At 36.1% G+C, this 72089-nt stretch overlaps 4 protein-coding genes and 1 long non-coding RNA gene across 9 annotated transcripts; 3 read left to right on the forward strand and 2 right to left on the reverse strand.

Annotated features, from left to right (window-relative positions):
* Nucleotides 1-17505: 17505 nt before the first annotated feature.
* LOC131156437 (B-box zinc finger protein 19-like) lies at nt 17506-23888 on the forward strand. 4 transcript variants are annotated; one of them, XM_058110132.1, is made up of 6 exons: nt 17508-17996; nt 19030-19126; nt 19211-19326; nt 19423-19665; nt 19815-19909; nt 23698-23751. In XM_058110132.1, exons 1-5 carry the CDS (start codon nt 17904-17906, stop codon nt 19902-19904), a joined length of 639 nt encoding a protein of 212 aa, XP_057966115.1. In that variant the 5' UTR covers nt 17508-17903; the 3' UTR covers nt 19905-19909; nt 23698-23751. The 4 variants fall into 4 exon arrangements, with proteins under 4 accessions (XP_057966113.1, XP_057966115.1, XP_057966114.1 ...); XM_058110131.1 differs by lacking the exon at nt 23698-23751 and adding an exon at nt 21182-23478; XM_058110133.1 differs by lacking the exon at nt 19815-19909 and having other exon boundaries at nt 23698-23888.
* A 2163-nt stretch (nt 23889-26051) lies between these two features.
* Nucleotides 26052-30915, reverse strand: LOC131156439 (fructose-bisphosphate aldolase 1, chloroplastic). The gene is made up of 6 exons (XM_058110134.1): nt 28036-30915; nt 27439-27708; nt 27185-27294; nt 26965-27055; nt 26602-26871; nt 26052-26503 (listed from the first exon to the last, which is right to left on the reverse strand). Exons 1-6 carry the CDS (start codon nt 28204-28206, stop codon nt 26225-26227), a joined length of 1191 nt encoding a protein of 396 aa, XP_057966117.1. The 5' UTR covers nt 28207-30915; the 3' UTR covers nt 26052-26224.
* A 3109-nt stretch (nt 30916-34024) lies between these two features.
* On the forward strand, nt 34025-34495 carry LOC131155824 (secreted RxLR effector protein 161-like). Its single transcript, XM_058109268.1, has one exon. The coding sequence runs from the start codon at nt 34025-34027 to the stop codon at nt 34493-34495; it is 471 nt and encodes a 156-aa protein (XP_057965251.1).
* Nucleotides 34496-35274: 779 nt separating this feature from the next.
* On the reverse strand, nt 35275-59236 carry LOC131156440 (uncharacterized). 2 transcript variants are annotated; one of them, XM_058110136.1, is made up of 2 exons: nt 59042-59236; nt 35275-36127 (listed from the first exon to the last, which is right to left on the reverse strand). In XM_058110136.1, the coding sequence occupies exons 1-2, from the start codon at nt 59229-59231 to the stop codon at nt 35397-35399; spliced, it is 921 nt and encodes a 306-aa protein (XP_057966119.1). In that variant the 5' UTR covers nt 59232-59236; the 3' UTR covers nt 35275-35396. The 2 variants fall into 2 exon arrangements, with proteins under 2 accessions (XP_057966119.1, XP_057966120.1); XM_058110137.1 differs by having other exon boundaries at nt 59038-59160.
* Nucleotides 52899-54587, forward strand: LOC131156441 (uncharacterized). The gene is made up of 3 exons (XR_009136998.1): nt 52899-53153; nt 53233-53296; nt 54364-54587. It is a non-coding gene; the product is annotated as an uncharacterized LOC131156441 (long non-coding RNA).
* Nucleotides 59237-72089: the final 12853 nt, after the last annotated feature.

The raw sequence follows: 72089 nt of genomic DNA on the forward strand, positions 1-72089 counted from the left end.
ACAACTTCCTCCTCACCCGGTTCACAACCCGAACCGTGATTACAATATAGAGTTTCAAATCTGCAAAACAACTCAAGATTTGCTTCTAACAAAGTTAGTGAGTACAATTGAAAATCCTAACACATATCCATATGATGAAACTTGAAGCTCAGTATGAATGTAACGATATAATCATTATATGAATTATATGCTTCACACAATTTCCCTTTTATCAAATCTCCCAAAATAATGATATAAGTAAAGTTATGGAGAAATTAGGATTCTAGTTCAACTTATTTGATGCACAAATATCAAATGTGATCTTATCAAAAAATTTGTCTTGAATATTATAACGATCAAAATCAATAAGTTTTCTTCCAAATATTCAACCACAATATGATCTTTGTACTATGCAAATATATATATATATATATATATATATATGAAATGATTTCCAAAGATAAAAAACCTAATATAATATATTTTTTAAAATATTCCTAAAAAATAAATATAGTTATAAGCTCTATGGATATTTAATCAAGTGGATTTGTAATATCGAAAACATCAAGTCTTTAAACGAATACTCTCTTGAATAAAAAATATTTAACCAATGGTTAAACTTTTCTCAGGTAGTGATCTTGTCAAACGATTTAATATAATCACGCTCAAGATCAACCTCTCAACAAATATTCAATAATGGATTTTGAGATGAAAAACTCTTTGAAAATAAATATTAACAAGCAAATCGATTTAGATGAAAAGCTCTATAAGAGTGAATATTAACAAGCAAATCGATTTACCAAACCTCAATACTAAAATGAAAGCACAAGGATTGCTAGATTGCCTTTTGGAGATCGAGATAGTCTTAACTCATATTTGACGTATAAACTTTGAAATCCTAAGCAAAAACTTCAGCAGTGTGTTCAAAGTTCTCCCAAGTTGTGCTAAACATACAATATCCTCAATTGTATGCCAAAGGTTCGTTCTCTTTTCACTTTTTGAGGGCACAAGGTTTTAGATGTTGATTATATAGGTAACCTTGCCCTTAGGATGATTTCTAACCGTTGGATCAACTTGATAAAGAAATAACTCACGTGTTCTCTCATTAAAAAATCAAAATTTTAATCTTCCCGTAAGTTCAGACGACTGAGGGTTAGAGTTCAGACGACTAAAGTTCTTTAGAACTTTGAAAAATAGAACTAGGACACAGGGTCAGGTGACTGAAGTTGGGGTTCAGTCTTCTGAAGTTGCGGGTTCAGGCGACTGAAGTCAAGATTCGGTCTTCTGGTGTGCTTCTGCTTGTTTCTGTGTTTCTACAATAATTTTTCAGACGACTGAACTTAATCTTCGGTCTTCTGAAGAAATTCTTCAAACGACTGAGCTTAACTTCGGTCTTCTGAAGTTGATACTTCAGACGACTAAGCATGGAGTTTGGTCTTCAGAATAGTGCATTTTCTGGATTTTCCTTTTTATTTTCAAAAATATGTTTTACTCCCTTTCTTTGCTCTTTTATAAATTTTTTTCCAGTGTTTCAAAAAATCATTAAGTCCATAAATATCCCCTAAAGATGTTCATGACATGCATGAGTCCTAAGGTTAGTCTAGGGTATAATTTGAGCCTCAAATTAAATCATATGAAATATGTAAATACATTCAATTCTAAATACCCATTCCCATGACGATCTTGAATTTGCTGCTTGCATCTTCATTCTTCAACTTTTTTAGTTCCATGGATTTTTTCAAGTTATATATACGTTAGTCTTCATGGCTTCCATGACTTTCTATCCTTTCGTGCATACTAAATATTATTCATGTTCACAATCTCAATGCACAGATCAAATACCAAGTGATTTGTCATTATCAAAACAAGATTGGACTCATAGAGTCAACAATCTCCCATTTTTTTATGATGACAAATACACGAGCAAAAATATAGAATGGGTTACGCCTAACAAGGCTCCCCCTCAAATAATGCACAAACATTCTACAAATGAAATATATTCATGCCAAATGAAATATGCTCATGTTCATACACAATTAGTTTTGCCAACCATTTTTGCCCATTTTTGTTATAGCCTGATTCTTCTCCCCCTTTTGACATCAACAAAAAGGTGTATAATAATAATACATAAGTGGACATAACCTTATGTTCTTCTCTGCTTTTAAATCTTAAAGTTTTAAACTTGTTCAACCATCAGATTTTAAAAGTTGTATTGTGAAATATGTCTCCCTGTGTTACTTCAATTTACTTCTCCCCCTTACTAATGCAGAAAGGTGTGTTGTTGAATGTAAATTGCAATGTGAACATACACAGTGTGACAAATTTCAAAGATTATGTGATGAGTAACATGTGTAAGTCAATAAACTCTTATCATGATGTGAACAAATGTGATACCGAATGAGAACAAATGAGCTGAATATGAAATTTTTAGCCAATTGTGAATATTAAGTGACGTTGCTCCCCCTGAATTATGTCATCTAATATAATTCTAGGCAAACTCTCGACTATGCATCAGACCTAATTCACGCCTAATTTGGATAAACCTATCCTCCGCAAGTGGTTTCGTGAATATGTCTGCCTATTGTTCATTTGTGCATATAAACTCAAGTGTCACATCTCCTTTTTGCACATGATCACGAAGAAAATGATGTCTTATTTCTATAGGTTTAGTTCGTGAATGTAATATGTGATTCTTTGAGATGTTTATTGCACTCGTATTGTCGCATCTTCTAGGAATTGTGTCACAGCTTAATCCAAAATTCGTTAGTTGTTGCTTCATGTATAGTGTTTGAGCACAACAACTTCCTACCGCTATGTATTCAGCCTCAGCTGTGGAAAGAGCTACTGAATTTTGCTTCTTGGAAAATCAAGAGACTAACAAATGTCCTAAGAAATGACATGTACCACTCATGCTTTTCCTATCCACTTTGCTACCAGAAAAATCAGCATCAGAATAGTTGATAATCTCAAAAGATGTATACTTAGGATACCATAACCTAAGTTCCACGGTTCATATTAGGTATCTAAGTATTCGTTTAACAGCTAACAAATGTGACTCTTTTGGTGCAGCCTGAAATTGCGCACAAATATACGCTAAACATTATGTCAGGTCTGTGGGCAGTCAGATAAAGTAAGCAACCGATCATTCCATGATAGAACTTGACATACCGATATACCTTATTCATCTTTGTCTAATTCCAAAGAAGTGCTCATAGGTGTTCCTAGTATTTTTCCATCCTTCATATTAAACTTTTTGAGTAGATCTCTAATGTACTTCAATTATTTTATAAAGATTCCATGTTTCGCTTGTTTGATCTGAAGTCTTAGGAAGTAATTTAGTTCACCCATCATGCTCATCTTAAATTCATTTTGCATAATGTTTGCAAATTCATTACACAAGTCTTTATTTGTAACTCCAAATATGATATCATCTACGTATACTTGAACTAGAGGCAGGTCATCTTTCTTAGACTTTATAAAAAGTGTTGTGTCTATCCTTCATCTAATAAATCCATTGTCCAGTAGAAAGCCACTTAATCTCTCATACCAAGCTCTAGGAGTTTGCTTTAAACCGTACAAGGCTTTTGTTAGTCTATAAACGTGATTTGGATTCTTATGATTTTCAAAGCTTGAAGGTTGTTCTACATATACCTTTTCACTTATATAGCCATTTAAAAACGCGCTTTTGACATTCATTTGATATATCTTGAAATCTTTAAAAGCAACATAGATTAAAAGCATTCGAATGACTTCCATTCTAGCTACAGGTGCAAAGGTTTCTTCAAAATCTATTCCTTCTTCCTGATTATATCCTTGAGCTACTAGTCTTGCCTTATTTCTAACAACTATCCCATGTTCATCTTTCTTGTTCTTATATATCCATTTTGTTCCAATAATTGTCTTATCCGCAGGTCTAGGAACTAATGTCCATACTTTATTTCTCTCAAACTGGTTTAACTCTTCTTGCATGGAAAACACCCACGATTCATCCTCAATTGCTTCACTCACATTCCTAGGTTCTTCTTGAGATAGAAAGGCAAAATGACTAATCATATTCCTAAGTGAGGATCGTGTGGCTACTCCACGTAATGGTTCACCTATTATTTGATCAATGGGATGATTCTTTATGTACTTCCATTCTTTAGGAGGTTCATTAACCTCATTTTCAATTTGATTAGTTCAGCAGATGGTTCCTTAATTTCATTTTTCTTTCCTGAATCATCTTTAATGGATAGTTTTTTAAATTCCTTATTTATCTCAATTTCATCTTCATCAGTCCTTTTTGAGAAGGGATTTGACTCATTGAACACTATATGAATGGATTCTATAACAGTTAATGTTCGTTTGTTGTATACTTTGTAAGGTTTACTATCTAAGGCATACCCTAGGAAGATACCTTCATCTAATTTCACATCAAATTTTCCTAAATGTTCATTGTCTCTAAGCACAAAACATTTACAGTCAAAGACATGAAAATATGATATGTTTGGTCTATGACCATTCTATAATTCGTATGGAGTCTTATTTAGAGATGATCTAATCAAAACTCTATTTAGAACATAGCAGGTGGTATTTACTGCCACAGCCCAGAAGTACTTAGGTAGTTTATGTTCGTTAAGCATAGTTTTGACAATTTCTTGTATAAACCTATTCTTCCTTTCAACTACACCATTCTGCTGTGGTGTTCTAGGAGCCGAAAAATTATGAGCTATTCCTAATGAATTGCAGTAATCTTCCATGCTTTGATTTTTAAATTCTCTACCCCTATCACTTCGGATTTTAGTGACAGTATAACTCTTTTTATTTTGAATTTTCTTACACAGATTTATGAATTGTTCACACGTTTCATCTTTGTGACCTAAAAAGAGTACCCATGTATATCTTGAATAATCATCAACTATGACGAATACGTATGATTTTCCTCCTAAACTACGAATTGGGTTTGAACCAAATAAATTTAAGTGTAGCATTTGAAGTGGCCTAGTAGTAGAGATTACTTTCTTCTTCTTAAAGCTCGTTTTTGCTTGTTTTCCTAGTTGGCATGCATAACAGATTTTATCTTTCACGAATTTAGTCTTAGGCAGTCCCTTAACTAATTCTTCCTTAAAAAGTTTAGATATTAAATCTATATTTGCATGTCCTAGTCTCCTATGCCAAATCCAACTAATCTCATTTGTAGCAGAGAAACAAGTAACATGTTGAGAAGCAAGGTTATCAAGATTAGTGATATATACATTTTCATGACGATAAGTAGTAAACAATATTTTGTTTTTAGATTTGTTCTCTACAGTGCATTTGTCATGTTCAAATGAGACTTTATACCCTCTATCACATAGTTGACTTATACTCAATAAGTTATGTTTTAATCCATCAACTAATAACACATTATTAATGACAACTGAAGGTTCCTTATCAACTTTACCAACTGCAATGATTTTACCTTTAGAGTTATCCCCAAATGTAACGAACCCTTCATCTTTGGATATGATAGATGCGAATTTAGCTTTATCTCCTGTCATGTGTCGCGAGCACCCACTGTCCATATACCACTTGTCCTTCGAGGAGGACGATCTCAAGTACATCTGTAGGACACAATCAGATTACTACTTTTGGTACCCAGATTTTCTTGGGTCCATAGGGGTTAGTACTAGATTCTCCTTTGACTTTCCAGACTTTCTTAAGTTTGACGTCTTTATTTTTGAAAGGACAATCAAATTTTATGTGACCCAACCTCTTACATTTAAAACATGTAATATTTCTATGATAGTTTTAGTTGGAACATATGATTTTGACTCTTTTACAAAATATCCCATGTAGAGATGTTTCTGTTTTAGATTTTCCTTTCCATTAAAACTAAGACCTTCCTTCTCTAGGGAATTTCTTTGAGCTCCTAAGAGTTTTTCAAAATTATTTTGTCCTTCAATAAATTTACAAATAATCTTAGTTTTATCTTTCAACTTCTTTTCTAACTCCTCAATTTTCAAATCCTTATTTTTCATGAGAGATGCATGAGATTCATTTTGATGTTCAACTAACTTTGAAATTTTTTTTTCAATTTTAATTTCAAATCAGAATTTTTCTTATTCATTTTCTCAAGCATTTTATGGGTATACAAATATTCCTGATGCAATTCATCATACGAAAACATGCTATTTTCATTTTCTAAATCATTTGAATAGTAAGATGAAGCAGAACAAAAGGATTGTACCTCGTAGTCATCGTGTGTCATCAGACATAGATTCACCATCTAGTCATCACTAGATTTCGATTCTGAACTATTGGTACTGTGCATGTCCCAGCCCACTTTTAGAGCCTTCTTCTTCTTCTTCTTAGACCCTTTCTTCAGCTGGGGACAATCCGGGTTGATGTGGCCAAATTCTCTACAGTTATAACACATAGGAGGATCATCTTTTTGCTTCCTTTTGCTAGACTCTCCCTTTTCTAGCTTTTGACCCCTTGAATTTTCTGGTGTGTTTCTTGTTCTTTCTCATGAATTCTCCAAATTTCTTAGTGATGAGTGTCATGTTGTCATCTGATTCTGAATCACTTCTCTCACTGGAGTAATGACATAATGCCTTAAGTGCTATAGTTTTCTTTGTTTTAATTTTCTCATTCTTCCTCTCATTTATTGTAAGCTCATAGGTGATGAGCGATCCAATTAGTTCGTCAACAGACATTTCCTTAAGATTTCTCCCTTCTGCTATATTAGTAGCTTTAGCTTCCCAAACTGGAGGTAGTCCCCTGAGTATTTTCCTGATCAACTCATAAGTAGGGTAAGATTTACCAAGAGCATTTAAAGAATTTGTGATGTGTGTGAATTTAGTATGCATGGATTGAATAGATTCATCAACAGTCATTTTAAATGCTTCATACTCACTGGTGAACATGTCAATCCGTGTATCTTTTACTTCCTTCGTACCTTCATATGTAATTTCTAATTTTTCCCAAATCTCTTTAGGAGAGTTACATGTCATTACCCTATTAAATTCATTTACATCTAGTGCACAAAATAACAGATTCATTGCAGTAGCATTTATTTGCACTAATTTTCAGTCCTTTTCAGTATACTCATCTTCAGTTTTGGATACATTAACCTATCAACTACTTTCATAGGGACATGGTTTCCTTTGGAAACATTTTCCACACTTTCCAATCTACATTTAACAGATATATACTCATCCTTCTTTTCTAGTAGGTGTAATTTAGACCGCAGAAAATAGGTGGTCTAGTGGACGAGTGTCCCTCACCGAATGGAGATACACCGATGTGTGCCATGTGATCTTTTTACAAATGAACAGTTAAGTCTATGTAAACCTGCTCTGATACCAAATGTTAATTTAGGTGTAATCCTAAGAGGGGGGGGGTGAATTGAGTATTTTTAAAAACCTTTAATATTATTTACCACTTAATCCCTATTTTTTATATTTAACAAATTAATTGCAGGGGTTTAATACTGATTTAAATTATTATATCAATGAATTCTTTTTACCCAATTAATTGTCAAGTGCAAGTGGGGTTATTCAACACACATCCAAGATAGATAATGAAATACGTTACAAAAAATAAAAGGAGTAAAGGAAGAGAGAAGACAAACACAATTTTTACGAGATTCAGCCAACCCGGCCTACGTCCTTGCCTTGAGCAACCCACTAAAGGATTCCACTAAATCCCTGCTCCTTTAACCAGGATGGAACTTCCCTTACATCCACTGCTTACAAGAGGCACAACTTTCTCCTCACCCGGTTCACAACCTGAACCGTGATTACAATATAGAATTTAAAATCTGCAAAACAACTTACGATTTGCTTCTAACAAAGCTAGTGAGTACAATTGATAATCCTAACACATATCCATATGATGAAACTTGAAGCTCAGTATGAATGTAACGATATAATCGTTATATGAATGATATGCTTCACACAATTTCCTTTTTATCAAATCTCCCAAAATAATGATATAAGTAAAGCTATGGAGAAATTAGGATTCTAATTCAACTTATTTGATGCACGAATATCAAATATGATCTTATCAAAAGATTTGTCTTGAATATTATAACGATCAAAATCAATAAGTTTTTTTCCAAATATTCAACCACAATATGATCTTTGTACTATGCAAATATATATATATATATATATATATATATATATATATATATATATATATGGAATGATTTCCAAAGATTAAAAATCTAATATAATATTTTTCAGAAAATATCCCTCAAAAATTAATATAGTTATAAGCTCTATGGATATTTAATCAAGTGGATTTGTAATATTGAAAATATCAAGTCTTTAAACGAATACTCACTTGAATCAAAAATATTTAACCAATGGCTAAAAGTTTTCTCAAGTAGTTAAAACTTTTCTCAGGTAGTGATCTTGTCAAAAAGATTTAATATAACCACACTCAAGATCAACCTCTCAACAAATATTCATCAACGGATTTTGAGATGAAAAGCTATTTGAAAATAAATTTTAACAAGCAAATCGATTTAGATGAAAAGCTCTATAATAGTGAATATTAACAAGCAAATAGATTTACCAAACCTCAATACCAAAATGAAAGTACAACGATTGCTAGATTGCCTTTTGGAGATCGAGATAGCCTTAGCTTAGATTTGACGTATAAACTTTGAAATCCCAAGCAAAAACTTCAGCAGTGTGTTTAAAGTTCTCCCAAGTTGTGCTAAACATACAATATCCTTAATTGTATGCCAAAGGTTCGTTCTCTTTTCACTTTTTGAGGGCACAAGGGTTTAAATGTTGATTATATATGTAACCTTGCCCTTAGGATGATGTCTAACCATTGGATAAACTTGATGAAGAAATAATTCGGGTGTTCTCTCATTAAAAAAAATCAAAATTTTAATCTTCCCGTAAGTTTAGACGACTGAGGGTTAAAGTTCAGACAATTGAAGTTCCTTAGAGTTTCGAAAAATAGAACCTGGACACAGGGTCAGGTGTAACGATCCGAAGAATAATGGTATTTAAATAATAAAGAGGGAGAGAAATGGAAACAGTAATAGAAGGAGACACGCGTTCGTCGATGACAATGCATTTTGAATATATAACCAAGGGGATTTTCTCATGACCTCGTCGACGAACACAAGGGATTTGTCGACGAGGGTACAAGAGGGTCTCATTGACGAGGGCAAGTTTCATCGACTAGAAAATGCCGAGAGAGTATTTTTGGAAGTCTGAAATTCGTTGACAAGGGGGCAGGTTTGTCGACGAACTTTCTATAGGACTCGTCGACGAGTTGAAGTGGCTCGTCGACAAATCCTGCAGTATAAATAGTCCTTAAACTCAGTTTTACGCAGAAATTTCAGTGAAGATCTTCTCTTCTCTCTCCTCTACGGCCTTTCCCCCTTCTCTCTTCGATTTCGGCCCCATCAATCGCTGGATTGATAATCTGAGGCCACCACGACACTCCTGGAAGAGTTCTCTACAAGTCTGCCGAAGCGGATCGTCGGTGGGACGAAGTTGGAATTCATCCCAAATCCAGGGTAAGGTCTTTTATTCAGAATTTGACTTTCTAGTAGATGTAGAAATAGTGACATTTTGTTATAGGATATATGGTTTTTAGGGTATTGAGTGGAGAACCCTGCGGGTGTAGGACCCATTTCAATAGGGGGATTTTAGCAGAAATCAGGTAAGGGAAATATACTATGTTAGGTAGTTCTAAAATGATTTCCAGTATGAAATGTATATTTTTACCAAGTTAATATTCACAGCAGGACTTTATACAGTTTATTAATTATGAATATAATGTATTATATTACTGTGTGGCTTGAGTATGTAAATATATTACAAAAGCATGTTTTACAGTATTTTCAGGGTATGTTTTACAGAATATACAGTCAGTGGATATGTTTTATAGTAAGTACAGAATACCATGATTATATAGTTTTCAAGTACCATAATTATATAGTTTCCAATACCATGATTATACAGTTTTCAGTACCATGACTTACAGATTACAATTCAGTTCAAAAATACAGTTGATACAGTTACAGTTTATTTCAGTGTCATGATTAATACAGTTATTTCAGAATCATGGTAAATCAAATAGTTGTATATAGAAATATATTATATAGTATCAGACCCTGTTGGACCATACAGCAGAGCACGGTACCGTAGCTACAAATATTCAGTTCAAAGTCCAACCACCTATTCAGATAATACGTTATAGTAGGTCGATCGTGCCCAGACGTGGACAGGCTCCCCATCAGATATGGGTTGAGGAGTGGCCGATATGATTGAGGGAGTATAGTGGTTTACCTTGGTCAGCCAACTAGGGTAGATCCCGCCTACAGGCCACTCAACCCTGTCATAAGGGGTTAAATCATGACACACAATTATCCATAGGGAAGTTTCAGTTATTATTATGTATATACAGATTTACAGAGATAGAGAATATACTTATGTACATTAGAAGTATTTTGAGTAGAAAACTAAAGTATAGATATGTTAAGCAACATGGAAAGGATGGTGGTTTATATTACTTGTATTGTAATTACAGATTCAGTTATACATGATTATATAGCAACAGATTTTCATAGTATTGTAATTCATTTGCCACACACTAGTAATAACATATTTCGTTTTACTGAGCGTTAGCTCATCCCGATACTTTAACATTTTTCAAGTGATCCAGGTAGACAAGCAGACTAGACTCGCAGATAGAGGGACCTCAATACTACCCTGTCAGTAGAGAGTGAGTATATTTTTGGGAGTATTTTTGTATGGCCCTAACCAGTTGAGGGTATTTGGGGAACAATCATATATGTATATTAAGGGAAACATGTTAGCACTCTGGTATTGTATATAATTATATATGGTTATGTTTATTTCGTAACAACCCCGACCCGCCACGTGGGCCTAGAGTGCTACTTTAGTGACGTCAGTGTACCTGATACCTTATTCATCAAATATAAAATACACATACGCAGCGGAAATAAAATATAAAATTCTCAAATTACATTACCAGAGTTCTAATTATCTTTATACATAAATATATCTATTTTTACATAATTACATCCCATAAAACTAAACAAAAATAAAATCTCTATCTACACACTACCTACATAAAATTCACACCACTAGCCTGGTTCCTCTAGCCTGCTAAACCCGATCTATAGGATTCCCTGAAAAAGACAGTTTGTAAAGTAGGGGTGAGACACAGTTCAGTAAGGGAAAGACTAAGTTAATGTCAGTATGTGGCCAATATGCATTTAGTGTACAGAAAATAACCAGTTTACTAAGAAGATAAACACATTGATGAAAACATTCTTATTTTACACTCACACACACAATTAGCCGAGGATAGGGAAGATTACCCGCCCATACAAGTAGCTTCCCTCTGCTCTAGTACCATTACTGCTACTAGGGTACTCACCTTCTCAGTAAGCCCTCGAAGTTATCTTATTAATTAACCATATTCACATAAATTAACAGATATGCATATAAGACACTCCCTGTGACAAACACGCCATTTACATCCCTATGGTACGGGTTGTGTGGCCCGAAGGCTGGACTAATGTCCTAGGGGATCCACCCAGACAGTAGTCATCTATACTCTCCGCTAACATACTCCGCGGGTACACGCATCTCCAATTGTTGGTCCGATTGCCCTCACCCAAGGGTGCATTCACCTCACGTAGGCAAATCGGATAAGGCCACCCTACACCTCTCAGCACAAGTGTGGGCGCACACGGCCACATAAATAATATCTAACAATGGTACCGTGCTCACAATACATTGGTCCCCAAGGTTCCTAAAGGATATCATGCAATTTAGATAATAGAAATCACCATTTAAAACGTTAATTCATATATATTTCCTGTTATTCTAGAAACCTGGCCTTCGGCCACAAAATACAATCCAGCATATAGTCATCAATTAAAACTCGGCCCTCGGCTATTAAATAATAATCGTGGCCCTTGGCCAATCAAATAATACCCGACCATTGGCCGTTAATTCAAACACCTGCATTTCATAAATAGTTCCAGTATTTTCATAAGCATTTCTAGTATTTTTCACAACAATTCCAGTATTTCAAAATCCAAAATCCAGATATACAATAATCTTACCAATTAAATCATCTACTACACGATTTTTCCACATTTTAACATATCCATATAAACAAACAAACTTTCTACCGTTCATTTTATTTAAAAATACCATATCATATATCCTAAGTTTGTAAATTCTATTTTGAACGGTTGGTTTTCAAAATAGCTTTTAAATTTCCAAATAAATAAATAAATATATTTATACAAACATAACAATTAAATTGATTCAATTTTCATAAAATTACTGTCTTAACTTAATCCTCTTACTTGATTCCTGAAAAAGCCTGCTAAAACCCCGGCCTACACCCCAAGCGTTAAAAAATCCCTGAGCCTTGAAATTCAAAATTCACTATATTATTCGTCACAATTCCTAGAACAACTTTTCCTAAAATTTCCCTAGGTTCCAAATACCCTAAATAGCCTAATAAAAGCCTAAATTATTAAACTTACCCCCGATTTAGGATTGGTACCCCGGAACTCCAATTCGAAAACCCGCTCTGCCTAGATTGTAGAGAATCTCCTCACGAATTTCCTTACAATTTCCGTTCGTTAATGGGGCTTATAGTTTAAGAGAAATTGAGGTAAGTTTGAGATTTGACCTTACCCCAGGAGATATGCCTACGCCGCTCCCACGATAGATCCGCTCCAGTAGAAATGTTGGTGGCGGCGAGCAAAGGCCAACGGTATTTTCGGATTTTTAATCGACCGAGAAACAAAGACAAGATGAAAGAGAGTGGGAGAGAGAAGACGAGGAGAGATGGAGATGTGACAGACGCTGAAAGTGAACGCAGAGAACTGGGAGTCTGAGAGGCGCAGGAGATATCCAATCTCTAATAGCTTATATATAGATATATTTCATAACTTACTTTGTTATATTATATATATATACACATATTCTTTTAACCTTATATATCTCTATGTATATGTATACATATATCTTATTAGATTATTCATTTAATTAATTCAATTAGTTAATACTTACTTACTTAATTAATTAATTTTTTAAATTTTTTTTAATTTATTTTTTTTTAATTTTAATTTTTTTTGGCGTTACATATCTGATCTCTGCTTCTTGCTGCTTAGGTTGATGATTGTGTTTAATTCAGTTTGGTATCAGAGCATTATAAATTTCATAACATATATAAAAAAAAAAACCTAGTTAAATAGCAGGTCGTGACATCAGGGGACTGAAGTTGGGGTTCAGTCTTCTGAAGTTACGGGTTCATATGACTGAAGTCAGGGTTCAGTCTTCTGGCGTGCTTCTGCATGTTTCTGTGTTTCTCTAATAATTCTTCAGATGACTGAGCTTAACTTCGGTCTTTTGAAGTTAATACTTCAGATGAATGAACATGGAGTTTGGTCTTCTAAATAGTGCATTTTTTGGATTTTCCTTTTTATTTTCAAAAATCTATTTTTGCTCCCTTTCTTTGCTCTTTTATAAAATTTTTTTCGGGGTTTTAAAAAATCTTTAAGTCCATAAATATCTCCTAAAGATGTTCATGACATGCATTTGTCCTAAAGTTAGTCTAGGGTATAATTTGAGCCTCAAATTAAATCATATGAAATATGTAAATACATTCAGTTCTAAATACCCATTCCCATGATGATCTTGAACTTGCCGCTTGCATCTTCATTCTTCAACTCTTTTGGTTCAATGGATTTTGCCAAGATATATATACCTTAGTCTTCATGGTTTCCATGACTTTCTATCCTTTCGTGTATGCTAAATATTATTCCTGTTCATAATCTCAATGCACAGATCAAATACCAAGTGATTTGTCATTATCAAAATAGGATTGGACTCATAGAGTCAACACGAGACATTCACACCTGTAGAGGTCAATGGTTGACAAACATCTGCTCCCTTTGTTGCATTTGGTCGAACAACAGGCGCCCAAACAGCTGCGCCAATATTCTTATTACTCTAGGGAGTAGTTGTCTTCCTTCTAGATTCTTTTGTGTCATTGCGTTGAGCACCTGGTGCATGAACACCAGAAGGACAGTGTACGGTTCAACCAAATGTTCCAAACATTTGTTCTTCGTCATTTCCGTCCAGATCTACAGAGGAAGATTCCCTTGGGTTTTGTTCGTGTTCTCCATCTGTCCCAGTTTCATATTCAGAGGTAAATTCTTCACTACAAAGCCTAGAATCTACCTCCTCCTCCTTCGATCTGCTACAGGAAGCAGATTCAATCACTCTCGTATCCTTCCGCAACTTTAGATTTAAATTTTCAAATTTTGATCTACTACTAGATGGAGCGTCTTCGAGCCTCGTAGCCTTCTACAATTTTAGATTTGTAATTTCCTTAACATTTGAACCAATTTGAGAATTGTTAACTGGGTTTATAATCTCATTGGTTCTTTCACCATCTTTTGAATCTTTGGAAGAAGCTTCATTTTCATTCAATGGTGAAAATCGGTTGGCGGCTGCAGTGAGTCTGTCAACCTCCTTTCGCATCTGTTGAATATTCTTTCTTGCCTAAAGTGATCGATTTCCTCCATTATTTGCAATGAAATCAAGGGCATAATTTCGTTCCTTATTCAAATAAAATGCTAAAATTGTAGTGACCCAAAGAATAATAATATTTTAATAATAAAGAGGGAGGAAAATGGAATCAGTAATAGAAGGAGGCAGTTGACAACGTTCGTCGACGACATCGCACTTTGGGGAAAATACCCCAATAAATTTATCAGAGCCTTGTTGACGAATACAGGGGATTCGTCGACAAGGGTACAATAGGACCTCGTCGACGAGGGCGAGCTTCGTCGACGAGAAAATACCGAGAGAAGAATTTGGGCGACTCTGAATTTTGTTGACGAAGGGTAAGGTTCGTCGATGAAATTACTTAAGGACTCGTCGACGAGATGACGTGACTCGTCGACGAAGCCCGCAGTATAAATAGCCTTAAAATCATTTTAATCGTAGAAAATCAACCGCAAACCCTCTCCTTTCTCTCTTCTACGGCCTCTCCCTCTTCTCTCTTCGATTTTGGCCCCGTCAGTCGTCGGATCGACGATCTGAGGCCACCACGACGTTCCTGGTAGAGTTTTCTTCAAGTCTGCCGGAGCGGATTGTTGGTGAAACGAAGTTGGAATTCATCCCAAATCCAGGGTAAGGTCTTTTATTCAGTTTTTGGCCTTATGACAATTGTAGGAAATGATGTAAGCCAATAAATATTGATGTTTTGTTATGAGATTTATAGTTTTCAGGGTGTTGAGTGGAAAACTCTGCGGGTGTTGGACTCGTTATAGTAGGGGATTTTTAGCAGGAAACAGGTAAGAGAAATATGCTATGCTAGGTTATTTGAATATGTTTTCAATATAAATTTATAAATGTTCTACTAGAGTATTGTTTACAGTAGAGATTTAGATAATTTATCAAATATGATTAATATGTTTTAGAATTACTGCGTGGCTTGAGAATATAGATATAGTACAAAAACATGTTTTACAGTATTTTTCAGAGATGTGTTTTATAGAATATACAGACGGTAAATATATTTTACAGCAATTACAGAAATACCATGATTATACAGTTTTACAGTACCATGACATACAGGTTTACAGTTAATTACAGAAACACAGTTGATATAGATGCAGTTTTCTACAACGTCATGGTTTATACAATTATTACAGAATAATTGTAAAACAAATAGTTGTATATATAGAGATGTATTATATAGTATCAGACGCTGTTGGACCATACAGTTTACAGAGCACGGTACCGTAGCTACATACAGTTTATAGAGTGCAACCACCTATTCAGATAATACGTGGTATAAAGGTCGATAGCATAGAGCCCACGAATGAACAGACTCGCCATAAGATATGGGTTGAGGAGGGCTGATCAGACTATGAAGTATAGTAATTTATTCCTGATTGGCCAGCCAGGGTAAATCTCGCCTATGGGCCGCACAACCCTGTCATGAGGGGTTAAATCATGACACACAATTATCCACAAGGAAGGTTATAGTTATTACTATGTTTATACAGGTTTACAGAAATAGAAAATATATGTATATATATATTAGCAGTATTTTGAGTAGAAATCTAAAGCATAGAAATGTTAAGCAACGGGTAAAAGATGAAGATTATATTACTGGTATTGTACTTTACAGATTCAGTGATACATGACTATATAGTAATAGATTTTCACAGTATTGTAACTCATCTGCCACACACTAGCGATAGCATATTTCGTCTTACTGAGCGTTGACTCATCCCAATTACTTTAACATTTTTTAGGTGATCCAAGTAGGCGAATAGATCAGACTCGCAGATAGAGGGGTCTCGATACTTCCCTGACAGTAGTGTGAGTATTTTTGGGAATATTTTTGTATAGCCCCAGCCAGTTGAGGGTATTTTAGAAAACAGACATAGATATATTTTGAAAAACACTTTAGCACTTTGATATTGTATATGATTACATATGGTTATGTTCATTTGATTTATACTTCTCACTACTTAGGTTGATGATTGGGTTTAATCCAGTATGATATCAGAGCATGTTAAATGTCATGATATAAAAAAAAAAACCCCAGTTAAATAGCAGGTGGTTACTGAAATACCCTTGGAGGTTGAATTTCTCCCCATGGCCGAACAAATCAAGAACTCGACGAGCAAATTCAGTCCAAGCCCTGCGTCCCTCTTAGAGAGAGGGGGAGAGCTTCTCTCTCTAACACGACATGATTGGGTAACATTTGCAATTTTTTTGATTTTAGGGCTTGTGGTGCTCGTTCCACCTCGTCGCTTATTGTTACATAAGCTCGCATGTCACATGAATATTTAAAGAAAGTATTTCCCATATATATAAATATAGAAGGAGGTGGGGCCGGGGTCCAGCGGAGATATGGAATTGGTGGGTGAGAATCGAGAATGAAGGGGGGGAGTGCTTTCACTGCGCACCGCCTATGAGGTTTGTGGCTACAAAATGACGAGTGTGCCACACGGCCCACGCCCCCTCCCCCTCCCCCAACTTTATTTTTATTTTATTATTATAGTGTGGTACAAGCCCCTTTTACTTTTTTCATGGGCCGTCTTTTCTGGATTCTCTCATGGGCCCACCTCGACCTTTCCCTTTCTTGGGTTTTTGCTCCACCACCTTCCCAACTTTTTGTTTTTTCACTTTCATTGCATACAAATAAATAGAAATTACATTAAAGCTTATTTAAATTCACTCAAATTTGAATCAAATTCATACTTTTTATAATTTATTTTTAATTTTACTTTGATTTCAATACTGAATATTAATTAATTAATTAATTAAATTAATTTTTATTGTTTATCCGACAGCATTTTAATTTTTAATTTTTATTTTATCATAACTCTCTTCTCTTGGTGGTTGATGTGGAGACAAAAAACAAAAACTCAAAAGAGAAATACGGAAAACAAAAGCTAAGCTGCCACCTGTCTCAGAACTACCCACCAATATTAAGGGGGAACAGAAGGAGACGTCGTTCTGGATAGACTACCTCTACGCTAACCGCCCAGGAGCGTCGACGATCAAGGACTCCCCACGCCCCCCAATGCTGTACTCGCCTCCTCATACCGACACTTGTAACAGCGGAATTACCGAAATAACCCCACCTCAGCTACGCCTGCGACGATGCTTCCTCTTACCACGCGATGACCAGTCCTCTCTCTTCACCGTTCACCTTCTTAGCCGCTTATAACACACGGCTTCAAATTTCCTCTCTCGTCGATTGATCGGCTGGTTTTGTTTTCGATTGCTTTCGGTTGATCAATCAAGCAATCGATCCGTCTCGCTCTCTCTCTCCCAATCTCGCTTGTTGGTGAATGATGGCGTCGAAGCGGAGAAAGGGGAGATGATGGTAAAGAGGTAGGAAGCATGCGAACGATTTGCGACGTCTGCGAGAGCGCCGCCGCCATCCTTTTCTGCGCCGCAGACGAGGCCGCGCTTTGCCGTGCCTGCGACGAAAAGGTACCGATCCTGTGTATTAACATCTGTTTTCCTCTATTTCGATCTGCGCATGCTGGTTTTGATGATGGTGATCGATATTCTGGGATTTAATATGAATTTGTGTCTTTGGTCGATTTAGTTGACATTTTTAACTAAGATTTAGTCTTTTGAAGTAACCAGGAACTATGGAAATGGATCTAAATTTATCACGGCACTACAAATTTAGTAGAGATTAGAAACCGGAAGATTCCTAAAGTACTGGGTTTTTGCTGTTAACTAGTGCTGAAAGTTAAAATATTTATTTATTTATTTCCGAACTTCCTCAGACGAAATGATGTTTCGAACCTTGGAACGGTCGCACACACAGATAAAGGCATTTCTTTTGGGCGTCCCTTAATGATTTGTATTCTTCACTCCGTTAAAATGGGAACCCTTCTATTAACATTCCTTCTAATCTACAACTATATTCTTAGACAAGGCTAAGCCCTTCTTTTTGTGCTCTCGTAGAACATGTGCCTTTCTGTTTTGTGTCATTGTGTGAAAAAGCACAGCTGGTATTTAAGCCATCATGTGAAATTATGTGAATAATGTCCTGAAGCTGAAATTTTCAATGCCATTGCTTCATAAGTTCATATTATTAGGATCTCAGCATGTGTAATCTAAAGGGTCAAGACTCAAGAGGTGATATTAGTCAATTTAATTTCAGGATATGCCTTCTTAAACTGGTATGGAGGGTGTTCTAGAAAAGCATGATAAAAATTAAAAATTTAATTGATGATAGCACTTAAATGTTTAATTGAGAGCTCTGTTATGTCACCAGAATCTCATGCTGTAAGTACAATATTGCAAACTAATTGTTATTTTACTATCAAATTGACAATAAAATGGTGCCGAATTGTTTGTACAAGCATTGATTGCATTAAATATTTCCTCTTTTACCAAAATTTGATCCTGACTTGACTATGTCTACTTATTCTTCTGCACCACATGGTTCTGCTGAGACTCTTATGGCATCGTTGCTTCATGTTGTTTTTTGTGCCATTTTGTTTGGTAGGTACATATGTGTAACAAGCTTGCTAGCCGGCATGTACGGGTTGGGTTGGCTGCACCCTCTGATGTCCCCCGGTGTGATATTTGTGAAAATGCTCCTGGTGTGTAATTTTTTGTTTACTCCTGCCTTTTATACTTTTGCACAAGGAATTGGTATCTAATGTTTCCGGGAAATATATATGTAGCTTTCTTTTACTGTGAGATAGATGGAAGTTCCCTTTGCCTGCAATGTGATATGATTGTCCATGTTGGTGGTAAAAGAACCCATGGAAGATATCTCCTATTAAGACAGAGAGTTGAGGTTTGTAATTCTGTGCCACAGAGTATTGGTTCAGGTTATTTATCTGTTATTTTGGAGGCCTCCCAGAATTACACCATCTTGCATGTTATTTGGTAGTTTCCCGGGGATAAACCTAGCCGTTTAGAGGAGGTAGGTTTGCAGTCCATCAGTCCAGGTCAAATGAGAAGGGAACAATGTCAGCCTCATAAGCATATGCTAAGAGAGAGCATGCCAAATCATGGGGTCACTCCTGTTCCAGTGCTAGATGCTAATGCTGATGGTGAAACCAAGATGGACAATAAGATGATTGATCTTAATGCAAGGCCACAGCGGGTACATGGGCAAACATCAAATAATCAGGTGTTTGTTTTTCAGATGTCAATTTTTTTTGTCCATTGTTGTGTTTTTTATTTTCCTATGGATTTATTTTTATTTTTATTTTTTTTTACATTTTTAAACTTTTACTGTTGTGTACTTGACAAAATTTTGTGTCTGCTTTGATATCAAAGAAACAAGGAATGGATGTTCTAAGTGGCACTAATCATGAATCAGCAAGTTTAGTTCCTGTTGGGTCTTTCAAACGAGAGCAAGAAAAATGAGCAAGGTATTGCATGCATGCTCACACTCACATTTATGAATTTTTAAAATTTCCATTGTTTTGGGTTCAAACATAACACTTTTACCCATTTCTGATTCAACAATGTGCCCTTGGTATTTTTAAGGAGTAATTTGTTATTGTGAAAGCTGTTTATTTCAGATAAGTTGTTAAACAACATTCATCACGCATACTGCAATGCATAATATTTTAAGATTTTGTTGCTCTTTAATATCTGGAGAATGCATAGAATGTTCTTCTAAGTTGAAATTAAAATTTATGCAACACTTGGATTTTGTGTAGTCAGATTTGAATGACCTAATAGAAACTGCATCTTGGTGGCTTCTCAATTAGTTGAAGAGATTTGTAACTCATACTTTTCTCTATGCTATAATGCCTCCTTAAATTCAATTATTTAATTGTATTGCATTGGTGCTTTAAAATTATGGTTCTATGGATGGACTATTGTCACTATACTCAAATTTTGTATGATGATATCCATATTGTTGAAATAATATCCCAAGACTCGAGGAATACAACTATTCCTCTTTATGTATGTGGGAGAAGCAGAGATGTGTTTGAATGTGTGTAATTCTTGTAATGCATATTCTGTGGATGTATATGGAGATTGAGAATCATGCAAGCTGGCAGGCTCCATTTGGTATATAAATCTTGATGATTAAGTGGGTGAGAGGAATACTGTTGTTGCTGATATATTTCTTTGGGGTTCTAGAAAGCTGGTAATTTCCCATGCTGGCTTGGTTGTGACAGTGAATCATGTCAATGAAGGGGGCTGTGGACCAAAGTTCAGTTGACAGAGAGAAGTTGGAACATTGCAAGTTTTAGTTCGTTACTATCTTATCTGCGTGCAAATATCTACATTTCCACGCAGATTGGGAGTTTTTTAAATGTATAGTAGTTATTGCTGTTTTTAGGAGGAAATTGCCCATGAATATGATCATATGAATTGGGGAAAAAAATTCATGTAGCCAGTCCCTCTTGGTGGGACTTAAGGCTTGGTTTGTGGTTGTTATTGTTGTTGCAGTAATTATTGCTGTTTAATTAAGATAGCATCGTTTTTTTTTTTTTTGTTTTCCTTTTCTATTTGTTTTTCTTGTGATAATCTTAGTGCTAGTTTTTAATGGTTATGAGACTCTGGTGAATGAGAATGCCACAGTTGCGGTTCTATGAACATTTTGATGATGATCCTGCATCCTTTTCATCAAGGAGAAAATATTTATGATTGGGAGTGACATTTTCTATTTGTTTTTCTCTTGATAGGTGGTGTTTTTAATGGTTCTTTCAATGACTGATGAATGAGAATGTCACTGTCGTGGTTCTATGAACATTTGCACGAAGGCCCTGCATTTTTTGAAGAAAGACATTTTTAATTGGGAACCATGGTAACTGAAATGAGTTTGATGGACATGGACATAGACCTGGCTTGCTAGTTGTTTTGTCTCCAAAGATTTGGAATCCATTAGTGGGACTGAATTTATAGATGGAAATCAAAATACAAGAAAATATGTTTGGTTATGTTAGTTTGGTTGATGGTTAGAGGAGGGATCTCAGTAGCTAATTGTTTCAACATGCTGATTGAAGTAATGTTTTGACTAGGCAGGTTTTAACAACCTTTATGGCTCACTGGGTGAGCCTATGGAATCACCACTGTAATGTTAGATCATTGGTAAGATTTATCCCAGGGTGATTAAATTTTGATGACACTGAATTTGATGTTCTCTATATTTCAGTTATCAAATATCACTAGGCATCAATAATTAGCTCTTTAGTATGCCACAAGGATCCAAGGTCACTCGCCATGTAATGCAAAAGTGTGCACTAAATATTTGTTAGGAATACCTAATTCCCAAAAGGCGAGCACCTTTGTAAATGAGGCATATGCCCCATTCTGTATTACCTTTTTTATTAGCCATATGCCTCGAAAGACTGCCAACTATTGAACGGTCAATTCTAATGTGTTTTTTTTTGCTTTAGCAAGATGATTTACTGGTAAAGGCATTAAAATAAGCTTTACCATCTTTCATTTCAAATCATTGTATCTTACACTTCTATCTATCTATCTATCTATATATCTAAAATATAATACATATATATTGTATGTTTCATCACTTCCATATTTATATTATAGATATTTTTATTTAATGATGTTCTTTGAAAGCTTGAATAACTATTATCACTTAACATGGTTTCTCTTGAAGCTTAAGTTTGGAAACTTAAATTGGCGTACAAATCTTGTTTAATAAGAAAATGAATCGTAATAGGCTTACAACTAAGCGCATTGAGGCTTACCATTGCCTCATTGGAGGTGAAACGTGTTGCCTTGCATTCTCGTCTTTTAAAACACACACACACACACACTCACACACATATACATTTGCATAATTTATATTATATATTTGTATATGCATATAATTACTGTATATAATTATATTATACTATATTACAATATAGTAGATACTAGTAATCTAATTCCAGCTAGACTAAGGATCGGCATCGGCATTTTTCTATTAATCTCGGGATCATTACTCATCAAATGCGTCCCCTCAGTGGTCCTGGATTGTATTCTTCTCAGCATCCACATTTCTTCAGGTCCCACTAAAATCATGTCATACTATGACATGAAGGAAAAAAGGATGAGTTGGCTAGGTTTGAACTCAAATGTTGGAAGTATGCTGTGATTTATCGCTTCTCTATTTTTATAGAGAGGTTGCTTTCTTGGAAAATGGGGTTCTTGTGCTTTATGGTGATTGCATCATCATTGGAACCAAGAAAATAATGTGTTGAGGTGTTGGCAGTTTCTTGTGGCTGAGAACTGGAAAAGGGTTAAAAGGTGAGAATTGTGCATGTGCAGTGGAGGATGCAGATAAAGGGAAGGAAATTCTATTTGAATATTTGTATTATTTCAATGTCTGTGTAATAGCCTCAGCCCAACTCTGGGGCGATGATGTCCTTTTTGGCTTGGGTCTCGTGGTTTTGTTCCATAAAATGGGCGCCTTATGGCCAATATCTCCTTTGTACACGCTCGACGTGAGGTTGTGACAGGTCCCCCATTCATTCTTTGATGCCCTCGTCAAAATGGTCCACAAGGATTCACCCACGTGATAATACTCCCAGGGTGGCTCTAATACTGAATGTAACAGTCTCGGCCTAATTCTAGTTATCTATTGTCTACTTTTACAGAGATGCAGTTTGGCCTCATAAAAGGTACCTCGTATGGTTGGAGCCTAGCCATCCTAATATGACCAAGATAACACGCCTGATGTGGGATTGACAGGATTGTGATGTGTGTATTAGAATGTTACATTCTTGTGGTTGCAACTCTATGATGTTGATTACTTAAACAAATATGTTCTTGTTCGTTTACTCTTTTTTTTTTTTTTTTTCCAACTTTCATTGCTGCTTTCTAGATTTAAGTGAACATTTTGAGCCAGTGGAGAGCAGTTTGGCTGCAAATTACTTGTAGAGATTGTTAAGTTTCATTCTAAAAGCCAGAACTGTAATGTTGGGTGATTTGTTTATTTGACCTACTTGAGTTAAGCAGGAGCTCTTATTTCAAATGGTCCTCTTTATGGGGCAATCTTCTTCTTGTTGTGTTGTTACTGTTGTTGTTGTTGCATTTATATATATATATATATATATATATATATAGTTTAAATGGACAATCAAGATGTATATTTATGAAGTATGATCAAATCTTTCTGTCCATATAAGCAAGGTGTCTCAACTGTTTGTGAATAATCTGAATTTTTGCCTTTTCTTTCACTCTGTGGATGCAGATGTTCTCAGACAAATCTTCAATCGCACCAGCTGCTGACTGAATCAAAGAACTTTGTGAAGTTCAGTTTATCTATTTGGGTCCTCAAAGAAAAGTCGAGTAGATGTAGAGAACCTTTTTTTCCATGTGTTTGCAAATGTATATCAACTCAAAATCTATTGGTTAGTGGTAAGGTTAACGTTGTTCTTTGGCTGTCTGAATCTTCACTTCTGGACTCTACTCCTTGCTCCTATCAAATGTTTGTTTTCCTTATTTTTATTGAGGCTGATCCAAAACACAAGCTACAAGAGTTGGCATTTGCAAATCCAATCTAGGAGATGAAAATTGTTGTCTGAACGAACAGAGGTTCTTTAAAAACCTTTGCCTGGAGAGAAGTAGTCCCTTGGGCTAGCTGAAGACTTGCAATATTATTTTTCAAAATATAAACAGGCTGCTTGTTGATTAGTATCGCCACTTATGCTACTTATTAAGGATATTGCATGGAATTCAATATTCTTTTTAATTTAATCCACGAGGTTAGATCTTGCAATGTTCTCGCATGTTTCATGGTTGCAAAAAATCTCCTCGAGAAATTTTACTCCATATTATCACCTAAGACTCGACCAAACAGTACAAGATCTTGCAACCTGGATAAATAACCAGTTGTGGCTGTGTCCACATCAATAATTTTGTTTGAGGAAAAACATAAAATAGAAAAAAAAAATCATTTTTCATGTGATTCTCTACACTAATAATATTAAGAGTCAATATTCATCCTAATATAATTTAAAATTTTAAAATAAAAAATTTGGGGCATGTTAAATCATGATTTTTATCACTAATTTACCATGTACACCAAAAATGACCTTGTGTGACAAGTGAGCGGCTCATTCTCGTGAATGTGCGCGACTTACAGCACTGCTCGGCTCGATATGCAGAAAGTCCAGTATTCACTGTTTACGGCCAGGGCTTCTGGAGTATCTAATCCCATTGTTCACTGAGCAAAGATGTTTTAGCTCAAGTTATTTATGCATCTTCTGGTGATTGCTTATAAGTCCATTTTATGCTTCTTTCACACCCACACTGTCATGTTTATGGCTAAGCCCTTGAAGGGGGTGTAACTTATGATCTTATGAGTTGCATTGTGCAACTATGTGAACCAAGGTGAATCCATGAACTCTAATAATTTTTAATGTGAGAGAGAGAATCCAGAGTAATGGACTTACCCAAAAGTCTTGAAATGGGAGTTTCAAAGGTTTGGTAACTTCTGGTTCTGACTAATAGCTTTCATTTTAGCCTAGTCATCATGCAAGTTTCTGGCAATCTTTCAAAAGCAGGGCCACCTTACTTTGAATAAGAGCTCCCTTTCCAACCTACCTGGGTGCTTAATGGCTTGTTTGGTACGCTGGAATAAAATGGATTAGTAGTGGAATGGAACAAACGAAAAGCAGTGTCTGAGATAATCGCCAATGATGAAAAAGATGCAGTACTATGTCATACTTTTTTTTTAATTACAGAAATCGAAAAGGGTCTGATGAAACTTAGTGCTTTAACTGGAAAGTTAGCTTGAAGTAAAATTTGATAAGAGGGGAGGATATAGTTCAGTGGATTCTCAGCTCACAAGGTTTGCTTATAGACTTGTAATAGATCATTCATGTATGATTATGAACACACTTTGAAGCCGAAGTTATAGCTTGTATGATTATGCATCAAAGATGAGGAGAACATAAATTACCGCCTCCTGAATTGCCCATTCTTTTCGGATATATGGGTTGTGCCTGGTTCGGTCAAAGCCTTCTTTCGCATCCAAAGCTTGTATGGAGTATGATCCCAGCAGTACTTTTTTGGGAACTTTTTTTTTTGGAAAAAGAGGGCGACACCTCCTAAACTTTATTAGTTTTGGGAACTATGGAAGGAAAGAAATAGAAGGGTGTTCAACAATCAGGCATTGCAGAGTGAGAAGATTAAGGAGATTATTCTTGTATGTTTGGGTGGATGTAGATACTTCCGAGACGTCTTTCAGATCCCCTTTTCTCCTCCCTTCCTCATTTTCTCAACTTCTCTCTTTGGTTTTGCTTTGTACTTTTGTATACTAAAAGTTTTGAAATGAAACGCTTTTACTTCAGAAAAGCTTTTCTGATTACACTTCTGGTGCCATCAATGTCTCCCTCCCTGCATTTGTGCTTGGTTTCAATTGTGTCGTTGCAGTATGCCCTTTTTTTTGCTGTTTTTTCTTAGAAAATCTTAGAATTACCATTGAATATCAATATACAGATGAAATTAAATAGATTCATTTGAATTCCGAGCAAATAGCTGGCTTTCTAAGTGAAAGTTTCAGGGATTTTAGTGTACGATCAATGCATAAGTACACACATATTAACTAGTCTCGGCAGCAAGATGTTTAATTATTAAGAGGCTCAAAGTACAGGTGATGAACAAAAATAGTCTCCATGGCTAAAACCATATATAACAAATTGAGAGATTTGTCCTCCTTGCCCCAATCATCATCATCGTCATCTTCATCATCTATATAGATTTGGCGCAACCGCTCAGTACGTGTACCCCTTGACGAACATTCCTTTCTTTGCCTCCTCAGACTCTCCCTCGCCTGTGTACTTTCCGAGCTGAGCAAGAGAGTTGGCCTTGGCCCGGACAAGGAGGGTTTCCTGAGCCGCCTTCACGTTCTCCGGCCGTCCTCCCCACTTCTTCAAGCAGGTGTTCTGAAGGGCTCTGGCGTATGAGAACGACACGTGCCATGGGTTGGGCCCTTGGTTCATTGCATTGAGGTTCAGGGTGGCTTCAACTTCAGACTGCCCACCAGACAAAAACTGCAGAATCCAAGAACAGTTCAGAATTTTTAGCTCATCATAAGAACATGTGAGAAAAAAATCTTGGGAAGTGGAGGGAATTTAGACTTTCAACTTGCCATGATTCCGGGGACGGCCGGGGGGATTCTCTTGTGAAGGAGCTTGAGAGTGTATTGAGCAACCTGTTCAGGTGTGGCTTTCTCCTTGCACTCTGCTCCAGGAGTGACCATGCTGGGTTTGAGCAGGATTCCTTCAAACATAACATTGTTCTCTGCAAGGTAGAAGAAAACCTCTGCCCAAACCTTCTGGGCCACCTCAAAAGTCCTGTCGATGCTGTGTTCTCCATCAAGCAAGATCTCTGGCTCCACAATTGGGGCCAACCCATTGTCCTGCAGGATCAGGATTCAATTTTTTGCATATCAGTTCTAGATGGATAAGAGTCGTAACACATGTATAGGTCTTTCATCAGTTAGGCTCTTTACTTGAGAAATGGCGGCATAGCGGGCAAGGCCCCAGGCTGCTTCCTTCACTGCCAGGGCAGATGGGCCATTGGGAATGCTTACAACGGTACGCCTGATCAATCCCCCCACAAAAAAGGAGCATAAGTTAAAATCGAAACGCCTTGTATGTGATTGTTATGTGAAGAATAAGGTGAGGTTCTGCTAAAAATGGTCAAACTCCGATCACAATTTTATGTTATACCATTTGGCGAAACGAGCTCCCTGCTGGTAGTAAGCCGCCGAGCGGGAAGCAAGGCCATCGAGACCTTGGCACCAGGACTCATCATTCGAACCGACGAGGGGCACCAGACCCTGTTGTTGATATCAAATTATGAATCAAACTAGACTTGTTATAATTTGTTCTGTTGCACATCTAAGCACAACAAGCACATACATAGGCATGCACATATTTGCGTAGTGACTTGCTTCATCTGCAGTGGCTTAATATAGGTTTACCTTGTCAACTTTGATGCCAGGGACGATATTCTGCTGGACGAGCACATCCACCATTTTCTTGCCATCAGTGGTGGACTGGTAGAGAGTCTCCTCAAAGAGGATAGCACCGGAAATGAAGTTGCCGAGGCCAGGAGCTGACACTAGGAGAGTGCGGTATGCTTGGCGGTTGGCCTCTGTGTTCTCAAGCCCAATCGATGCCAGACGCTTCCCACAAGTAGCATTAGACTCATCCATCGCCAAAATACCGCGCCCGGGAGATGCTATGGTTTTCTACACATACCCAATCCCCAGTACACAATCAGTAACACATGTATTTGTCACACCTGGTTAATGATGCTGTGACAGAACATGGTTTTCTACCAAATTCATCATTAGAACAAAGACCCCAGTAGGAAAACATGACTAGTTTGAATTTTGAAAGCATATGCCCATGAAGTAGTTCTGGCAATGACTAATAATTGGACTGCATGGGCAGGTGGTGATACAGATGCATCTGTGAAAGTTTGGGGCTTGTTTTTTTTGTAAGTAAATTTGGTCATAGTGATTCCAATGCTGTGAAACTCGTACACTACAACTAAAAGAAGGTGCAAAACATACCGCAGTCTTGACAAGCTCATCGGCGTAGGAACCGGCCCGGATGGTGAGGGTGGAGGGGGAGGAGGGCTGACAGCGGAGGTTGGACACCGGCGACTGGCGAAGGCTCTGCCCTTTCACCCACTCAGACTTGTCCAGAACAGGAGATGACTTGAGCAGAGAGGCTGAGGCCATTGTGGTGCTATGCACTGCTGAGAGCCTTGAGACCTCAAACACTCTCTTATGGACTGGACTGGCAGCTGAGGCTCTATAGCCTTATCTCGTTCTCTTTGCCACAAATGCTAACACCCCCATCTATACTTATAAGTGTGCAGTGTGTCACCAGAGATGTCTCATTTGAGGCTGTCATGCGTCGACCAATCGCGGGTCACCACGTGGATGATAACTCGCCAACTTGGCAGCTTGCACACGTGGCTCAAACTCAGTGATTTCTGCCCACCTCGAAAAAATCAAAATAAAAAGAGAAAATAAAAGATATTGGGAGAAAAATTTGAAAACCATGATTTTTTTTTTTCTGCTTTTCCCCCAATGTATCAGACAAATGTCTCAGAGTCACCATACATGAGGCTGTGATCAGCTGGCTGATTAATGGCCATGGTTTGCTCAAATGATCTGATGAGAACTTCATTTTGACGGTGGGCAGCCTGCCAGGTCAGCTGTTACGTGATGTGATTGACCGTGACGGTTGCGCCACGTGTACTCAGCGGCTTACGTGATATCATCAAGTGGGTCCAATTTCCCAGGAAGGCTGCAATGGGTGGTTAAGATTTTCCCTATGTTGATTGGTACAAGTGAGGAGCCACTGGCTGGTTCACCTAAGCCACTGGTTTGGTGGTTCCACATCTAACCTTCTATGATTTTTGGTTCAAACAAAATAATCACAATGAATTATTTAGCTTGGTGAAGTGGGATTTTATTTGTTGAACAAAACAACTATATCCATGTAGGCGCGCACACAAACAATAATAATTTTTATTTATGAATTAAAAATCTGAGATTCTGTTTGGTTTTGTTGTTATTTTTGTTTATACTTTTATATAATGTAAAAAAAGATATTACAAAAACGTCATTTGTTTATATTGTTTATTTTTTGCTGTTTGTGAAAAAAATTACGAACTAAATTTTTTGATTTTTAATTATTTTGATAACTTGCTTCTAGAAATTTTAATATCTAGAGATAATTTTTTTAAATTAAATCATTTATTTTATATACTTTAAAATTAAAATAAAATAATCATATGAGTTTAAATATTATTGAAATAGAAATATACATAAGTTACAAAAAATAATAATAAAGTCAACTACAAAATAGCTTTTTCCATTTTTCAATTGTCATCTCCAATAAATTTTTTATTATAAAGAAAAAATTTTTAGAGCATAACAATTAAGTAAAATAATTAAAATAATTTTAATTTTTATGATAGTATTTTTTTTAATGTGTATTATTTTATAATTTTATTATTTTTGTAATATTCTTTGATTTAAAGACGAAAATGAGCATTTTTAATTAAATTTTAATTTAATTTAATATTATAAATATTAACAAAATAGGTTGTTGGGTTCTGATTTGTAGTTTCTATTTTTAATATTTGGCTTTCATTTCTCATTTTGGTTTCTATAATTTTTGACAGTGATACCAAATAACCCCTAAATAAAGGGACTATAGTTTAGTTCAATAGGTATAAAACAACTTTAGGTTCGGTTTAATTATAGAATATAATCTTTGGTTTTCATTTTTAATTTCAAATGAAAATGCCCCATTGTTTTATAGCTTCAAACATTTTGCGAAAAATTTAAAAAATGATGAAAATATGTTTGTCAAAATCTCCATATAAATAATAATATTTTTAAATATTTATTTTTCACTGCCAAACAACCTTCATGTTTCCCAAATTTTGAGAATAAATGAAGATGGTATTGGCAGGGTCACTGGGGGGCAATTTACCTTGTCATGCATTAATATAACACCAAACAGTTTATTTTTCCACTTTTCTTTCGCAGGGTTTCTCTTTCTTACCAACTTTAAAACCAGACCTCTATTTCAACTTCTTGAATCTTAACTATAACTTTCTCATCAAACTTTTGTTGGCATGAGTTGTCATTGTAAACAACCAAAAGATATTTGAGGCATTTAAAATTTGTAACATCCCATAAATCAAGGGTGGTTAGCTTGAGTCTAGGAGATGAAAATTGTATAGCAAAGTTAAGTTTTTTGTATATAAGAAAGGGCAGACGACTGAAAAAAAAAAAAAAAAAAAAAAGAGATGAAGGAGTAGAATATAAAAGACAGATTTTTTACATGGTATCAGAGCCAAACGAGTTCTGGCTTCCTGTATTGCATCCTAACCATACCTCCATTCTGATGATCTGAACTCTTTTGGCGATACGTCCAATCTCTCTGATTCTATCCTTGAATTGACTACAAGGATGACTGAGGTTTTAAACAACACTCGGACCCCGACCATCACCACTGAAACATTCGCTGCTCCGATCGGCATTAAGTTGGATGGTTCCAACTATGCACTGTGGTCCCAGGTTGTTGAGATGTATATCTCTGGCAAGGATAAACTGGGGTACATTAATGGCGACTTTCCCCAGCCGCTATCCACTGATCCCTCCTTTCGCAAGTGACGCACCGATAACGCCATTGTTAAAGGTTGGTTAATTTCTTCCATGGATTCATCCTTGATTGGCAATTTTATTCGGTTTCCTATGGCAAAGGTGGTTTGGGATTCCATTGCCACTACCTTCTTTGATGGTAGTGATACATCACAAGTGTATGATCTTCGACGCCGTGTGACACGACTGAAGCAAGCCGCTGGCTCGCTGGGAAAATATTATACTGAGTTGTAGGGTTTATGGCGTGAAATTGATTTTCGCAGCCAAATCCTATGGAATGCTCTGTTGATATTCAACATTATAATCAGATCATCCAGCAAGACCGTGTTTATGTGTTTTTGGATGGTCTTGACGATCGGTTAGATAAAATACGGGCTGATGTTTTGCAGATGAAACCATTTCCTACTGTCGAACAAGCGTATGTACATGTTAGACGAGAGGCTATTCGACAGCAGGTTATGACTACCCATGACCCCGATGGGCTCTAGGGGGCTGTCTTGGCCTCAAATCACTTACGTTAAGCACCTCTGCCCCTGGTAAATCTTCCAAGCCCCGAAATTCCACTGATTCAAAAAAATATTCTCATTGTGGAAACCAGAAGCACACACGTGAAACCTGTTTCAAATTGCATGGGTACCCTGATTGGTGGCATGACCTTCAAGCTTGTAAACGTCCTGCTGGAACCGGAACGAATGGAAATTCAGGCACAGCTGTTGTTGCTGCTGTAGAGCCTCATCCCTCCCTTATACAACCAGCTGCAACGTCCACGGATGCTCCTCCTAATTTGAACTCAGGTATCCCTGGTCTTGCTCTCCCTAACTCCCACCAAGATGCAGACTGTAGTGCATGACTTCTTGACTCGGGGGCCACTGACCATATGACTTTTGCTGCCTCGGACTTCTCTTATACCTCTCTTCCACAACGCACCAGCATAGTCAATGCAAATGGTGTTATCTCACCAGTCACTGGCGCTGGTTCTTTGACTTTATCTCCATCCCTGCATTTATCTAACACTTTACTTGTTCTGTCTTTATTCCACAAATTGTTGTCTGTAAGTCAGCTTACTGCAGACCTTGGGTGTGTTGTGTTTATTTATCCCAATTTCTGTCTTATTCAGGATATTCTCACCAAGGAGATAATTGGACGTGGTACTAAGAGGGAGGGATTATATTATGTGGAAGACATTACTATCGGCCAGGCCAATCAAATGAACCATCCGCATGCTGATAAAGAGACACTATTTTGGTTGTGGCATCGACGCTTAGGACACCTATCTTTTCCTTATTTGAAGCATGTTTTTCCTTATTTGTTTAAGCATTTACAGACTCCTGATTTGAAATGTGACACTTCTATTTTGGCTAAGAGCTATCGCGCTACTTATCCTTTAAGCATGAATAAAAGTGACACTCCATTTACGTTAATTCACTCTGATGTATGGGGGCCCTCACCTGTTACTAATATGTCTGGCTTTCGTTGGTTTGTGATTTTTGTGGATGATTGTACTCGTATGACATGACTTTACTTGATGAAATACAAAGATGAGGTTCTTAGTGTGTTTGAAACATTCCATGCTATGGTTGGTACTCAGTACGGTGCCACCATGAAGGTTCTCCGCTCTGATAATGGTGGTGAATATGTCGATAATCACCTTAAAGCGTACTTTACTCAACATTGTTTAATTCACGAAACTTCATGCTCACAAACACCTCAACAGAACGGTGTTGCCAAGAGAAAGAATAGACATATTCTTGAGACTGCTCGTGCTTTGCTTCTCGGTGCTCATATGCCCAAACGTTTTTTGACCGATGCCGTCTCAACTGCTGTCCATCTTCTTAACCAAATGCCTTCCAAGGTTTTATCCTTTAAGACACCACTCCAATGTCTTTCAACTTATGTGTCACTACCTACTGCACTAATGCTTCCTCCTCGCGTTTTTGGGTGTGTTGTCTATGTGTATCTCCATAAGAACCAGCGCACTAAACTTGATCCATGTGCATGTCGATGTTTGTTTTTGGGTATGTCATCCATCAAAAAGGGTACCGGTGCTATGATCCTACCACTCGTAGACTCTATGTGACTATGGATGTCCAATTCTTGGAGACTGATATGTTTTTTTCCTCTTCGGCACCTACTTCTCCTCTTCAGGAGGAGATACATAATGAAGAGTTGAATTGGTTCCAGCATGAGGTGCCAAATGAGTTTGATTGGTTGGCGCCAAATGAGGGGCCACGTGAACATGAGGGGCAGGATGGGCCGAATGATAACTTAGGCATTGTGAACTGTGAAGCTAAGATATATCCTACTGCAGAGCATGCAACATCTGAGATTGAACCTATATCCCCTCCCTATGAAGTGCCAACCGAATCATCTCCTGAGAATACTCCTGAGGTACGTAATGTTATTACACCCTTACACACCGATGATATAGATGCTTCTGTGGGTTATGTCTTACCTCACAGGTACAATTGTGGCAAGCCACCTAATAGATACTCTCCAGATATTGAGGAATGAAGGTCTAGGTATCCTATTGCTGACTATGTATCCACCAAGGAACTCTCTGAACCTCTTAAGAAATTTGCACAAGAACTCTCCATATGTCAAATTCCTACCAGTGTTCATGAGGCATTGGTAGATCCAAGATGAACCCGAGCTATTGAGGAAGAAATGGAGGCACTACTAAAAAATGATACATGGACTCTTGTTCCATTACCTAAAGGAAAACAAACTGTGGGGTGCAAATGCGTGTTCTCCATTAAACACAAAGCAGATGGATCTATTAAACAGTACAAAGCACGACTAGTAGCGAAGGGATATACGCAGACATATGGTGTCAATTATTAGGAGACTTTCTCACCTGTAGCCAAGCTAAATACAGTTAGGGTATTATTATCTCTTGCTGCAAATCTTGATTGGCCTTTGCATCAATTTGATGTAAAGAATGCTTTTCTCAACGGTGATCTCCAAGAAGAGGTTTATATGGATGTTCCTCCTGGTTATACAACATCTTCAAAGAATGGAGTGGTATGCAAATTGCAGCGAGCGTTGTACAGACTGAAACAATCACCACGAGCGTGGTTTGGAAGGTTTAGCTTGGCAATGAAGAAATATGACTTCCAACAAAGTAACTCTGACCATACTTTGTTCTTAAAGCATCAGTTAAACAAGGTAACTGCTTTGATAGTCTATGTAGATGACATTATTATTACAGGAGATGATGAATCTCTCTGCTTCAAAAGCAAATTAGAAACTGAATTTGAGATAAAAAAATCTGGGAGGACTCAAGTATTTCTTGGGAATTGAAGTTGCCAGGTCTAAGAAAGGCATATTTCTCTCCCAACGGAAATACATATTAGATTTGCTAACCGAAGTAGAGATGTTGGAGTGTAGGCCTGCAGACACCCCCATGGTTCAGAATCACAAGCTTGGAGAATACCCAGACCAAGTACCAACAGATAAGGGAAGATACCAATGGTTAGTTGGTAAACTCATTTATCTCTCCCATACTCGCCCAGATATTGCCTATGTTGTAAGTGTCATAAGTCAACTCATGCATAATCCAAGTAAGAGTCATATGGAAGCAGTGATTCAAATACTTCGATACTTGAAGTCATCCCCGGGCAAGGGACTTATGTTTTCAAAACATAATAGTCAGCCGATGGTTTATAGGTATACGGATGCGGATTGGGCAGGTAATATCATTGACAGAAAGTCCACATCAGGATATTTTACATTTGTTGGAGGAAATATTGTAACCTGGAGAAGCAAGAAACAAAAAGTGGTAGCCTTGTCAAGTGCTGAAGCTGAGTTTAGGGGAATGGCTAAAGGTCTTTGTGAACTCCTTTAGCTAAGAAAGCTACTCACTGAAATCGGGTTTGCCCCCACTTCCGAGATGGATCTCTTGTGTGACAATAAAGCTGCAATTGCCATTTCTCACAATCCTTTTCAACATGATTGTACTAAACATGTGGAGGTAAATCGACACTTCATTAAAGAGAATCTTGAAGCAAAAACAATTAGGTTTTCATTTGTGAAATCCGAAGATCAATTGGCAGACATCCTTACAAAAGTTATATCTAACAAGGACTTCTACAACTCACTTGACAAGTTGGGCATGCGAGACCTCTATGCATCAACTTGAGGGAGAGGGTTGGCATGAGTTATCATTGTAAACAACCAAGAGAGATTTAAGGCATTTGAAATTTGTAACATCCCATAAATCAAGGGTGGTTAGCTTGAGTTTAGGAGATGAAAATTGTATAGCAAAATTAAGTTTTTTGTATATAAGAAAGGGCATACGACTGAAAAAAAGAAAAGAAAGAGATGAAGAAGTAAAATATAAAAGACAGATTTTTTACAACTTTCAACATCACTTGTAGCTTCATCGTTAAAGAACTCTTTTCATGCTTCTGCCGCAACCATGAGTTCAAAAATTGAAATGAAGAAGAAGACGAAGCAAGAAGGGCAAGCAGATTCACCTCGATACAAGGTCTCCAATATGTTTTGTAAAGCATTGCAAAGCGCAAATTGGTACCATTAAATTTGGAATCAAGAAATCTCAAGATAATTAATGGTGTGGCCATCAGTTACAGTACTAACTAGAAACGTTGGTCGGCTGCTATCAAGTGAACTAGGCAACAAACTACTTAAATTTCCATTAAATACGAAGTACTCTGTAGAAAATTTACACAGCAAAGCTATGATTCATATTTAAAAAAAATGAAATAAAATAAAATTCAGTCAGAATTTCAATTCAAAGACAGGTCTGCAATGCCAGCAATTAGGTTATCAACTGGCTCATCATTTGATTCCTTCCATGCCCCTGGAGCATCAAGAGTCCATGGTATTGATTGAAAACCATTCTCTGGAAGGGCCTTCTTCAACTGTACAAGAAGCTCAACTTCCTCCTCTGGAATGCCCAGATCCCACACCTTAAAAATGTTTTCACTAGATGGCTCCACTTCATACGCTGGAAAATCAAAATCCAGTCCTTGATCAGCATTATCAATTTCTGGCACCTTATCTTTGTAATTTGGCAGAAAGGGATTTTTCAAAGATGTTTGTGGCTGCAGAGTATCAGTCCCCTCATCGACTGGACCATCGTTACCCATTTTAACCCGTTCTTCATTCATGGGGAAAAAATCATCAGTAGTCCTTTCTGGAGAAGGGGCTGTTTCTGCCTCTTTGGTGGAATGAAGGGTATTAGAGTCACTTCCTCGGGAAAAATAATCAGCTCCAGTGGCTGACGAGCCAAGTGATTTGGGTTCAGAACTAAGGATTTCTAGTAAGGCATCTTTAAGAGAATTCCAGTTATTTTCTGAAATTTCAGAAACATCAGGATCCCTAATAAGGCAGGAATCAGCCCAGGCTACATCTTCAGGAGAAAGCACATCCTCCCTCTCCCTCTGGTTGAACTCCAAGGAATCAAATATATGAGACGACGCAGAGCCTTCTCTAATGTCATCTTCGACAGCCATGACTACAGGTAAAAGGGGGAAATGTTAGTCGGAAGAAATAAAAAATAATAATGTATGCTTGTGATTCATGAGTTGCAGGATTTCAATACACCAAGAGACCACTAGATGCAGAAAAAGAATGTAGAAAAGAGTTACCATTGCCACGAATGCGACATACAAATGGCTAACATCAACCTATCAACAAATTCTTCCAGGCAAAGTTTGCCCAATCATAATTAAATAATCAACCAATACTTTCAGGACCACTAACCATATGGGTTGGCTTAGAAACCATAAGACATATCTGCTTAATGGCAAGGTAAAGAGGCCAGGAAAGATTATTCACACAAATAACATCTTCCATTTCTGACACATGTTTCGAAATCAGTGAGACTGAAAAATTAAAATTTACCAGCACCATGAAATTAATGAAAATTTGGAACACCGTGACTCAGTGGGCTGACCAGTACAGGCACCCCAAGGCTAACATACACTCGTGTCCCCCACCCCCCCAAAAAACAAACACAAAAAAGCATAATGTCAGCTTTCTCAGCTCATGGGAAGCTCTCTTCTGGAACCATAACAGCTAGATACAGACAATATATCTTCATGGGAAGAATTCAGATCAGCAGAAAATGCTTAAGGGATACTACAAGTCTATAACCACCAGGAAAGGACTATGTTTAAGCATAAATGGCTGGTCAAGTATGGTGACTTCAATGTCAAACCATACCAACCATTCAGATAAATTATTGGAGCTTTAAGGTGACAAATTTTTAACTACTTTTTTCTGCAAACTTCAAATTGAGATTTGACGAGTTGTATTGCTGTCCACATCCAAAAGAACACATTTTTGTGGCAATAACAGGTTACACAGCCTTAATGCTGGTTATAATAAAAAGCCCAAAACAGAAGCCTATGATTTTATTACATTTTTTTTTTTTCAAAAAGCCTATACATTTCTAGTGAATACCAGTGATCTTATAAACTACTAATTGAAATATACAAAATAATATAAATCTTTGGGCCACAACTTTCCCTTGTCAAGGAGAACTGGTGTACTAGACTTCCAATACAAATTTCTATTCATTATCAGGCAAGTAAACAGAGGAGAAAAATCCAGTCATGTCACTTCTTAACAAGGTTTTTGTGTTGTTTTTGAAGATATTATTCACAGAAGCAAGAAAAAAAAAAATCTAAATTTTAACATACTTTAAAATCTACTTATTTGTCGCGTTTTAAGGTAAGGGTGGTGTCAAAGAAGAGTAATGTTAGGCTGGCACTTGATGCATGCTATTTCTAGTTTCAATGCAAGCGTATACTAAAACCTCAATAGCATATGGCATGACAACTGTTAGATTACCACTTTAGGTTGTGGACCAACAATATATATCAAGCTTTAACACTCCCCTACACATGCAACCTGACAGCAGGTGGAGAGATAAACACACGATAAATAATACCCATGATTGGGAACACAATAATTTTTTTAAACACCGCAGAATAGGCGTGGGCAACAAAACTAGAACCCAGGACCTCTTGGACTCTAATACCATGTTAGATTATCACTTTACCTAAAAGTTTAAGCTATTAGGTTATGGGCCAACAATGTATATCAAACTTTAACAATAACCTTTTAGTATTAATATTTTAACTGCATTTTTAAAATTTACTAGTTCAAAATGAGTAGAAAAAAGTTTGGAGGGAAATGTTCCTACAACATTCTTTATGACACATTTTTTAAGGCATCGAGATACCAACCATCAATGCATCTTGCTACAAGTAGCTAAGTAAACCAACATCATTGTGAGGTCATCACAAGGAGTTTCACCTCAGGTGTCAAAATATTGGTTTTGATATTTTTTCTTGGCTTCCAGGTAACAAGAATAGCAACACCTAGGGACCTCATAGCCCACAAAAAAATAGTAACAAAAAGAAAATGACAAGAAGAAGAAGAAGAAGCCTGTCCTACTAGGTGGGTCAGCTACATGAATCCCTTTTACCAATTCACACAGTCAAGGGCATTTTCATCAACTAGCTTAAGAGCTATTAAATCCTTCCTCACTATCCCATTTCATGTTATTTTAGGTATATCTCTACCCCTTCTAATACCAGTAACAATAACTAACTCACTTCTTCTCATAGGTGCACTGCTTGGCCGCCTTCTAAATGCCTAAACCATTTAAGCACCCCTCTCTTATCTTATATTCTACCAGTGTTATGCTTAACTTATTGTGAACATGTTGGTTCCTTAATTTATCCTTTAATATTATACCCTCTCATCCACATTAACATTCACATTTCTGCAACTTTTACTTTTTGGATATGTTGTTTCTTAGTTGCCCAATATTCTGATCCATAGAGCATGATTGGTCTTATAGCCATCATATAGAACTTTCCTCGTAATTTTAAGAGGAAAAAGAAAAGGAGATGCAGCTTAATTAAATGCAAATAAAAGCTTGCTTTAGTATAACGGGTCATTTCATTTGTTTGGTGTATCAAGTATGCGTGTTTCTGTCATTGTTGTTCTTTCCTTTTCTTTTATTCATATTGATGGGGCATTGTTATTCCCAGAGTCTGTGAAGGCCTTTGAATCATGAATATGTAAACTCATAGATCACCCTAAGGGTGATGAGTTGATAACACAATTATCAATAAGAAGTCTCTATGAAACATTGCTTCTAAAATATTGAATCAGCAATGTCTACAAAAATAACTCAATGGTATGAATGTGAAACAATGATGTTCATATATTACTACCAGCATCAAATGACCAAAACTCATTACCCACATCTTGAGCAGTGTGACTAAACCAAATCCAACAATGTTTGCAACACATTAATCAACTGTAATGCTTCTTCAGCAGATTATGAATCCATCAACTATCAACTATTTCCTAATGTGTTGCTCAATTGTGTCTTTTATTTAACTATTTGCAAACTTGTTATCCGACACCGATTCCTCGAAGTTATACCTAATAAAAGGGAGAGTTAAATGTGCTTTTTCGGTCACTAAACTTCAAAAAAAGCTTCCAGCAAAGGATACTGACCTCCTGATGCAAAATGGCACCAAAGAATTGCAACCAAGAGAGTTGGGAGAGAAAAAGGAGAGAAGGGTAATGAACAGCAGTTCTATTATAGAACAGAAATAAAGGTAATACCCAGGGTAGAACAAGAATAGGAGAGGGGATAAGAAGAAGGAAGGAGAAGGAGAGAAGATGGAGAAGATACAGGTGGGGGGGAAAACTTGCCCACATTCATTTTAATTTCAAATTGAACAATCACCAACCTTAAAAGGAAGAAATCCAAAATTACAAGAATAACACATAAACCCTTAAAGATACATGAAATTACAAATAAATCCCTACAACCGATATACTGCAAACAAACCCCGAAATTCACACAAAACTACTACAACCAAACTAGACATATTTGGGCTTGGGACCCAATAATCCCTTGACCCTATTCCTTGAAATTGGTCTTCAAATTGAGCCAAAATTATCTATGTTTCCCATCCAACATCGATTTTCTCCTTCCTTTTCTCCTTCCAAAAAGAACACCGAGTTCATAAATGCACCAAAGAGTCCATCCACCATAAATAGAATCATCTCAACTTCATAAGAAATGAACTAGTGGTGCATTTCAATGAGTAGATGAGTTCGAGATGGCATCAACTTATACTAAATTCTAGTCGATGGAGAGGGTATAAGAATTTTCATAGGCATCATATTTAACCATCCTATCAAACAACCATGGAATGCCCAAAAGAATAAGACAGATCTTGAGAGGAAGGACAATGCACTATGCTATCTCCACAATTGAACCAATTTTGAATGTGAGTGTTGGATTACCACTATCCTAAAAGCTTAAGCTATTAGGTTGTGGGTCAATAATTTATATCAAGCTTTAATACTCCCTCGCACGTGCACCAACAGCACAAGGCGAGATAAACAAAAGATAAGCAACCCCCATTATAGGAATACAATAATTTTTAAACACCACACAATAAGGGCGAACAACAAGACTAAAACCCATGACCTCCTAGGAAATAGCTATGATACTATGTTAAATTACGACTTTACCTAAAGGCTTAAGTTATTAGGTTGTGGGTCAAAAATGTAATGAAGCAAGCAATGATCATCGACCTTCAAATTGGTATTGTTCACCGCAATTTTGTATGGACTGGAATGGGGTTTAACTTCTAAATTAATGTCTTCACAACTTATTCAAAAACTACATTTGTACGAGTACTAGGATCAACAACTAAAGTACAAAGTTGCTTATGACAAATCATCTAAGCCTCCGTTTGGGAGCACTTTAAAAAAAAGGTGCTTATAGCACTTATCACTTAAAAATAAGCCCTTTTACAAAAAAGTGGCGTTTGACTTGCACTACAATAAACACTTACTGCAATAAGTGCTTTTCCAGAACGACTTTTTTGAGAACTATTTTAAGAGAATTTTGAGAAGTAATCCAGGATAGCTTTTGGCTACTTATAAGTGATACTGTTCATAGGCGGGTCAATTCTATAAATATAAGAAAATTTAGTGACTATTTTATTTTTTTACTTAATAAAAATATTTAAATATTAATTAAAAATTAATCATATATTATTTTATTATGCATTATAACATATTAATTATTAATAAAATATAATTAAATTCAGGAATGAAAAAAAAAAAACCATCTATAAATTTAAATTAATATTAAATAATTTAAAATTTTTATTTTTGTTACTAATACTATTTTTAATATAAATTAATTTGATAATCATATGTTTTAAATATACAATAATAATAAGATTTTTGTTAATTAATAATTAATATTATATTATTTTAGTTAATAGAAAATATTTAAATTTTAATTAGAAAAATATATAATTATCATTTAAATTTTTAATTATAAAATATTAATATTTTTATTTAAATTATATTTAAAATATATATTAGTTATTATAATTCAATTCTAGATTGAACAAGAATTATTTATTAATCTAAATTAACATTAAATAAATTAAAATTTTAAATTTAATTTGTTGACCTTATAGGTCACGCTCGGTTTTGATTATGACAAATACTCATTGTATCTAATGGGTACTTGACATTTTGTGCAAGAACTCAAATTGTCAGATCATAATACACATCGAACGAGTAAAGCTTGAAAACCAAATTTCCATTAAAGACAATTTTTTATGTTGTATTATAATTCATTCATGAAAAGGGTTTGTAATAATAATTAGGGCTTTTCGTATGTAATAATCACACACCTCACATGCATGGTATAATACGTAAGCTTATAATACAAATGACCTTAGATTGACCGAAGGTTTTGGTCAACCGACACCGGATTTTTTCGGTGTCTTCAAAATGACCAAAAAATGACCCTATGACACTCACTATTGCACCTATGAATATTAGGTACTTGATTAGGGCTTGTGTGAATCATAACAGGACCGAAATGCACACTTTGTGCACTTTCGGTCGACCGACCTTAGCAATTCATTCTGCCCCAGTCGACCGAACCCAGGTCCAGGTCAACGGTTGACCAATGTCCTGATCGACCGAACCATTGTAGTTCAAATCCCTCGGTCGACCGAAACCTCCTGAGGTCAACAATTTGACCACCTGGTCGACCGAACCAAAATTGAATACCAACTACCTGGTCCATAGAGGGTCCTCGGGAGAAATCCCAACTGTTTGATCGACCGAACCATTCAGTTCAAAATGGCCTGGTTGACTGAACCTCGATAGAATGGAAAATCACCCTGAGCATGTATATTTCAATCGACCGAGTCTTCAGTTGAAAATTGTTCTGGTCGACCGAACCATATGAACTTCGGTACATAAAAAAGGTTTCTGGTCGACCAAACCTCTCGGGTTGTCCTGATTTTTTACCATGTTTAATTTTTTTAAACAGGGTTAAAATAATTAAAAGGTCATTAATCTTTTCTAATAATTCTAGACCTGTCCCCAACAGTTGTATTTCATGGAGTGTCTATATATACCTCCTCATTTGGGATTATGAGTACTGGATTAGCATATTTGATTAGGAAAAATTCTCTGAAAATCTAAAAACCTATAATACTCATTTTTGAGCCTCCTACACTCATACTTACCTTCTTATACTAATTAAACTCTTTATAAGTTGATTGAGTGTTTATTGCTATAGGTTTGCTCTCCTATTTGTATTTGATTGATTCGATTTTTACGAGAACTAAACCAGAGAATTCTTAGGGGGCTTTGTTCATAAGCCTGTCTTAAGAAGACTCGCCTAAGCTTCTGAGTATTGCATTTATGTTGCAATTTCTTAGGAAGCTTGTATTTGTCTTTGAGTTGCAAAATCATTTTCAAAACATACTCAAATATCTTGTGTTTCATATTTGATATACTTGTGAGAAGATATTTGTGTTTGTGATATTAATCTTTGTGCAAAAGTTATTCACTCACATATTATTTGTTGAATACAAAGATTACACATCTTTTGCAAACAAAGCATATACATTATCTGATCTACGTGACTGAGATATCATACTGATTAATATACATGAGACTTGCTTGATATCTTTGTGTGAAAACCTTAGCTGAATATTTTGTGATACAAAGATTGTTTGATTGATACTCTCACGCACTCATTACACTAATTGTAAATATATATATATATCTGAGAGTTGAAATATTGGACCACACTGAGCTTACATATTAAATCATCTTATGGTGTATGTGACTGAGCGCATTTTGGTACATATCTGTTTTACTTGAAAGCACAATCACTGTACCGTTTTATTGATTGAGCAAAACTGTTGTATTCTAAGCACGGGCCTGAAGAGGGAGACTAGCCCTGAAATAGTCTCGGATTGACTTAGACCCGATTAGGAAAGCTAGGTGCTTCATCCTATTAAGGCGTGTAGGTTAAGGTCAACCCCACTAATTGACCTGGTTAAGGTTGAGGTCAGCCCTGTGGTAATTGACCTGGTTGTAATCGGTGTCACTCCACCCTTAAGTGAGCTATTAGTGGAATCCTCGGACTTGAGAGCTAGAGGCGGGGACATAGGCACAGTTGGCCGAACCCTGATAACATATCGTGTGTTTGTTTATATTTCCACACTTTATATTTACCGCACGTGTATGTTATTATGTGAATGATGCGCTTGATTTAAATTTCCGTATATTATATTTATCGGCGTATTTGGAACTGCACAAAAAGACCCTAGATTGTAATATTCTGCTAACATCTAGTTCAATCTAAGAGGAAAATTTAAAATTCCAATTCACCCCCCCCCCTCTTGGGAATACACCAATTCTAATAATTGGTATCAGAGTCTCGTTGCACTTGACTTAAACGTTTTTGCAAAAAGATCGCAATGGCTCACATTGGTGTATCCCCATTCGGTGATGGACAATCACTTTCCAGTCCTCCATTATTTTGTGGTGTCGACTACACCACGTGGAAAGTTAGAATGACCATATTTTTGAAATCTATGGGCTGGAGGGTCTGACTTGTGACTGCTAAAGGAAGATGTGCACAAATAAATAAAAATGATTTTAATGTGATTAATTCTAATGCCATGGACATGTTAACCTTGCATTAGATTCTGATATTTTTGTTGAGTGTATGGCATGTCATAGTGCACAGGAAATATGGGATGAACTAGAAAAGAAATATGGAGAATCCCAGGAGAAGGAGACCGTAACTCCTCCGAATGCTCCGAGCTCAAATGATCAGGAGGAGGTAAATCATGAGCTAGAAATCAACAAAGAGGTATATGATTCTCAGTCTGACTTGTTTGATGGCTTTTGTGATGAATGTTGTGATGGGTCATATAATGAATCATCTCTTGATAATACTGTAAATGGTTCATGCGATGTTTACTATAAAAAATCTTGTGATGAATCATCTGATTGCTCATGTGATGTATCAAATTCTGATTCATTTGTTGATTCCTATAATATATTTTGTGATGAATCTTCAAATGTTTCTCGTGATGATAATGGTATGAATGAATGCAATGATTCAAGTGTCTTTCAATTCGATAAATCATGTAATGAATCATTTGATGAGATGCCTTCATATGGAAAACTAGAAAATATCTCATTTAAAATGCATAGAATTCTAGTTGAGATATCAAAGAAGAAAACATTTTTGAAAGATGAAAATGAAAAGGTGGCAAAGCACTTAAATGATTTGAAAGAATATCAGGCCACACTAGAAAGGAGAAAATTGGAGAAGATTTTGAAAATCATTTGCTTAGAAGGAAAAAGTAAAAATTATTCTAAAATATTTTTCAAATCCCCAAGTGATAAAGACAACCTAAACAACCCCCTCAAACCTAAAAAGAAAACTCTTTTCAAAAAGAGTTCAGGTTGCTTACATAAAACCAACAGTCTAGTCTCACTGAAGAAAAATGGAATAAATAAGCACAATCCTTTACGTATATTAAATACCTGCTTATTTTGCAAAGTTGTGTGGCACGTATGGTTTAATTGCTTACTTAGAAGTGCCAAAGGCTTAGAAAAGGAAATAAAAAGGATAATCAGCGAAGCAAACCCCGTAGGACTTAAGAAAAAACGGATTCAAATAAAAACTGTATTCTAGTTAATCTTTCCTTTGTTCCTAGGTTTAGGGGTTGTGTTTATTGTAAGATTGGGAAGTGATTGTTGCTTAAAACGAAACTCTTAGTATACACACCCATCTTGTTATACTAACACTTTTATCTACTTCCAAATGGACATGACATCTATGCCTAGTACTTAATTCCAAATGCTTAACCCATGCTAACATGAAAATCTCAAAAGTTATGCAACTGTTGTCCATTGCAAAAGTTTGTGGTTTAGGGAATCCATCTCACACTATATACCATATTATCCTAAACCCATTCTTGAACTTGACGCCCTGAACAAGTAGAAGTCATCACTCTAGATGTAAGCACTAGCAGTCACAAATTCCTAATCCGATAAGTGCTTGCTATAGGATATTATTCCTAATCAAAATTATGAGCATCCACTAGGGGAGTATTCCCTTTCAGTTTAAATTGTAAACCCTTTAATTTTGATTTATCCCATAGGAAATCCTCACCAAACCATGAGCATATTCGATAAGGTGTCATCTATTCCTTGGTTTGTATCCTTGCTCCTCTATGTCATCATTTCTGAAGGATACTCTCCAATCACCAAAGAGCATTGTTTAAGAAAAGTCACATACTCCTGTGTTCGGTGCCAAAATAGTTGGGACTCAAAGGGAAGTACAGTCAAAGTAATTGCAAAACTGAGAAGTAATCTACGCTCAATAAGTCAAATCTTTGGTGCGTGCCTCAATTGTGTAATATCTCTTCACCAAGCATCCTTAAGAATCATGTTTTTGTTATAACATATCAAATCTGAACCTAAGGGAGAACTTTGGATCAAAATTAGGCAAAGTCGGGAAAATTCACTATGCTCGGTCGACCGAGCATTGAATGAGTAAAATCTCCCGGTCGACCAAAACCTGTTGACTTTGACCTTCCGATCGACCGAACCTCAGTGAACATATTCCCACGGTCGACCAAACGTTTCGATTTTCCCTTAGTCGATCGAACATGGATACAGTACTCCCTCTCGGTCGACCGTCCATCTCAGTTCAAATTCTCCCCGGTCGACCGTCCATCTCGATTCAAATTCTCCCCGGTTGACCGAACAGTGTCGGTGCATGGAGAACTTGAATCGTCGGTCGATCGTATCTGCTTCTAGTTGACCGAGCTGCGATATATATATACTTTCTCCTCGTTTAAAGCTTATTTGCACGAAAATTTTGAGAGCTCCGTCACCTTTCCCCGTAATATTACCAAGCAAACTGTATTTTGAACCTCACATCCTTCATCCTACATTCATGGTGCACCACAATAAGCACATTGAAGCCCACGATTTAGCGCACACTGAGGACGAGTACTTCATATCATAACGGTGCAAGGTCAAACACATACGAGAGTTTCGTCCTAAGGAGGTGATATTGGGTAAGATCCTAGACTTGGATTTTATGAATCAGTATTTTGGCAACGTAATGGACATGTTTGAATATCAAGGCTAGAAAACATTTATTTCCTATCAGCCTGGGGGTCACTACCCAATGTACGTTACGATGTTTTATGCAAATTTGGGTAATGATGAAAATGGGTACTTCTCCCGAGTATTGAGGACTGATGTACGTTTTGACGCACAATACCTCTCAAATGTCCTTGATATTGACCGTGAAGATTTTGAGTGCCTAGATGTGGTAAATTCCTCGATCCACGAGCAGGAATTCACAGTCACCACATTTGCAAACCTGACCCTACCTGATCTAGGCACGGCCAGCCAAAATCATCCCCCACAGTAAAGACAGTTTACATTAGAGGCCAAAGTTGTACACCACTTGATCACCTATAATATCCTGCCCAAGGTAGGTTCTAGAGTGCACGCGTCTTTCCTAAACTATTTTATCATGTGGTGTCTGTTTGCCCAGAAGTAATTAGATCTACCCAGCTTGATGATCCGATGGATGATGGCAAACGATTGGCCACCGAATTATAATGTCGTATGGAGGGATCCTGAACAAGTTATTTAGATCCATTGAAGTCATCCGCTCAAATGTGGCTTCACTGAAGAGAAGACAACCTGCTGACATTTTCTCTAGAGTGACCCCGAGACTTATGGGATATGAGCTCATTGGCAACATCTGGTTGCCTTCTAGGGGTGCAGCAGCACAGGAAGAGGCCCCGCAGGAGCCACCACAGCCCGCGCAGCCATCAAACGTGGATCTTATGGCAGCCATCACCAGTTTGTCTGACTCATTCGTACAGTTTCGAGGATTAGTCTAGTCAGACCTACGAGATTTGACATCGTCATCCACTGCGCTTCGTGAGGAGTTTCGGCAGTTCTCCATCTCCACCGCCAGTCGTTTTACTGATCTAGAGAGGTCCATGACAGTCAGCTTCAGTGAGCTAAACGATCGTATTCAGGAGATGCAGGATGAGAGAGACAAGATGACCATGGACTTTGACTTTGATGCTGGTGACGGTGGTGATGGAGGTGATGATGGAGGGGAGTTCTATACTCTGGAGAGTAACCTGCAGATTAGATTGCGTGACCTTGATTTATTTTTATATTATTTTATATCATCTGGTCTGTACCTAAATAAAATAGTTTTTGCTTTTGTTTTGTATTATCATGACGATCACACACACCTTATGCAGATACTATCATGTGTTACCCGTTTTGATTATGATATATATATCTGCAGTACTTTGATGTGTCTGTGCTTGTGGTTAAATGACTGCTCTATTGAAATGCATGATTAGTATAAAATGTCTCCTGCATAGCGGATGCAGTGGATGAGAATTGTCTGTTAGTAGATTTTAGGTTCTCGCATGCTTTACTCTTGAGATACTGTTTTTTTGAGAATCGTTTTTGTGCAGGTAAATTTTGGGAAATGTCCTATTTACAGCCGGCATGCTGCCGAATTTTCTGTAGACATTTGCCCAAGTAACTAAAACAATCTTCTTTTGTGTGCACAAAATCTAAAAATGTCACAGTTGATTAATTTGCATTGAAATGTTACATTCCTTGAGGTTGATTGTGCATATATACATTTAAAGCAATTGGACCAAAATGCTTATTCTTAGGGGGAGTTACTTAGTATTAAAATCATTAGGCCCTGAGAAACAAATATGTATTCTTAACTATATATTTGTAACACTTGATACTAGGCCATCATGCTCTCATTGCTATGTATTTCTTGAAAATATGGATTTATTCTGTCCACCAAGCATGATTATGATAAAATTGACTTTAAAAACTTTTTGAAATGATGAGTGAAACCTAAAAAAAATTTAAATCTCATCTTCACATAATCATCAGCTATTTAAGGAATCTTGAGTGGAATTTACAAGTCTAACTAACCTATAATTGTTGGTATTTCTCATTGATTTAGACTTTGTAAAGTGACTCATGTCTATGTGTGCACAATTCATATTTCTATAGCATGATTATATAGGTTATCATTTGTGATGCACAACTTGTCCACTTCATGATCATATTGAAATTTTATTTGCTTGCTTGGACATTACTGGACTGTTTGAGTAGTTGTGAATAAACTGTTAGGATATATTTAAACTCAAACAAGTTACACTTATACAGGTTTTATTTTTGAAAGTATGATTTACAAAGGGCACTCTGCCGAAATTTTTAAAAATCTTTCCAAAATTCTTCATGTATAAATGTACTACTTACCAATTGCCTAGGTTATTAACTCATATGGCACTTTTTTCTGTTGACAAAAGGGGGAGATGGAAAGGGGCAAAAATGATGGGTAAAATGACTCTGTTTAAAAATAAATTGGATGCATATTGAGAGGGGGAGCCTTCTTGGGTTCAACCTATATTTTTGCTTGTCATATTTGTCATCATCAGAAAGGGAGAGAATGTCGACCTTATAGGTCACGCCTGGTTTTGATTATGACAAATACTCATTGTATCTAATGGGTACTTGAGATTTTGTGCAGGAACTCAAATTGTCAGATCATAATGCACATCGAACGAGTAAAGCTTGAAGACCAAATTTCCATTAAAGACAATTTTTTATGTTGTATTATAATTCATTCATGAAAAGGGTTTGTAATAATAATTAGGGCTTTTCGTATGTAATAATCACACACCTCACATGCATGGTATAATACGTAAGCTCATAATACAAATGACTTTAGATTGACCTTAGGGTTTACCTTTCGATCGACCGACATCGGATTTTTTCGGTGTCTTCAAAAGGACCCAAAAATGACACTAGGACACTCACTATTGCACCTATGAATATTAGGCACTTGATTAGGGTCTGTGTGAATCATAACAGGACCGAAATGCAAACTTTGTGCACTTTCAATTGACCGACCTTGGCAGTTCATTCTGCCCCGATCGACTGAACCTAGGTCCAGGTCAACGGTTGACCAATGTCCCGATCGACCGAACCATTGTAGTTCAAATCCCTCCGTCGATCGAAACCTCCTGAGGTCAACAATTTGACCACCTAGTCGACCAAGGGTCCTCGGGAGAAATCCCAACTGTTTGGTCGACCGAACTATTCAGTTCAAAATGGCATGGTCGACTGAACCTCGATAGAATGGAAAATCGCCTTGAGCATGTACATTTCAGTCGACCGAGTCTTCAGTTGAAAATTGTCTTGGTCGACCGAACCATATGAACTTCGGTCGATCAAAAAGGTTTATGGTCGACCGAACCTCTCAAGTTGTCCTGATTTTTTACCGTGGTTAATTTTTTAAAACAGAGTTAAAATAATTAAAAGGTCATTAATCTTTTCTAATAATTCCAAACCTGTCCCCAACAATTATATTTAATGGAGTGTCTATATATACCTCCTCATTTGGGATTATGAGTACTGGATTAGCATATTTTATTAGGAAAAATTCTCTGAAAATCTAAAAACCTATAATACTCATTTTTGAGCCTCCTACACTCATGCTTACCTTATCATAATGATTAAACTCTTTGTAAGTTGATTGAGTGTTTATTGCGATAGGTTTGCTCTCCTATTTGTATTTGATTGATTCTATTTTTACGAGCTAAACCGGAGAATTTTTAGGGGGCTTTGTTCATAAGTCTGTCCTAAGAAGACTCACCTAAGCTTCTGAGTATTGCATTTGTGTTACAATTTCTTAGGAAGCTTGTATTTGTCTTTGGGTTGCAAAATCATTTTCAAAACATACTCAAATATCTTGTGTTTCATATTTGATATACTTGTGAGAAGATATTTGTGTTTATGATATTAATCTTTGTGCAAAAGTTATTCACTCACATATTATTTGTTGAATACAAAGATTACACATCTTTTGCAAACAAAGCATATACATTATCTGATCTACGTGACTGAGATATCATACTGATTAATATACATGAGACTTGCTTGATATCTTTGTGTGAACACCTTAGCTGAATATTTTGTGATACAAAGATTGTTTGATTGATACTCTCACGCACTCATTACACTGATAGTAAATATATATATATATATATATATATATATATATATCTGAGAGTTGAAATATTGGACCACACTGAGTTTACATATTAAATCATCTTGTGGTGTATGTGACTGAGCGCATCTGGGTACATATCTACTTTACTTGAAAGCACAATCACTGTACCATTTCATTGATTGAGCAAAACTATTGTTTTCCAGGCACGGGCCTGAAGAGGGAGACTAGCCCTGGAATAGTCTCGGATTGGCTTAGACCCGGTTAGGAAAGCTAAGTGCGCCATCTTGTTAAAGCGTGTAGGTTGAGGTCGGCCCCACTAATTGACCTAGTTAAGATTAAGGTCAGTCCTGTGGTAATTAACCTGATTGTAATCGGTGCCACTCCACCCTTAAGTGAGCTATTAGTGGAATCTTCGGGCTTGAGAGCTAGAGGTGGGGACATAGGCACAATTGGCCGAACCCCAATAACATATCGTGTGTTTGTTTATATTTCCACACTTTATATTTACCGCACGTGTATGTTATTATATAAATGATGCACTTGATTTAAATTTTCGTATATTATACTTATTGGCGTATTTGGAATTACACAGAAAGACCCTAGGTTGTAATATTCTGCTAACATCTAGTTCAACCTAGGAGGAAAGTTTAAAATTTCAATTCACCCTCCTCTTGGGAATATACCAATTCTAACATAATTAATAATATTACTTTTATCATAATTTAATATGATATTAATATGTTACAAATATACATTAATAACAAGATTATTATTAATTAAAAATAATAATCTTATATGATTTTTTAATATAAAATATTTAAATTTTGATTATAAATAATTAAAATAATAATTAATGAAATTATTTCCAATTTAAAATATGTTTAAAAATAATCTTATAATATCCTATAATAAAAGTACGTGTCTAAGTATCACTTATTTTAAACACAACCAAGCGCCACTTATAACTTTAATCATTTTTTTTTTTTAAAAGTACTTTTGAATAAGTGGTTCCAAACTATCCCTATGTCTGAAAGATGTTGGTTCATCTACAATCTTCTTTTTCTTCAACCTTTTGGAAAGTCGGGATAGATTGAAGAACTAAACGGCTTTTCATTTTGCCATCATCATCTATATCACTTGGAATTTGGGCCTCAGCTTCAATTACTTGGATGGCGTCATCATCATCATCTTCTTCTCTTCCAATAGCCATGATTTGATTAGGACACTCTGCAATTTGATGCCCAGAACCATAACATTTGAAGCATTTGATCAATGGTTGGACCTAAGAATTTATTTTGAAATGCTCAAAAATCTTCCAAGGGGTAGTAATCTGATGTCCTTTACCAAATTGCCCAATTTACTTCTCTCACACAACTCAACAAGTACTTTTCCAAATGGCTGATGCAACTCAAGGAGAATTAAATGACATATCCTCCTCAATCTAAGTGGCAATTTGTACATCCCCAATTGTGATGAGACAACATGCAGCAAGCTTGGAGGCAATGTCTAGCTTCAACCCTTTCCTATACAAAGCTACCAAGTACATCACATCCTCTGTCCATTCTATGTTGGCATGAGTAGCCAAAGGGTAGAATCTACTAGTGTAACCCATCAATGTCTTTACTTATTGCTTCAAATCAAAGAGTTGCAGATGAACACAGCTAGTAACTGGAAGTAAAAATTGTTCCTGCATGGCTTGCTTCATTTTATCCGACATTCTAATCTCACCAAATCTTGTTCTGAACATGTTTCCTTGTTTAATCCACTAAATTTGAGCAATTTCCTTAAATTTTGATTCATCAAACACAAATTTTGACCCTTATTCATGAAAATAATACTCTAGAGAATGCATCCAACTACCAATTCATCAGGAAATCTATCTACACTAAAATCTGAAACTTCTAGTTTAATTCCTTTATTTTGTATTTTGGATAAAGAAAAGTTTAGTAATAACCAAATTAAAGTACATGAAGTCAGAGGAAGTAAAGTACACTTTGTAAGCAACGCGTGTTTAGCGGTAAACATCAAAAGAGCCCAAATGATTGCAGAGGCTGCCCCATTCCATAGAGTGTGCACTTTCTGCTTAAACCAAAGCCTTTGCAATTCACTGACAAGAAATCTCTCACATTCCGGTGCACCACTGCAACTCGAAAAAACTCTAAGCAGCAACAACAGCTATACCACTTTCCTGTTTGGTAGGAAAATCAATGAGCATCTTAACAATACTGCAATCAGTTGTTAGCCTATTCAAAGCATTAGTTTTAGTCTCCACAGAAATCTTAATATTTTGTACCCTACTGGGCAGTTTTCCATGCTCGCAGATAACTCAACATTAGTCACCATGCTGCCGCATGTGTGTATATTTATACATATACATACTGAAACTATTTATCACCAAGGAACCTTAATGCATTCTAATCTCACCAAAACTTCTTTTTCTGAAGATCTCCCATTCCTTGATCCACCAAATTTGACCAGCTACCTTCAAGTTTGAGTTCAGCCAAACACAAATTTTGAGCTATATTCGTGCCATACCATCCCATTGAAATAACACTAAGAGAATACACCCAATTATCAAATTCATCAGGAAATCCATCCTCACTAAAATCCAAAACTTCTAGTTTAATTGTAGTAACCCAACCCCGAAAAAGAAAAAAAAAAAAAAAAGATATTTTGGAGAAGATATTTTGAAAAGAGATATTTTTAGATATTTATATATAAATATCTTGGAGGAGATATTTATTTAGATTACTTAAGGGCTAAGTAAAGATTTATTCTATAAATTCTCTTATCCTCTCTCATTCTCTCATTCTCCCTCTCTCTCTCTTTCTCTCATTTTCTCTCTCTCAAGGATTTATTCTATAAATTCTCTTATCCTCTCTCATTCTCTCATTCTCTCTCTCTCTCTCTCTCTCTCTCTCTCTCTAAGATCCTTCGCCGTTCATCATCCGTTTCCAAAAACGGAGGGTACTGCGTGGATCAGAAGAGGAAACTCTACACTTTTAGTAGATCGGATCATCGTTTCGGAGAGTTTCGGGTTTTCCCAAGAATCGAGGTAGGAATCTGATCCTAATTTTGATTGGATATTTGGATAGCAGTAGAAAACATAGTAAGGTTATGTTCTGTGGTTTTAGGTTTTCAGGATCTCGAGTTGTCGTTTTGGACCGTTTTCGTACGAAGTTTCATTTCGAATATAAGGTAAGGGGAATTTGATTACAACAATTATTTTGGAAAACTAAACCGCTAAAAAGCTAGTTTAAGTTATTATGTATGATTTAACTGCTTATTTGTGAAATTCTACCGAGTAGAAATGTCGGTTTGACGATTTTACGATTTTTGGTAAAATCGAGGATTTCGACGTGTGATCTCCAAATTTTACAAACATCGTTATTTGTGTTTATACTATAGTAGGAGAGACTCGATTCCTTTATTTATTTAGTTAAACTATGTATATTAAATTTCTATCATTTAGCGGGTTTTTGTATTAAACTTGTGTGATATATGTTGAAATGGAAATGAATGTATTTTCTATACTACTGATATAGAATATGGGAATGAAATTTCAATTTGTTATACTGACAATGTGATAAACAGAGGCTGGTGATACACCGAGCCGCATCAGTAAACAAAGAGGGGTAAACCAGGTGGAAAGACGCCGGTTTGAACCCGCTGGAATTATTTCTATACTATTGATATAGATTATGGGAGATAAAATCATATTTGTATAAATTGAATTTATGATACACAGAACCACAGCTTGAGAGTCCCGGGAGGGTTGAAAAATACTTTCTTTGCAGGGTGAAATGAAACCACTGTTATATGATACGACACGATATCGTAACTAGATGTACACGTGCAACCACACGTACTAAACGATGTGGGTACCAAGATGGTCGGCTAGCAGGGTGAAACCATTGGCTGATATTGAGCCAATGGAGGCAGTCGGATCGTATGTAGGTACTCGGCAGTGTCTGCACGAACAGGGCATTGGACGAGTACCAGTGCACAACCCGAGCCACGGGGTAAAACTGGTTATAGGGATATTTTGCTGTTGGTCATCTGATAAATCATTAAATGGTCGAAAGACAAATGTGGGAATTTTGTAATATGAATAATGATATACCTGATGCATTATTGTATTGAAAATATTTGATTTATATTCCAGATGTTGAATGAAAATATGCATGTATGCAGTCACACACTGTTGTAACTCCTTCTTCCTTACTGAGAGGTGTCTCACCCTATCTTACAATCTTTGTTTTCAGGTCCATCCGTGCGTCGGTCCTAGTAGATAAAAGGACTAGGGAGGTTATTTTGGTTAGCTTACGTAAGCATCTAAATTTTTGTACTAAACTTGATGAAAGTCCTTTTTGGAGGGTTGTAATATGACGATTACTCTAAGTCCGAATGTATGTAAATTATGGATGTATTAGTGAACTCTGGTATAAGGCTAGTAGTAATCCCAATGGATGTTTATGTTTTTCCGCGACATTTACATCATGATTATGTATGTTTTACACCTGTATGTCCCTGTTTAGGGCGGGTTGTTTCCATATCTTGAACAGGTATAGGTATTTGATGTATGTGAGTGACACCTGAGTCCGTGTAAATGGCCGGGTCGTTACATTAATTCCCTTATTTTGTATTTTGGATAAGATAAAAGTTTATTAATAAGCAAATCAAAGTGCAAGTTGCCTGAGGGCAAGATGTCCAAGTAGAACTTGAACAAGATCAAAACACTAAAAAGATTGCATAAGAGCTTCCCTCCAATCCCTTAGAATCATACAGCGTCAAACCCCAAGAGAAAGCAAGAGAATGGATCAAAAAGAAGCCACAAAAACCACTTTAGCGCATAATGAAGTGGGGTATATGAGTGTCCTTTAAAAGTCCTTGCATACCTCTGATCAAAAGAGCCCAAAATGATTTCAAAGGCTCCTCCATTTCATAGAGTGCACCCTTTCTGCTTGAACCAAACCCCCTATAATTCACTTACGAAGAGACCTCTCACATTCTGGGGCACCACTGCAACTCAAAAAATCTAAGGAGCAGCAACAGCTATACCTCTTAACTGTTTGGTAGGAAAATCAACAGGCCTTTTACCAAGACTGCAACTTCAGTTGTTAGCCTATTCAAAGCATTAGGTATAGCCTCCAGGAATTCTTAATATTTTGTACCCTACTAGGCAGTAATTCTATTTTTCCCGATAACATAAGTCCCCATGCTGCTGTAAGTGTGCATATTTATATGTATACATGCTGCAAAATTTATAACCAAGGAACCTTAATACAATTCACCAACAATACTCAAAAACTATTTATACAAAACCACTAACCTTACTCCCAAGTTCTCAAGAGGTTTCTTCAATTCATCAATAATCTTGAGTATCATGTAGAAATTAAATAAATTTTACTCAGAAAACTCACACAATGCAGCACTAAGATAAGATTTTTATGCTGGCAGTGACAATTGGCACTCCTAAGTGTTGATGGTGCACTGGAAGTCCAATTTCTAGCTTTTCATATCAAAATATCGTGCTTGCTTGCAAAATATCATACCCAAATAAAAATATCATACTGCAGATAAAAAAAATCTCAGGAAAAAATCCAAAATCACATAATTGATCCAATTTCTGCAGAAGTTTCTGCTACTGGTAGTTTTCCCAATGCGCGTTTTCTATGCATGGCGTATGTGCACTTTGGTAGATGTCCTCTAGCGATGGAATTTTGGATTCTAATAGATCAAGGAGACAAGGAGCGGTGAGTTCAGTGGTGGTGGTGGTTATGCGAAGAAATAATATAAGAAGTTATGGATGTTGAAAGGGCAACAGTTAGGGAATCTTTCTCCGATGCCTAGGACCATAAACCTTGTTAGATGGTGATGAAATTTTGAGGGAAGGCCTTTTGGAGGTGTTAAAGCTTGATATACACTGTTGGCCCAACCTAAAGCTTAAGGTTTAAGGTAAAGTAGTAATCTAACACTGTATCAAAGCTATGCATTGTATCAAAGCTATGTGTCCTAGTTTCTAGTCTTGTTGCTTGCTTGATCCACTGGCCAAACATTTTTTCTTTTTTTTTTAGTTTTAGCAAAAGAAATTCATTAATAGGAAAAAATTTACAAGGGGGAGAATAAGACATCTCCCAGAAAAATCTAGAACAAACTAGAAAAAAACTAAAACAACAAAAAACAGAAATCAATCCAACCAATTCTTCCAATCCCTATTTAAATCCTGAAAGCTAGCTTCCCTAAAAATTCCAAACCCGACACACCATAAAGAAGATGGAATCTTTTCCCATACCAAATACGAATTCAACTTCTTCCCAAAAAAAAAGAACCACCATGCTCTACATTCCAACCATATACCCTATAAAGTTGCATACTTGCTACACTTCCATAGAGCTGCCCTATCCTTCCGTCTTCCAAAGCCTACAAAAGAAGTGATTAACAAGTCTTCCGCTGAACAGGGGCATACCCAACTCTCTTCCATAAAACCAAACAATTTATTCCAAATCCTCAATGCAAATCACAATGCAAAAAGAGATGAGAGGCTGTTTCAGAATTCCTATAACAGAGCACATGAATATCTAGAGAGAGAGCCTTCAAAGGTCTCCTAATCAGCAGCAAGTTATTGGTATTAATTTTGTTAAGCACAACAAAGCAAGTAAAAGCTCTAATTTTTCAGGGAACTTTAACGTTCCAAATAATAGGATAAAGAGGAAAAGGATAGTTTGAATAGGTCAAAATTTTAAAGAATGAATTACAAGAAACACCCCTGAATGATCCAGACACCAAGAACAAACATCCCTTCTCAAGGATAATTAGCAATTGTTCAATATGGAAAACATTAAAAGATTGAAAGTGGATGAGTGGTTAAGGTGGATGAATGATCAAACATTAAAAGACAAAGAAATGAACATATATGAAATAATTTAGGTATAGCACCAGTTGAAAATAAGGTAAGGGAGGGGAGACTTAGATTGTTTGGTCATTTGAAACGCAGACTTAGTAGAACACCTGTGAGGAGGAATGAGTTAGTTATGGTCTCTGACATGAAAAGGGGTACGGGTAGATCTAAAATAACTTGGAATGAAGTAGCAAGGAAGGAATTAATAGCCCTTAATATAATAGAGGAAAATACTCAGGATCAGGTGAATTGGCAAAGAAGGATTCATGTAGCCGACCCCACCTAATGAGGCTTAGGGCTTGTTGTTGTTGTTGTACAATATGGACAACAAGGAAGACAACTCCATCTCTCTATCATTCAAAGGCCTCCTAAAATGAAGATTCCAAGAGACTGGAAAGCCACTCCCATTATCCACAAAGAAAGAAATAACTTCATTTAGCTAAAAGAACAATCTAAAAAGATGAGGAAAAGAAGTAGAAAAAGAATTGTTCCAAGCCATGGGTCTTTCCAAAAACCATTCTAGGAACCCTTCCATACTAAAAATTTAGTGTGAGGGATAAAAATAGAATAAATTTAGAAAATAGACCTCCATAGACTCCCCAAGGAACATCTCAAGGTAGCATTGGTATCCCACCCATTCTCATCCTCCACTAGCCTCACAGTTTTGTCCTATAAAAAGTGTCTCACATAGTTGGAGCATGAACCATTCTTATAAGCCCAATATCTACTTAGTACACATCCAATGTGGACCATGACATAAAGAAGAAGAAGATATAGGTGGCCAAAAACTCACATTGTTCACTTCAATTTCAAATTCAACTATAACCACCCCTTATAGCCTTTTACAACCTATTCATAAGATATTCTAACTTACACAAAGTACAAACAAACATCTAAAGATACATGAACTACAAGTAAATCCATAAAACAAACATATTATTTATGAAAAAAAAAAAAAAAAACCCAAATACGACCAACCGACTACAAGTACACTAGACACTTTTGGGTTTGATACCTATTAACAATATAAATGTACCCAAGAAGACCAAAAGGTAGTCAGGAAACTAAAAGGTTAACCTAATTCTATTTATTAAAGGTAACCATGAGGGGGGAGGTGGCGAGGCTCGAAGCAATTATAAGAACCCCCGAATATTAATTGTGAAGGCCTTTTGTCTTATAAAGGTCATGCCTAGAAAAGGGGGAGGAGGAAGCTTAATGAGGTCCACAAACATTCTTACACTTATTTTACTATTGCCAACCTTGAGTTTCTTCTCTCCTCTACTTAGGCATCAGGGTGCTCCCTTGGAATACACTTTGGGTCCTCCAAACACTACCTTGTTCATCTTTGTAGGCAATCGATTGCATTCCTACATTTATTTGATGGCAACAGGACCTAACAATCCCTTGACATTATTCCTTGCAATTTTTTCCCCAATGTAACCACTATACATTCTAAATTGTTACAATTCATATACAAGCAGGAGCAATTCTTAGGAAGTATGATTTAGACTCTACAAAGATCACATTAGAAAGAAAAATTGCAGTGACGGAGGTTGAAAATTTGTAAACATTCCGTGATCAGTTTTACCAAAAAGGAGGAGTTGGGTCGAGCAGAATGCTATAGATTTAGCAATTTTTCAGAATAAGCAGCGACTACAACGCGTTGAACTCCCCATTCTCAAGCTAATATATTATTCCTTCTCAGGAACCAAGGCAACTTAAACTAAAACGCTTAACCCTCCGTTTGATTGATAAGAAAACCGTGGAAAAGAAACGAAATTTCAATTAAAAACTCTCCCTAAAACATTGAAAATAATCTCTGGTGAGCAAAACAAACAATTGTAATGCCACAAGCATTAAAAATCTAAAACCAAAAATCATAATATTGAAACCAAATTTTAGTTAAGAACTCTCCCAGAATATAGAAAATAACCTCCGGTGAGGTGAGCAAACAATCGTAACGCCACAAGCATTAAACAATAAAACAAATAACCATAATACGAATTCCTTTTTAATAATCAAAGATTGAAAATTATACCTACTGAAATCTGCTGAACGAAACCCACGCAGATGAAGCGTACCCCAACGTTTGAAACCTAACCCTACTTTCCAGATATATAGAACTCCCGAACTCGACAGAGCCGGGAAAAGAAAAAAGAAGAGGAGAGACGAAAGCAGAAGACCGAAGGAGACGGCTTCGTGGCGTTTCGTAAACGAAACGGACAAAAGCATGGAATGGTTGTACATTCAACATTGAGAGGTACGGGTCTTTAGGATAAGGATGAAGGGTATTTTTGTCTTGGATGTCTTATTCTGGAGCCATTTCGCTTGGGGTGAAGCAGATCGGCCGCGTTTTGGGTGTGGAAATTAAAAAATGTTAGAAACAAGCCGGGTACTAAAAAGTTTTTTCCCATTTTGTTATTATTTTAAAATAATATATTAAATAATATCCTATTCGGAAAAATTAATCTCGTTAGAAATTTGCCACGTGTCAAGACCAGTTTTTTCTCAGGCAAATTTTGCTAAACCAAGCAACGAAATTTACTTGCCATGCATCAATACTCGATTGAACTATCATTTAAATCTCACTACTTTGTGCAGCAACATTTGTTTAAATTTCGCTGGACTAATCAGCAAAATTTGTTTAAATTTCACTGGACCAAGCAGTGAAATTTATTGCATATTCAATCTTTTTATTAATAGTATTTCATTTTCAAAAATATTTTTAACTGCAATTTATAATATGAATTGTTTTAATTTTTTGTATTCTCCTTATTTATTTATTTATTTATTTATTAATTATAATAATAATAAATTAAATTTTTGGAGCGAAGAATCATTTATTAATTAAAAATTTCACATAGAATAAATTAAAATTTTTAATTTAATTTAAAATATGATTTTTATCATAAATTAATATAACAATCATACGTTATAAATATGCACTAATAACAATATTATTTTAATTAAAAAGAAAAATCTTATATTGTTTTATTTAGTAAAAAATATTTAAATATTAATTAAAAATAATTATTATTTAAATTATTAACTAAAAATATTAATAATTCTAATTTAAATTATATTTAAAACTAATCATCAATTACGGGAACAACCTCATAGAGGACTATATCATTGAATCCTTGCATATTCTTGCAGTCACCTGCAATGCATATTGATCCATATTGATCTGGATCAATATGCGAATACACTTTATTTAATTTACTCTTATGGTCAATTCGAATTTGTCGAACCGGCTTAACACTATAACTAACACCTTCCACTCCGGTGATAATTTCTCTCTCCCCCCATATACAACAACACCGTCACTGGAACACTATTTGAGTTTCATGTCATTTAGATTGACCATCAGGAAATAGTAAAGACCTACGAAAAATAGAATTTTATATATAAGCACATCGCATAACACCTCTGTTCATTCATGCTAAGTTAATCAATTATAATCACGACTCCATTCATTATACAGTAATCCTTTAAAATAAAGTTCAGCATGCAGCATTTGTTAATCATTTGACACGTGATTTATACGCTTTGATTATTTTGAGAAAAATCTTATCAAAAATTTGGCAGCATACCATCTATAAACAGGACATTTTCTCATCCTACATATCACAAACCATACACTAGATATCTTATAAGTTTCTATAGCATGCAATTCACAAGTCACTGTATCAGCCGATCCCAAGCCCGGGTTAAGGAGGAGGGTTGCGTTAGGTAGCTGACAGCCAGCGTAAAATTTGTCAGATCACTATGATATGAATCCTTACCGAATATTTGCTGGGGCGTCCCCTACGAGCGACGCGTTGCACTTGAACCACCCGGGTGTAGCGAAAAGTGGGCAAGGGTGGGCTAGGTCATCGCCCCGAAGCGATGCGCCGTGTCGGCGCCCGGGTACGGTGTCAAATATGCGAGGGTTCCTGCATCATTCTGGACGTGGGCAGGTAAAGACGTTAGTTCAGGAAACTAGGATTAGATTAGCAACTTGGAATATAGGGACACTTACGGGTAAAAGCATGGAAATTGTGGATACAATGATTAAAAGAAGAATTAATATAATTTGCCTTCAAGAAACTAAGTGGGTGGGGGAGAAAGCTAGAGAAATCAATAAATCAGGATTTAAACTTTGGTACACTGGAAAAGAAAAACATAAGAATGGAGTAGGCATTATTATAGACAAAAACTTAAAAGATAGCGTTGTAGATGTAACTAGAGTAAGAGATAGAATTATAAAAATCAAAATGGTATTAGGACAAGAGATAATAAATATCATTAGTGCTTATGCTCCTCAAGTTGGCCTAGCAGAAAATCTTAAGAGACAATTTTGGGAAGATATGGATAGTATTATACAAGGCATACCAGGGACTGAGAAAATATTTATAGGAGGAGATTTGAATGGACACGTTGGAAGAGATAATAAAAATTATGAAAGGATACATAGAGGATATGGATATGGAGACAAAAATGAGTCTGGGGAGATGATCTTAGACTTTGCTATGTCATATGATTTTAGTATAATGAATACTTGCTTTAAGAAGAGAGAAGAACACTTAATAACCTTTAAAAGTGGACAAAATAGAAGTCAAATAGATTTTTTTTTAACTAGGAAGGTAGATCGTTTATCATGCAAGGATTGTAAAGTTATTCCAGGTGAAAGTCTAACCACACAACATAGAGTCTTAGTGTTAGATATATGCATTAAAAAATGGAAGAAAAATGATAAAATAAACCAGTGTAGGAGAACTAGATGGTGGAACCTAAAAGGAGAAAATATAATAAAATTTAAAGATAAAATGATCAAAGATGGGGATTGGACCTTAGAGGATGGGATAGATTCAAATACTCTTTGGAATAGATTAGCTAGCTCTATTAAAAAGATAGCAAAAGAGATTTTAGGCGAATCAAGGGGAAGATTCTCAAATAGCAAAGAAAGTTGGTGGTGGGATAAAGATGTACAAAAAATCATAAAGACAAAAAGAATTTGGTATAAAACGTGGCAAAAATGTAGAAACAGAGATAACTTTGAAAAATATAAGGAGGCAAGAAAAGATGCAAAAAGGGCCGTTAGTGAAGCTAAACATAGATCATTTAATAGTTTGTATGATAGATTAGGTACAAAAGAAGGGGAAAGAGATATATTTAAAATTGCTAAAGTTAAAGAAAGGAAGAACAAGGACTTAGGAAATGTAAAATGTATAAAAAGTGATGATGATATTGTCTTGGTTAAGGATGAAGATATTAAAGAAAGATGGGGAAGTTACTTTAGTAAGTTGTTTAATGAAAACCAAATAGAAGACTTAAATTTAGAATTGTCAAATGAGGAAAAGACTAAAAATATAATATTTATTCGCAAAATTAGAGTTAACGAAGTTAAGTTTGCACTAAAAAAGATGAAAAATGGGAAAGCTATGGGACCAGATAACATCCCAATTGAAGTTTGGAAATGCTTGAGTGATAACGGAATTATATGGTTAACTAATTTATTTAATACAATTGTAAAAACTAAGAAAATACCAGATGAATGGAGAAAAAGCACTTTAATACCTATATACAAAAATAAAGGAGATATTTAAAATTGTAATAACTATCGTGGAATTAAACTTATGAATCATACGATGAAACTATGGGAAAGAGTAGTTGAACAAAGATTAAGGTTAGAAACGAAGATCTCAGAAAATTAATTTGGTTTTATGCCTGGGAGATCTACCACAGAAGCTATTTATCTTTTAAGAAGATTAATGGAAAAGTTTAGGGAAAAGAATAGGGACTTGCATATGATATTTATTGACCTTGAGAAAGCATATGATAGGATACCTAGGGAAGTTCTATGGTGGGTTTTAGAAAAAAAGGGTGTATGTTATAGGTATACCGATGTCATTAAGGATATGTACGATGGAGTAATGACTAGTGTAAAGACTATAGATGGAGAAACTAGAAAATTTCCAATTACCATAGGTGTACATCAAGGATCTACTTTAAGTCCTTATCTTTTTGCTTTAGTGATGGACCAATTGACTAAGAGTATTCAAAAGGAGGTTCCATGGTGTATGTTGTTTGCAGATGATATTGTATTAATTGACGAAACTAGGGATGGAGTAGAGGCTGAGTTAGAATTATGGAGAGAAGCTTTGGAATCTAGAGGCTTTAAGATAAGTAGAAATAAAACAGAATATATGAAATGTAATTTTAGTAATGATAGGAGGAATATTGGAGATAAAGTTAAACTTGATGATGAAGAAATAAATAACACTTGTAGATTTCGATACCTTGGATCTATTATGCAAGCTGAATGAGAAATTGAAGATGATGTAATGCATAGAGTTAAAGCAGGTTGGGTAAAATGGAGAAGTGCTTCAAGTGTTCTATGTGATCGTAGAATACCCTTAAAATTGAAAGAGAAATTTTATAGAACAGCTATAAGACCAGCCATGCTATATGGATCAGAATGTTGGGCGACGAAGAAACATAATATCCAAAAAGTAAAAGTTGCCGAGATGAGGATGCTTAGATGGATGAGTGGTATAACATTGAAAGATAAATTAAGGAATGAACATATTCGTGGTAAGTTAGGTGTAGCTCCTATAGAAGATAAGATAAGGGAGGGACTACTCAGATGGTATGGACACTTGCAACGTAGGCCTTATAGTGCACCTGTGAGGAAGAGTGACTTAGTTACTGGAGGGGGCAGTAGAAGGGGTAGGGGTAGACCTAAAATAACTTGGGAGGAGATAGTGAGTAAGGATTTAATATCTTTGAATCTATCAAAAGAAATGGTCCATGATCGCATAAATTGGCGGAAAAGGATTCATATAGCCGACCCCACTTAGTGGGACTAAGGCTTGGTTTTGTTGTTGTTGTTGTTGTTTGTTTAGGAAAGAGCTCCAAGTCACCTACATAGCGGTCCCGTCCCAAGTTTATTAATAACTCTTACTTATGGCGGGAGAATACCGTGGAAACAAAAGGACACTTGGAGCTTACATAATAACCAATAAAAACACCCCACACATCAAACCAAACAAAAGAAGAAAACAAACCTATACCAATATCAAAAGAAAACCAACTAAATATACCTCATATAAGTCATATCAATTTTATCCAATTTATACAAACTTTTGATAACTCTAAGAAGTTGACTACTATTTGTAAGCAAATTATTCCTGCCCATGACACCTTGTTGAGTCAAAGCATCTGCCACTTTATTCCCTTCTCTATAACACTAGTTTATAGAAAAATATACTCCCTCCAATAAACCAATAAGCTGCTCCCAAAAATCTCACAAATACGATAAAGAACATTTACTAGATTTTATCCAATTTACTACAATATTTGAATCACATTCAATGTCAATACTAGTATGATTCAATTGTTTGCAAAGCTTTATTCATTCCATCGCTGCTCTCAATTCAACTTCACTATTAGAATAAGAACCAAAATATTTTGAAAAACCAAAAATAAAAGAACTTGTACAGTCTCTAAAGATGTCACCACCACCCGTCGGCCCTGGGTTCACCAAGCTGCTCTCATCCAAATTTAGTTTCAACCTCCCTTGCCTCGGTTTTAGCCATCTCCCACCTTGCATAGTTTTATTCCTTTTATTAACAATCTACACTTCCAGATTCTACAATATCCGAACATCAACATCTTTTAAATGAGTCATAACTGTCATGTTCTTACTCAAAACCCCCACCCAATTCTTAATGGATAGCAACACATCTGTACTACTCTCCAATTTTCCTTCCATTCTAGCCACACATCTCCTTTTTCAATACCTCCAAACTACTAAACAAGGAATCAAACCCATCAATGTTCCCAATTAAGAGTATCGGGAAGACTTATTAAACCACATTTGGATTTTTTCTTTCCAACTTTGGTGCCTAAGGAAAGGTACACCTATCTCCACCAAAACTGTAACGACTTGCTTATTTTACAATTTTTTTTTTCATAATAATAATTTTATATATTATAATTTTGGCAATTCATAATTAACCTGATAAAACATGACCCACCCAGACCCATGAGTATCAAGGGTATTCCTGAAATACAATACTGATACCTAAATAGCGGGAAACGTAATATCATATACATATCAAATTATCTATCCAACACAATACCAGAGTTTACTACAACCGTCATAAAATACCCACATCCCAAAATATCCAAAAAATGTCCTAGGGTCGCCACCCAAAAATTTGTTTGACCCTAACAAAATGACTTACCCTTTAGGTAGGGTAGGACAATCGAACTCTAGCGCTACGGAGCTTTATCTGCTCTCCTATCTAGGGCTCCTGAAATGTTTATATAGTTGGGGTGAGACACCGCTCAGTAATGGAAATAAACTAATACCAGTGTGTGGCAACATGAGTATTTTCGTGTTATACATATATCAGTACAAAAATCATACTTGGTAAAAATATCTATATCATATCTGGAAAAACATATTTAATTATAACATGGTATAACATACTGAATTTTTATACGTATAAATCATCTTATATAATTGTACATAGAAAACATCCTAGGTGGATAGCTGGTTGGTGTCATATCTTACCCCCACATGACTGAGTTGTGCGGCTCAAAGGCGGGACCTAGCAATGGCTGGCCGACAACGTTAAATCAACATAAGTTTATAAGTACGATGGATCTGCCCCTCCTGGTCCAAACACCAGAGGGACGCCAGTGTTACAATAAACCACATCGACTGCCAATCTCCCACTACCCCTTACGGCAAGTGGTAGCACTAACATAAACATGATCGTGATTATATAGTTACGGTACCGTGCTTCATGAAAACCTAAACCAAGCCAACCAGGTTCTAATAACATATAACATGAAACGCCCCGACCCTTAAACCCGGGTCCAGCGCGTTATACCTGATAAAATTCTTGATAATCCATAATCCATAATATACGCAATGGAAATATAACCATAATCTCCATATAACATAATACCAGAGTTTACTCATTCTAACTACCAACCATAATAAATTAATCATCCACCAGTATTCAATTATATACATGTCTCCAAAACATTTTCCACTAATACCAGTATGTTTCACAACCATCATATCTTATAAAACTTAAAAACCTAAATTATAAAACATAAAATATACATATTAAAATTAACATAAAAATATACCCTTTTTCTTATATCTTCCAAAAATGTATTATAAAATCTCGAGCTCTCAAAGCTCGATCCTGAGAAATCCTGAAAAAAAATGAATTCATATTCGAGTGAGACACATCTCAGTAAGGGAAGAAACAATATATTAGAACAGTGTGTGGCCAACATGAGTTAAATAGATATCATTTTATTTCATTTGCAAATCATCATATAACATTGAAATCATTTTCTGAACCTAAACAATCACATGCAAATATTTAACCCACGAGATTACCTGAGGATAGGGGTGATTACCCGCCCATACAAGTAGCACCCCTCTGCTCTGATACATTTAGCAACCCGAAGGTCACGATTTAAGCATACCAGAGCACTCACCTTACTCAGTAAGCCCTCAAGTGTTAAACTGATCTCGTACTCACGCGTTCAACAATAGTTTACCGGCGAAGGCCCTAAGGATTGGGAATTCTACCCGCCCATACAAGTAGGTTCCCTCTGCCCTAGTGCGTTATGTAGCTACTGCCACATCTGAAGCTACTAGTGCACTCGCCTTACTCAGCAAGCCCTCAGGCGAAAGGTATGCCTCGCCCAATCGTAACAGGTTCTACGTACATACATACTTCTATTATCATAATACATTATTCTTTTCTGTCATTATACATTCATGCACATTCATTCCTATTCATAACTTAACTTTGCATTTCATTTCACTTTAAGTGGCTCTTTCCCATTTACATCATTTACATTTGTCATTTCATTTCATTGCCATTTCATCGTCATTTCATTGCATAACATTTCATTTCATTACTTCGTACTACAGCTGGTCTTTAGCCATCATCAGTTAGTCTACGTAGAAACGTGCTAAATCTGCTAACACAGCTCCTTTTAGCTGTCATCAGTTAGTTTACACAGAAGTGTGCTAGATCTGCTAACATGGCTCTCTTTCAGCTGTCTTACATTTACATGGTTGCATTTAACATACACAGGCAACATTGTCCATATCATATTTTATTCTCATTGTTTTACTTACTTAGCCTGCATCTCATACATTTAACATATAATTTGCACAGATTCTCACGCCACACAATTTAGTAATAAAATTCATACACTGCCTGTAAAATAAGCTAACCAACATTTAGTGTTTATATACTAAAAATACCTTTCATTTCTTACTTAATTATCCTAAAAATATTTCCCACTTTCATCAATTCATTTTCACATATACATATCAAATAAACAGCCCTAAACTAGAAAAAAATATAATTTAAACAGTTGGTATTTTACCCATACTAAAACATATACACGTACATATAACACAATTTATTTTTTTCATTAAATTCATAAAAATTCTGATTTAATATATATTTTTCCCCTTACCTGATTTCTTGAACTACGCCAATAGGGACTTCGAGAAATACCTGCGGCGCTCACCCGGACCCTGAAATTAAATTCCTAGTTCCAATAAATTATTCTTGAATAAAATATTAATTTAATACTTCCTAGGGCCATAATTCCTAAATAAATAAATATACCCTTAAATTTAGTCAAATTGCCAAATTTCTCAAATCCCACTCTCGCTTTGGAGTAGGGCTTAGAAAACCCCAATTGAAAAATTACCTACGTCAAAATGACGATAACAACGATTAGGACCCCGTGGTGGTGTCTGATCATCGATTCAACTGCAGATTTTACCAGAAATTGAGAAATTAGGGAAAAATTACCTTTCCCCAGGAGCAGTGCCTAAGCCGTTCCCACGACAAATCCGCTCCAGTAGAAATGTCGGTGGTGGAGTTAGAAACCCAACGACACCTTCCGTTTTCCGATTAGTCGAATATTTATCGAGAAATTAGGGGAGAGAGAGAGACGGAGACGGAGAGTGGAAGAAGAAGAAGAAGAAAGTACAGAGAGACTGAGAGAGAGCGAAGCTGAGGATGCAGTTGATGGAATTGGATTTCAAATTGAAATCCAATATTAGCTTTAATATATATTATTATATTATTAAATCTTATATATATATATATATATATATATATATATACTTTAACTTATATAAATATATTATAATAAACTAATATATATATATCTTTATTTTAATTTTTTTTTACTATTCTTTTATTTATTTAATTAATTTAATAATATTTCATTAATTCATTAATTAATTAATAATTACTCATTTTGTTTTCATACTATTTTTTTTTATTTGTTTATTTAATACATTAATTTAATAGTGTTTAACCACTTAATTAATTAATAATTTTAATTATTTTTTTTCGGGTTATTACATAACATATTTCCAAATAATGATACATGGCTATTTCATAATAATATCTGTCATGTTAATATCTTCATACAACTTTGCATAACATTTCATATAAAATTTACGGCCCTTACACCGGTATTGCATATCATAAAAACCTTCGGCCCTTACACCGGTATTCCATATAAAACCTCAGCCCTTACGCCGTCATATCGTATAAAATCCTTGGCCCTTACGCCGACATATCATATAAATTCCTTAGTTTGAAAAATCCGTGTGTCGTGTTACCATTTTCCTAAAAGCAGTAATGATATACTTAATTTGTAAACATAATATTTCCTTATCATAATTTTCATGATAAATATTACTCATGCCACACAAAAGAGATAATAATCTTATTTCTAATATTATACATGAAATCCATATTTTTGATCAACAGCATTATTTTCAACATAATTCTATAATTTACATATTTATCTGAAATTTAATGCTGTAAAATAATAAATACATTTTCATAAAATCCAGACTTATTTTATCCCTTTACTTGACTTCTTGGAAAGCCCCTGAAATGACTAGTCCTATACCCATAGGGTTCCCTGTTCAACACGCTGAAAACAACATTGCTCCGAACAAAACGAGCGAAGAATGGACCCAGAATCTTAGAGAGAAGGGAGAGGGGATGAACAAGAGAAAAAGAGAGAGAGAGAGAGAGAGAGAGAGAGAGAGAGATTCTTTGCGTAATTTCTGTAGAAAAATCGAGTCTAGGCTATTTATTATACACCTGCACTCATCGACGAATGCTTACTCTTCGTCGATGAAATTCAGAACTGAAAATAGCTTCTTAGTAACTTCTCGTCGACGAGACACGTGTCCCCTTCGACGATCCCCTCGAGCATGTTTGTCGACGAACGTGTTGTGTTCGTCAACGAGAACCCTGTTTGAATTTCCAAATTCAGTTTCTTTTTCTCTCCCCCTCCTATTATTTAATTATTATAATTTCTTCGGGTCTCTACATCCTCCCCTCCTTATAAATATTCGTCCTCGAAATTTACTGTCTATATGATCCACCATCCCTTAAAGATAAACAGTCTACTTATTTTATTATTTACCCTCACTTAAGGTGGAGGAATACCATGGTTACATTCAAAGTTGTGAAAGATTACATATATAAAATAAAATCCTCCCAAAACCAAAATACTACTCACTAACTAAACTACTACATATACTGACTAACTTGAAAAAGAAACATTACATAATTACTTACACTTTACCTAATTATAACTTAATCCCATGGAACAATTGCAGGTATTTCTATCTTATCTGTTCCTTGAGTTCCCAAAAAACTTATTCTATTACGTGATTCCTCCATAGGACTTTTATTAGAGGAATCTTCTTATTACGTAATTCTTGTTCTTTCTAGTCCAGAATCTGTACTGGTACCTCCTCATAAACTAGTGAATCACTGAGCTGTAATTCACCATAATTGATTACGTGGGAAGGGTTTGGGATGTATTTCCTCAACATGGAGACATGGAATATGTCGTGTATCCTAGACAATACAAGTAGTAAAGCTAACCTGTAGGCAACCGGCCCCACTTTCTCTAGAATCTCAAACGGGCCAATGAACCTATGGCTAAGCTTACCTTTCTTTCCAAGTCTCATAACCCCTTTTAACGGAACTATTTTCAAAAACACATGAGCGCGATATCAAACTCCAATTTCTTGTGGCAGGTATCAACGTAACTCTTCTGTCAGTTTTGAGCTGCATTGATTCTGTCAGCTTTGAGCTGCACTGATTCTGTCTTTGATGAGCTAGACTTTATCATATGCCTACTGCACTAGCTCTGGCCCCACAACTCGCCGCTCACCCATCTCATCCTAATATAAAAGAGAACGACATCTCCTACCATAGAGTGCTTCAAACGGTGTCATGCCAATGTTGGCCTGATAACTATTATTGTACGCAAACTCCACCAGCGGTATGAAATGTGTCCAACTACCCCTAAAGTCTAGCACGCATGCTCAAAGCATATCTTCTAATATATGAATCGTCCTCTTAGTCTGCCTGTCTGACTGAGTATGAAATGTCGTGCTAAAAGATAACTGAGACCCTAAAACTTCCTGCAAACTCCTCCAAAATCGTGACGTGAAATGCGAGTCTCGATCTGACATTATAGACATAGGCACACCATGAGAATGGACTATCTCTTGAATATAAATATCTACCAGTCTATTAATGGAGTAGTTGATCTTGATAGGAAGGAAATGAGCGGTCTTAATCAAACGATCTATAATCACCCAAATGGCATTCTGGCTATACAATGCGGACGACGGCCCTGAAACAAAATCCATAGATATGTGATCCCATTTCCAGTCTAAGATAAAAAGTGGCTGCAACTGGCCTTTTGGCCTTTGGTGCTCAGCTTTTACTTGCTCGCACGTCAAACACTGTGTTGCATACTCAGCAATCTCCTTCTTTATACCACTCCACCAATAAGACTCTTGCAGATCCCTATACATTTTCGCGCTGCTAGAATGAACTGTGCATAAAGATTTGTGAGCCTCTTCTAAAATGCTTTTTCTGTTATCAGCATCAGTAGGAACACATAATCTAGAAGGGAACCATAAAGCTCCGTAATTTGTAATACAAAATTCCTCTCTCTGACCACTCTGTACTCTGATGATTGCCTCTTCTAATTTTGGGTTCTCCTTTTGAGTAGCTTTAATCTTTTCCTACAGAGTAGGTTGCACCACTAAACTGGCAATACATGTCTGAGGATCACTCTCAACCAACTCTATGTCGAGTCTCTCCAAATCCATCATGACCGGATACTGAATCTCCATAGCTGTCAGCGCTGGTCCCATAGACTTCCTACTCAGCGCATCAGCTACCACATTTGCTTTTCCTGGGTAGTAAATGATATTACAATCAAAATCTTTAATAAGCTCCAACCACCTTCTCTATCTCATGTTCAGTTCCTTCTGAGTGAAAAAATACTTTAAACTCTTATGGTCGGAGAAGATTTTGCATCGTTTGCCATACAGGTAATGCCTCCAAATCTTCAATGTATGTACTATCGCAACCAATTCAAGATCATGGGTAGGGTAGTTCTTTTCATACTCTTTCAACTGCTACCACCCTATCATGTTGCATCAATACACAGTCATGTCCCTTCAATGACGCATCACTGTAAATAGTATAACCCTCACCCCCTAATGGGATGATCAACACTGGTGTCGTGAAAAGTATTTACTTCAATTCTTGAAAGCTCTACTCATAATTGTCGTCCCATTCAAACCTAACGTTTTTCCTAGTTAGTTGCATCAGAGGCCCTGATAACACTAAGAATCCCTCAATAAAATGACGGTAATACCCAGCCAACCCCAAGAAACTCCTGATCTTATGGACGTTCCTCGGTCTAGCCCAATTCATTACCGCATCAACTTTACTAGGACCCACAGAAATTTCATCCATTGAGGTCACATACCCAAAAACACAACTTTCTCGAGCCAAAATTCACAATTGCTGAACTTGGCATATAACTTCTTTTCTCTTAGCATCTGTAAGACCTGCCTCAAATGTGTCTCATGCTCCTCATAGTTCCTCGAATAGACCCGTACATCATCAATAAAAACAACAACAAATTGGTCTAAATATTGGTGAAAAATTCTATTCATCAAATCCATGATTATTAGAGGAG

The sequence above is a fragment of the Malania oleifera genome, chromosome 5 (assembly GCF_029873635.1).
Source record: "Malania oleifera isolate guangnan ecotype guangnan chromosome 5, ASM2987363v1, whole genome shotgun sequence".
In the NCBI taxonomy this organism is placed as follows: domain Eukaryota; kingdom Viridiplantae; phylum Streptophyta; class Magnoliopsida; order Santalales; family Ximeniaceae; genus Malania; species Malania oleifera.

Excerpts from the sequence above, each read along its gene's own strand:
- LOC131156437 (XM_058110130.1), top strand. The coding sequence starts at position 17,904 with ATGCGAACGATTTGCGACGTCTGCGAGAGCGCCGCCGCCATCCTTTTC. Across the intron at positions 17,997-19,029 it reads GCCGTGCCTGCGACGAAAAG|GTACATATGTGTAACAAGCT; the intron begins GTACCGATCCTG and ends TTTGTTTGGTAG. Across the intron at positions 19,327-19,422 it reads TATTAAGACAGAGAGTTGAG|TTTCCCGGGGATAAACCTAG; the intron begins GTTTGTAATTCT and ends GTTATTTGGTAG.
- LOC131156439 (XM_058110134.1), bottom strand. The coding sequence starts at position 28,206 with ATGGCCTCAGCCTCTCTGCTCAAGTCATCTCCTGTTCTGGACAAGTCT. Across the intron at positions 27,295-27,438 it reads CTGGCATCAAAGTTGACAAG|GGTCTGGTGCCCCTCGTCGG; the intron begins GTAAACCTATAT and ends TATCAACAACAG. Across the intron at positions 26,504-26,601 it reads CGGCCGTCCCCGGAATCATG|TTTTTGTCTGGTGGGCAGTC; the intron begins GCAAGTTGAAAG and ends TGGATTCTGCAG.
- LOC131155824 (XM_058109268.1), top strand. The coding sequence starts at position 34,025 with ATGTTGGAGTGTAGGCCTGCAGACACCCCCATGGTTCAGAATCACAAG.
- LOC131156440 (XM_058110136.1), bottom strand. The coding sequence starts at position 59,231 with ATGCTTTTGTCCGTTTCGTTTACGAAACGCCACGAAGCCGTCTCCTTC. Across the intron at positions 36,128-59,041 it reads GTTTCGTTCAGCAGATTTCA|TCATGGCTGTCGAAGATGAC; the intron begins GTAGGTATAATT and ends TTTTACCTGTAG.